Below are 60,948 nucleotides of genomic sequence, written 5' to 3' on the forward strand. Positions count from 1 at the left end.
CAAAACTAATATTTTGACACGTGAATGGTCCTTCCCATCTGTCACACAGGCAACTTGTGCAATACATATCATACAAAAAATGTCTATGAATATAATGCTCAGAGTAGCTTATCCTAAACCAAATACAGATAAAAAGCAGCTCAGGACATTTTTGAATGTATTTCTAAAGAAATATTTTAGGAATTGATGTTACATGTGCAAGCAGTACATGGTTTCAAATAACAGGATTCAATGCACAATTCCATTCCATGTCATTCTGTCTTTGAGAGCTATAAAATGGGCAAAATTTGGTTCCAGCAGCTACGTTTGGGGACGGAGGTGTCGCTAACACTCCCTCTCTTTACTCTGACAGTGACGGTGTTGGTGGGGTCTGTCCATGTCATGCGCATATGTGATGAAAGATCTTTAGAAGTGATTTATCGCAGCACCTGAAACCTCACTGCATAGAGGGGAGAGCAGATGTGGCCACAGAATGCAGGGGACAGAGTGACACAAATCATCCCCTCCTGACAGGCTGCTCTTTTAGGTTTTGAGAGGGAGTAGGAGGGCCTTTTTTGCATAAAGGGGAATCATTGTTTCATTGTTGTCTGATGAAAGAATGTAGTCTGCAGACCTTTTCTGAGGCAATGAACAAAGGCATGTTTGATGGTTTGAAAAGACTGGTCAGAGTGCAAAATAGAATCTGTGTTGTTAAGTCAGAATGCTCATAAATATATGCTAATTTCCTTAATCAGCCACATTCTATGTGATATAGAGAAGGTTAGCATTTGAGTGGAGATTAGTTAATTTGTTGAAGCCATCAGCAGGGTTATTGTACGGTGAGGCAGGTACAGCAACACATTCATATCAGGTTATGAAACGTGCTTGTAATGCACGCCCGTGGGAATGCTCCAAAACTTGGCAGACGTCGCATAACAGGAATTCCATCTCAGCCCACTGGAAGCGGCTGACTGCCGTTGCCGCTGGAATGGAAGAAATTGCATGCTTTCACTGCGCAAATAATAGAATTCTTTCACTGCTACCGAAATGAATTATCGACTCGTTAGCTTTGTTTTCGGTGTACACAGCTGACAGTCTCCAATCGCATCTCTTAACTCAAGGCACCGCAGTTCTGGGGCCTTTCATTGCAGTTTTCAGTGAAATATTGATTTCCAAATCCCAAAAATGGAGCATCAGTGTTGATGGTATGACAGTCAGGGAGTAATTACACTGCCCTGTAATCAATAACCTAGTTAATAGACTGTATATGATCTTATTTTACTCCAGGCATTTTGAGTCAGCCAAATGCAAGCAGAATAATGGAAAAAGGCAGCAGTTGAAATGCAAATTTGCCAGCCCTCACACTCCCGCTGTTATTAGTCACAGGGAGAGGACTGCACGCAGTGTCACAGCGGGTGAGGGAATCACCCAGGGACAGGCTCTTGACTGACAGAGCATTCCTCAAGCTCCTGTGCAGAACCATGTAACCAGCTTACCATTGAACTGTCTGCCAAACTGTCCATTTGAAGGTCTCTCTTGACACGGAGCAACGAGTTGATATTACAGTGGCTTCTTTGTGCTGTGGCAAATGTTGCTTTGGGGGGTCAAGAATCAAATGTGTCCTGAGAATTAATAGCACCAGTGATGAAATCCTGTGAAGATTCTGACCATCAGAATGAATAATGTTTTAGCTACTGGTCTCTTTTTCAGTGTTTGCAACATAACAGTCTGTTCTGTTCGTATATAATGAACGCCCCTTTGGTTAAATGGGTGAAGGGTATCGACAGTGTTTTTATGTTATTAATTATCTTTTTTTGTGTGCACAGTTGCTTTTGTCTTGTTGATTGACCAAATTCTGTCACACGTGACGGAAAAAGTGTGGATTCATGGCCCTTATTTTATGTATCTTTCTTCCTTACTTGTCACTTGATCAGGGAGGGTTGTGTTTCAGGCTGATGTCATGTGAAACACAGTTGTTTTATGTCCTGCAGCAATAACATTATTTGCAGTGCTAAGATACCAATTTAAATGTAATGAGTCTGAAGGATTTTAATATGATGGGTAAAATGACTACAACAATCATAATCAACAATCATGTTCATAATAAAACAAGATAGGTTGCATAATGTAAATGCATGAATGAGTGGCATTAGCTATGATCTCTGACATTTCATTTCACACAAGTCAGTCTGTAATACAATCGCAGCTAGCATGCCACCCACTCAGGCATGCACGTAACCTTTTCTGTCATTGAATAAATCATCATAAACATACACTATTAAAACTGCAGGCATGTTATACTAATATGATGGCACTGATACATAACTACAAGGTACCACACCAGTGGATTTGAATTGTAACAGTGATTAAAACCAGAGCTACATATCCAGAAAGGTATCAACTAGCTGAACTATACCAAGTATATATACATATCACTATACCAAGAATGATGTCAAACAAGGCATCAAATATTTTACCTACAGGTGCACCAGACCTAGTGTTCCAAGCCACAGGTATTACGGTTTGAAATGTGACAACACCACATTATATTCTGCTGTCCTCAGTGAGTGGACAAAGAAAAACTTTTCTTGACCACTTATAAATGATTGCTCACAGTTGGCAAAGTCAATCCCGTGGATCCTGTGGATCCGTGATCAGTTCAATGCTTAGTTGACTTTAGAAATGGCAATGCATCTTTTTCACTCCATTGTTAGGCACAAGCCTAATCAACAAATTCACAGCAGTACACATTCCATCTCTGTCTCAATCAACTTTCAGCAAACTCTTTCGAATGCATAACAAACACATTCTAATGTCTTACTGAAGCTAGAGTTTTGCCTGCCATCAAAGAGGTTTATAGATCAGTTGATGTGGAGTAAATGACGGACTCTCCTTTGCAAGTACCTCTATCCCTAGAGGCACATTCCTCCTAAATCATGCTGGGAGATAGGAATTACCATATGCTATTGCTGAATGCCTTAAGGTCATGGAAGGAAATCATAAACTGTTACTGTAACTGTAAACTGTTGACATCCTTTTTAAAGGTACTTTAAATACATTTAAGTTTCTTCATACATTATACAATGAACCTAATAGTATTATCTTTATCTAATTCTGTTTCAATAATAAGTATTATGATCAGACAATTACATAAACAATAATGAAACAGCAGGTCCTTAGGCCATGGTAATGGCAATTTTCTTAAGTAATGTAAAAAAGTAATTAAACTTATGAGAACACCTCAGTAAAAGCATGTTGGTGTAGCTCAACAGATACCAGCTATGTACTAGCACTTTACCCATCACTATATATATATCAGTGATATGAATTTGCAGGAAAAAGGAATACTTGTGTTGAATAGTTATCTCAATCAGTGATTGTTTACCTGACAGAGAACTGTGATTAGTACATAAAAGTGAAATATTCGCTTCTGTATGAAGTTAGCTTGGAGAGCACAACACTTAAAACAAAGCTGATATCTGCAAAGTGATAGCAGTAATTTGTAGAATCACTTGCTTGTTTTTCCAGTTAAGCAATTTAATGTACCATTTTGTGCATGGAAATTGTGGAGAATTCATGCGTGCAAACAGGCATTGACTACACTTACAGATGTAGACAACACTACTGAATTTTCCTTCCCAGTGTCTGAAAACCAAATGTCATTCCACTGTCCAACAAAAATCATCTTCTGGTGAAGGGAATGGCAGGGGCAAAAGATCGTTATTGCTTTCATGTCTTTGAACAGATTTCTTTGACAAACCTAAATGCAAAACAAATGCAAAACATTAAACTCATGCCACGTGAAGAGAAACATGATCTCAAGTTCATATATCATTACCGTGTCAACACACCGGCGTTCCAAAAAAAATCAACACAACTCTTAGTGGCAAGCAAACCGTTTGCTTCTACTCTATTTTTAGGTGTCAGACCTAAGCGACAAGGAATGTCCTTGAATTCCAACGTGACACCTCATGGGAGTTTCCCTGTGTATTGAAGTGAATGTAGTAGCAGCGTTCCTCTGATAAGATAATGACAAGGTGTTCATTGAAAAAATGTGAATGAAGGGTTGAAGGAGACAATGTTTAAACCACATCACAGACAGTGGGTTTTATGGACACACGATAAGAGCTTCCAACTGAGCGATGATTAAGGAAAGATTAAAGGTGGTTCTACGTTAAGGGTTTCCACACTCCATGTTTCAATCTGGATGTGATTATGAAATGCATTCCATGTGAAAACAAATTTAACCAGTGTGTTTACTGTGTGAGGCTAAGTGCTTCTGAGTACAAATGGCTCCCTTTTTATTGCCTCTATCTAGAAAAAATTCACTTGACTCAAAAAAAAACAAAAAACATGGGAATCTTACAGAATGTCATCTTTCAGTGGTTGCATCTTTAAGGTCACATTCATGCAGTGCCTGCAAGTAAAATTATGAATCCCACTACTGCCGTAAATATGGTCAACTTCACATACACAGTACGGAGCTGTCAGTCCTTCTGGAAGTAAGCAGCAAAAATGGTTGTCTGTCTTACTTGTATCCTAATGAATGTGCGTGATCAAAACGGACATTAGAGTACTACTTGCAATTCCAGTTATGCAAGTGTTTAGTGAAGCCTCACAGACACAATCTGTAACATTCTTATTTTGCCAATGACAGCAAAAAAGAATCTGGCAGACACAGCCTGCGTATTAGTATTGTACACCTGTGGCCTTGTATCACTACAACTCCTGGGATTGTCTGAAATCCTACTCAGCTCTGTTTTATATACACAGGGATAGCAGCCTCGCTCCAGTCATATATGTGTGTGTGTGTGTGTGTGTGTGTGTGTGTGTGTGTGTGTGTGTGTGTGTGAACGAATTAATTCGTTATCCAAACCACATGTGGGAAGACTTACAGCATTTACAACGATAGGAAGGAAAACAAAATGTGTTATATGTGTTATAAAGTGTTATAAATAGTAATGTAACACTTGTTTCCATTCCCACAAACCTATATAGCTTATTTTTATTTTGACTCCAATGTACACATTCGATAAATAATGTTATTGATTTACAAGCCGTGCAAAGTAGGAAAAAAGCCTAAACAATATGTATTATCTTCCTATTCATGTACATTGCCTTCAGGGGACAAAGTTGACTGCTAGAAGTTTATAGACCCATGTTACATCATAACATACTGCTGTGTCCTTTTTGTACCTCACATCAGCAGTGATAATCAATATATGGAAATGATTACCCTCATTCAGGACAATGCAGGGCATGCCTCTGGGTCCTCTCTTCTCTTTTTATTAATTAGTGAAATCAGTCACTGTTATTTCTTACATGCAGGTTCAAGAAATGTTTACATTCAGTCTCAGAGTTACATTTCAGTATTGCACGCTGGGACAATAGAACTGCTGTGTTATCACCTCTTTTCCTTCATAGTGATGTAATACACGTGCAACATGATACCGAGCAGTAACATTCCAAAGGCGGAAAGATGGTATTTTTAAACATTGACGTTTTTCTTGAGAATGGAATCAGCCTTGTAATTGCTGGCTACGTGACATGCTCAGCATTCTCAGGGACAAAGACTGTGTAAGGGACAAAATGACTGGTCAGCAGTTTCTTCTAGAAATCTGTGAGCCATGATTTTGAAAATTGGAATTTTCAGCAACAACCTATGTTACTATGCTGATTTGCATATTAGTGGAAAAAAGTTTTACAGAGAATGACAGTCTCTTTTGCCAAATTTTGGAATTATATGTGTCTAGAGGGCAATGGGGTTATTCAATCTTTTCCAGCCTGGCAACAATTTTTTTTTTTTTCCAGTGTCATAAAAGGAAAAAATATATTGAACTTTCATTCAATGTGAAACGATTCAGCATTAACCTGGAGATTAAAAAGTCGATATCTGATGGCAGTTTTTGGAATGGAGTTAATCATCCTGTGAGGAATTTAACTCACCAAACTGGACCACTCACAATGAGTTCACTGTATGTTATCCTGTTCATCAGGGTGACACAGAAAAGAAAGCAGTCCCTTAAGTATGTTTGCCCTCCTATGACAAACAGGAAAAGTATTTGTGTTCCCACTGACTTACTGCTAGCAGTGGTATTTCCTCTGTGCCAACAGGAAAATCTTCTGCGCTTTTCAAGTTCTGCCTCCTACCATGCTGACTTACTTCAAACTTGCAGCCTGTTGTTTAAAGTAACGGGTCAAAATAACATATGTCACACTCATACATTAACCTCAAAGAATAGGCATGTGGACTGTTGCACAAAAAACCTTGGGTGGTGTGTAAATGCCAAGAATAGAACTAAAATGCTTTCCTTTGTTGAAAAACTGATTTTCTCAGTTTAACAAATACTCATCAATGCACTTTGTAGTTTATATTTACAGTAATTGGTTAGATTGAACTGTGCGATGGCTAGTTCTGCTTCTCTTTATATGACCATAGGCAATATTAGCAGCTGTTAACATATTTTATTTTACAGTAGAATTCAGAGTTTGATATACATACATTGATACATTCTATATAGTTCGGTTACAAAAACATGGTTTAATTTAGGATGCAAAATAAAACTATAAAAACCCTACAAAACATTTTAATTTGTATATATGTAAAGTGACAAAACTTCCATTTTAATATGCACTGCACAGATATGTCAACATTACTATACTATTTGAGCAATTTACGCTCACTCTAACCTGAAGAATAAACACAGTGGTGAAAATTAGATGCCAATAAGAAGCCAATGCTAGCTAGAAGATGCTAGCTAGCTAGTTGACTGCATTATCACAGTGCATATCTGGCTGACCAGCTGAGTAAATAGAATATTTCCCCTCTCCGAACAAAACATTTAGCTCCATAAAACTGATATATGTGCTTTGGCTGCAGTTTTTTTAGTGATCTTTTTTTCCAAAGGACACTGGCAAGTGCTTGTGTTAATGGTGCATGTCTGCTTATTCAAAACAAAGTTTTGAGCTCCTCCCCATTTTGAATTACTGTAACAATGTCAGACAAGCACATGGTCATTATGTAAATTAAGACATAACTATGTTATTTCTATCACCAAACTGCAGTGCCCAAACCACTCATAGATAACATAATCTATGAGTGGTTTGAGCACTGCAGTTTGTGCCCTTTAAATCTGAGAGTAATGGCAAAAGTCAATGATGATTTAAATTTCCGCTGCATCTGCTTTCTACAGCACTTTGCCCCTCATCCTCATAAGCTCTGGTATGATTACTCAGTGATGTCATGCTGTGTCACACAATGTGATCACATTGCTGAGAGCTGTAGTTTCAAATATAAAGGGCTTAAGGGAAAACCCTCAAAGCCAAATAAACTGAATATGAGCAGTTTTCAGGGTCATTGCTTTTTTTTTCTCCTTAACACACATAGAGCAAAAGAACCTGCAGCATTGCTTCTTAGCTATGCATGTGGACATTTGTGAGAATCTGCTTCAGAGGAGACCTCAACATGATTGCTTTTAATATACACCTGTGGAAATATGTGAAAACATGCTTCTTTGCAGGTTTCAAGGACACTGTACTTATCCACTAGGAGCAGGTTTGACTCATGAGATCATGTTGGCTAATTCCCTTTATCTCAGCTTGTCAGATTGTCACACAGGAACACACAGTACTGTACAGTTCTTGCACAACATACTTGTGGTCTCTAAGACTTAAAATAGTGAGACCAGAACAATGTTACTTACTGCAGTTAAAGTGATGGGATTATGCCATCTGAGAACTTTGAGTTGATGCATTCAGGGTTTTGTAATAAGAAGGCAACCTGGAATTCAACAGGGCAGCAGAGGAATTGGGATTTGTAGACTACAGAAGTATATAAGCACACTCAAGCATGATAGAACATATTTCAGTGTGCTGAGTATACATTTGAACACTACGCATAGATATTCTCTTGCCTTTTTTGTAGGAAATAATTCAGGCCAAAATCACAGTGTGTTGTTGCCTATATTAGCAGTGGAATAGTATGCGAGCAATTGGAGACATTTTATGGCTGCACTCTAGGATTCTTCTGTTTGTATTCACAACACAGTCAAGGATGAGTGTCTGGGACCATGTCTGTTTGCCCTACTGAGGGGAACATGGAATCTCAGGCATGTTAGTTGTGTGACAGAGAGATCAATGTCTTTATGCTACTGAACCCACATCACAACACTGTTCTGGACCAGTTTCAACACAGGTTTTGTAGTTAAGAAAAATCTGTGTGAACTTTACACGCATTGTATGAGGTACTGTCATCTGAATGTATTATATACCATACGATCTAACATTTGAAAGACTGATTTATTCAAAGAAATATATTTAAGTGGTCTATTTTCTTTTTTCTAGTTGATTGTTTCAGGTAAAGTTAAAAAAGATATTGATTTGAATATGCAATATGTCTGTTACATTGTTCAGAAGTCATAAGCATTTGTTTTGTATACAATGCACCTTTGAAATACTAGTGCGGGTATCACACACACCACATACACATACACCATTAGTCCTAGAAAATGCAAGATTGTGTTGCATTATCACATGGCAGATGTTTGACTGCATTGCACAGTGTTTTACTACAAACACATGCAGATCTTGTTGTGTAGGTGGAAAGGGTATTACACTTAATATGGTGGTTCTCAGAATGATTCATTTGCTTTTAAATGCAGTAATGGATATATGCTCGCTGTATGCATAACCCCATACATCATACAATTCCTCTTTCTTAGACATTTCATTGACACCTCTTTATTCTTTGTAGTCATGCAGTGATTTGATCTGTCTGTATTGTAATCCTCCATGTACTGTCTGTATTCCAAAGTCAAAATAATTTAATAAAGATGGTCAAGAGAAACGGGATCTGATATAAGTCATACCTGTCTAACTTCTCCAGCATAATGCATGTCAACAAAGTAATGCAAATATGGATTCAGTTGTAGTCCACATTATATGTATGGGTTCAGATAGGGAACATTTAGCCATTGCCAGGGTAATTATTTTACAGCTAGATGAAAAAGGGCAGGAGATTTCAGGAGGGAACACATGAACAAAAAGGTGCTGGAGGAGGTGAGCTGTAATGGCATCCCATCAAAGATGCATCATGGCAACACACATTTCGAATGTAAAAAAGAAAGAATAAAAAAGTTTATACAGTTCAGGGCATAAACTAAAATGGTTATCTTTCCACTGTAAATGTGTGAAAAAGGGTATTTTGCACGCTGTATGCAAAACTCTGCTGAACACAGTGTCCACTCTGTTATTCTTGTGGAAAATGGAATGCACATGTCTATCAGTTATGCTGGTACAAAAGAACATCTCATAAGTCTTCCAGTCTTGGAAAAAAAAATGAGTGATGAATAATAGCACTATAATGTTCATACAGGGTGGTACTGTATGATTTAAAGAGGTCACAAACGATTCAAATTTTCTGTGAAGCATTCAGCCTCTGGCTTTATGGCTATGACCTGAGCAGCCTCGCCGAAAGCATTTTCGCCAGTTCATCACTGCCACAAAGCAGAGTAAGAGATACTTCACCACAGACAGCCGAGTAGAAGGCTTGAGTGTGTTTCTTTCTAGATGCCATTTATTGAATACCTTAAGGCTGTATGACAAATCATTTTAAATTCTATTTGAATTGCAATGGCATATTTTGTTTGTCATCTATACTGCTAAGTATGAGGGGACTTTTAAATACATGCAATTTTCAAATATACATCTATTAATATCTCAAATACTTGATAATAAATTTTCAAGCATATGAAATAAAAATATATCTCATTGGATTGTTTGTGAAATTATATTTTTACTCATGTATCCAGTATATTCTTCAAAACATTGTACTTAGCTGGGTACAGTTCATTTTAAATAGTCTTGGTTCTCCTTCTTGCAGGGTTTTGTTGCAGAGTTGCTCCCAACATTGTTTTAAGTTCACAACTTTATCGTATCTCTTCAGGATTCATCTAGATTACACAAACTTTTTCCCCTTCATGATGGATCCAGCTTATTTACTTATTGTTGGAAATGTATTTAGTTGATAAATCATATGAATCAAGTTTTCTTTTTAGCAATTTACAATATATTCCGATAGTCTTATGATGTTGGTCATTCATTTTGAATTCAGAGGTACTAATGATGTCTTCTTCGCTGGTTTACTTCTTAGCAGCTGAGGTAACAAATTTACTAAATGGAACTAAGCTACAGTTCAAGTACAATTCATTTCTAATAGAACAAAAGAAATTCATGTTCATGCAATACACATGTGAATGTTTTTTGGTATTCTGTGATGATCCTCTCTACCTAGCATTCCTTCTAAATACCTTTAAGTACCATTTCTGCATTAAATAGAGAATTGCACGCAGTGTACATCTGTACATCTGTGACCAGAGGCTTATAAGAGGAATTACAAGAGGAACTGCAAATCTCCTTATAATTTCTGTTTTGCAAGGATGGCCAAAAGGACTGCACATATCATATAGGCATGAATGACCATGGCAATACAAATTAAATTTTCCAGCAGAAGAAGTAAAATTGACCATACAAGTTGTGCAATGCTAGACATGTCTGATATCCAATAAAACTTTTGCAGCACAGCTTGTGCTATTTTGTTTTCAGCTGAGACCATTGCTCAAATCAAATGGAAGTGCATATGTGGATGAGCTGCATTCTAATCTCTGTCAGCCTGTTCTTCTAGTAGATGAATTGGGCCAGATGACATACAGTCCAGACGGACATACAGTGCAAACCAGTAGCGCTTGAACACACAGGCAAGGATAAGACCAGGGAAAATATAGATATAATAATAGATATATTATAGACAATATGTACAAAATAACAAACGGAAAGCCAAACAAGACCAAATGTTCCCATAACTGTGGGAATATTTCTTCTTTTAGCACAATGGGATTATACTTCAGTGATATGAATATCCTCTTGCTGCAGTAGCTTCTGACATTTTCTGTAATTGAGCTTCTGTACCTATATCCATTTCTACAGCCTTGCCAGTTGACTGCTTCAAGATGCATTTTTTCCTCATTGTGTTTTGTTCATTTGTTTTTATCAACATTTTGCCAATGAGAACGTTTTCCTCACAAAAAAGGACTTTGCTAACACTTCTACAAGGTTGTCTGGTTTATGGAAGAGTACAGGTATACATTCAACAAAACTCTTGATAGCATCTTGATGATCTAATTAAAAAAAAAATGATTCACACAGTTTCACAATATTTCGCCAAGCACCTTCTTCTTTAAACACTTCTGGTGGATGATTTTGTCATTTTGCCTACAATATCTAATAAATATGGCTATTAGATTTGAACTTTTCACAACTCAAACAAATAAATCATCACAGACTCTACAGTTATGTGCAAGGATGTACAACAGAACAATGCAACACAAAATAGAATCCAGTTGAACATTTTGATGAACAATTCAGTTGACTGTCAAAATAAACAGCAATGGAAATTTTTGGCAAAGGTTATTTCATAAATATTCCATGCCCTTTTCTTCAGACAAACAAAGGGCCCTTTCAGCAAAGAAGTTTTTTTTGTTTTTCAGCTCTGAAAGTATACTAATGCAATGTTAATTTTCCTATTTACTGTTGTTAAATATGTGGACTGGAAACCATAATTTACTGTAGTAAACTCAAAGAAGCAGTTGTGCCCATAGTGACAGAGACTTTTAATGAAAAAAAGTGTCTTAATAGACTAAAAATGGCCAATAAGCTGCAATGGAATGCAGTATGACCTGTCCTTTAATTACCAATCCATAGCACTATTCCTAAAAAAACCGAAAAGCTACTCTTATAAGCTACTCTTATAAAGGTACATTATAAATACCAGTGCTTTCCCTAGGAGAGAGAGAGAATTTTAGTGCAGCTTTAATATTTGTGTTCACAAATACCCTGCCCACACTGGCACTGTATAGGTGATCTGATTTCTCGAAAGAGTTGGCGATCACTGCAGTATGATTGCTACTGAGTGGTATAAATACACCCTCTGAATTGAACATACTTAACCCTTAACTCGCAAAGCTGTTGTTTTGGTACTCAGGCGAAAAACCATCTTAGCAGTTTCAGCGTACCCACTGTGCTGCACATGATTGATTGTGTGAAGTGGTGTTGTCAGACAGTCATCCTATCCAAACAGACTCAAATAGCATTTTAGAAATACAGTGAGTGCCAGTGAAACCTGTTTGACAGAGGGATTTCACTCTAAGGACAATGGCAACAACTACTGACAACAACCAAAACAACCTAGTTTTCACTAAATTTTCCCAAATCAATTTTGGAATAAAAACTGGGCCTGCTACATTATATCATCCTTGAATTCACTCATGAAACTGTGAATTTGACTCAGACTGTGACAATATAAGTACAAAAAAGGTGCATTTAAAGTCCTGAGATGTGGAGATAGTATAAAAACGAGATAAGTATAAAGTAGCAGAAAGTATAAAAATTTACGTGCGTGCATGTGCAATTGCAGGGAATATGACCCTGCTGAGCTACACAATGAGTCATAACTCTTATGAGCCATTGAACGCAAACTACATGGTAATTATCCCCATATTCCTTTGATAACAGGCATTTTTGTTTTAGTTTTTCCTGTACGGAATGCAATTTGTGTCCTACATTTCTTTATAGCACAAACTAATTACAGCTCTTTTTCATTGTGGTTGAATTGGTTGGGTCTAACAACATCAATTAAATTTTCAGTTTTTTTAAAAGAGAAAAATTAGTCAAAGTGAGCTATGCCTAACCAACTCTTTTGTTCTTGGTTAACCACGCTTTTTCAATGGTTTGATCTTAAAATATTTTCTGAATTATACTACTGCTGCTTAAACAAAATTAAATTACAAGGGCATTTTGTATGATTTGCAAAGCACCCTGGGAAAGATGACAGTCTGAACAGATGTGGTGTCCCTTTAGTGTGTCCCTCAGCAGGAAGGGAATAATACAAGACTATTGCTTTGTGTTTTAAAAGTTTTTTATTTTCTTACACAACAAGACACTACATGAAACATGAAATGCTTTGTATTACTTTTCATGACTTCATATTGTAGTCATTTCCTGGTCATGTTTAATTGTGTAATCATGAATGAAACATCTGTTCTTTCATATGCGTCCTGCGCAACTAGACAAGTTAAATCAGTTTCCACACTGGGTGTGTCTGTGGTAGCGCTGATGAACTAATCAGTTTGATCTGGAGGCATGGCAATTCATATGCGGTGATGAATCTTTGCAGCCCTGTTTCACAATACTGTCTTTGTCCTGAGCAACATGCTGAGCTGTACAATGTCATCACTCGCTGTATGTTGTCCATCAGCTTGCTCTTGTTTGTTTCCATTTTGTGTGGTGTTTTAAGCCTCTGAGCTTGAACAGGCAGTGTGATGTAAGTCCATTTGAAAATGGCAAGTAGCTTAGTTTAGTAATACTGTTTGCTGAAGTCATTAGCTAATCAGTGTGTCAAGTATATGTGTTCACCATGTGAAGACCTCTGGTTGGTTGTAACACAGATGCCTAAACAATGTGAGAATCAAAATTTCATCTATATTCAATGTTTCACGGTTAGAATGGCAAATACAGTTTCATGCTCAGACTAGTTGAAGCCTTTCACTGAAATTGTGTAATATCTTTCTTCAGTCTGTAGTTGAAAGTGAACTTTCAAACAGTATAAATGCAACTGGAAAATGAGGATGAAATTTTGATTAAAAGCAGTGTGGTTAACATATTACACAAACTAGAGCCTCTTTATAGTAATCATTACAAATGCAATCCACATAAATAGAGGACTTCAAAAAGACCCATGGGGTCTTACCAAGGAAAAGACTTGTGCTGATAAATGTTGAGAATGGGGAATAAGGTGAGACCTCTGTCAGCCTGAACAATGCACCAAAATCAAATCACATATTAATGGCACAGAGCATTTACTTCAGGAATGACAGTACAATGAAGTCTGAATTTAATCCATTTGAATGCACTTGTTGACCCCTGTGTTATTTGATATTCCAGCTATGTGATAAAAGAGAGATTATAATGCAGTTAATTGAACTATTGCAAAAGCCATGCCGTATCAGTGGTATGCAGGCAGGGAATCCTCAGGCTGTTTGTTTAACTTAAAATGGGGTTTGTTTGCAAAAGGTCAGATGCACTGTGAAATGATTATATAGTATATAGCATTAGCCCCAGTTGCACAAACTTCTGGTTAATGTTTCCATACTAAAAGAATGCATAACATTTCCCATGAGACAGTATTTCCTATCTTATCCAGTAACCGCATTGGAAATAATTGTTGTACACTCTAATCTGCATTATCTATTGCACTGTGAGTACTTTTGAAAGGGTTACATTAATTACACATTAATGAATTATACTCTGAGAGCACCTAATAAAAGACAGATTGGAAACAATCTTCTTCAAATACAGTTAGCCTTCTGACCATTAAGTCCTCCTGCCTTCCACAGTCTCCCCAGCGAATGGAAAACCACGATTGTTTTCTCAATTAAAATAAATTCCTGAAAGATCTGACCAGGTTCAGATGAGTGTCATGAAGTCACAATATCAAACTGTACATCTAAGGCCAGATCAGACAAGTGGACTGTACAGTATGTACTCACTTGAAGTTTCTGTGTCTTGAAAGCATATAATTAACTGATAATGTCACAGGCAATTAAAGCAACAGGTGATCTAAATCCTTCGAAGCTTTTGTAGAAGAGGAATCTAAAATGCCAACTAAATTTTACAGTTAAATCAGCAGTTGAAATGTATTCATGTGGCAAATTTAGACTAATAAAAATAAACTAAGAGAGCATATATCATTACTAAACATCTTTAACAACTTTAATTGCTTCCTCTATCAGATTGTTCTTGTCAAGCAGGACAAAGATTTATTATGGAAAAAGTCCAGTCATGAGAAAAAAAAAAACATTCCCACCCTCAGATGAATTGGTTCAGTTGACTGGCAGCACTAATTGGGTACCACATTGTTTCATGTAAACTTCCTTAAAGAAAGGATTTAGCCACTGAACTTCACACAGGCAATGTGATTGGCTGACAACAGCTGCAGCTGTTTATGTAATAACTATATTGTGACAGCTGGCCTCTTAGCCGGGCTGAAATCCCCTCACTCACTCAGACCCTCAGAACAAGCCATCGGCACTGAAAATCATTAAACAAGACTGTGCTTGCCATGTAACATGACTTTATGACCTTAACCTTTGTTGATGTGAGGAAATGTGGCATTTAACATTTGTTCAGGTCACTTTCAACCGAGCAGTTGTTCAGACACACAGTAGCTCAGACATACTGTAAACAGTAATAGAAAAGTGTCTTGCCCATTTCACATAGGAACTATTCATTCTGTGAAACTGAGTCTTACAAAGACATACACTGAGATCTTACATTTAGTTTTTTTTTAATGCAATCATTTGATGAGACTACATTCTATGAGATTTGTTGCTACATATAAGTTGGTTCATTATACACGTACACATACATTCTCTCTCTCTCTCTCTCTCTCTCTCTCTCTCTCTCTCTCTCTCTCTCTCTCTCAGACACACACACATGCACACGCGCGCACACACACACACACACACAATATACATATAAACAGAACCAAGTAAAAACACCAGAGTGCAACCTGAAGGTCACTTTCATTTATTCATCTGAAGAACAACTTAACACTGTGTTTAATGTAACCAACAGATTTGGTGGTCAAATAAGAAATAAGAAAGATAAGAATAATCTAATCTAATATTAACAAATCACACAGTGGAACGTTTGATGGGTGTAATATATATATTTAGAGATATATATATTACACACACATACATTTGTACCAATTACGTGACTGTGTAAATGGGGGAAAAAAACAAAAATAAATTGAGTAACACTGGTATGAATGATACTGTAAAACAGAACACATCTGTAATGTGTCTACATTAGCAGCCCTAGCTTTCACACAACCACCTACAGTCTTTTCATCTCGTTCCCTGAGAGATTCTCCTTCACATGATTCAATGCTACATTCTCTATCATTCGTAACTCACTCTCTCAAAAAGTGTCTGTTTGGTTGTGGAAAATTGGTTAATATCCAACAATTTGTCTTCTAGCCTTTATTATTCTTTTATACTATTAGTATATAAGTAGATTTGTATATCAAAATATTCAGCTAAAAATATTTAAGTCCATCTACATCTTTAAAATACATTGGGTGTATCCACAACAGTGTATGTAATAGTAATTTCATTTTTGATTTTCCTGTGCAGCCAGTGAGATATTATTTTTTCACAAAAGCTTCCTAGACAAGTCTTGTCTTGATGCCTTACATTGATAGCTTAAGTGACAGATATCACTTATGTGTTGGTCAGTTTATTGATTGCAGTGTAGGTCATGACTTCATCTTGAGTGATTATTTGGTCAGCCTTCAGCAGTCTCTTCAACACCATGCATACCTTTCACTGTATTCTGAGATTATCTTAAAGGCGCAGGATACCTTGTCATTCTTCCAACCTCTGCTCAACAACTTTTTGTTTTTTTATGTTCAAAGGGTACAGTTAGTTATTAATATATGCGCCTTTGGACAAGATATTCTTAAACAAAAAACAACAAAGGAAACATGGTGGCTGAAACAGCAGTTAGCATTGAGAGGCACACTCATATATAAATACATGTCACCTTACATTTTACCCACAGTAATACCTTGACAGGTAGTATGCCTGAAAAACTGTTGTAGAATCACCTACATGAATTCGCTTCAGTAGTTCCATTGTGTAGTATTATAGGTTATGTGATCTGCATTAGGTATACCTGCAGCAGGTACATACTGTACTTTAGGGAAGTGGGGAAAAAATCACAGTGTTCATTGCTACAAGTACAGTCAAAGGGTATTTGTGTACGTTGGTAATCTCCAGTGAGTGAACATTTATGAGAGCACAGTGAGTGTGACAGTTCCTTTGGTCCTCTTTAGTATCCCCACAGCCTCTTCATGGGTGACGCCTTCCAGGCTCTGTGAGTTCACAGCGATGATCTGATCCCCACGTTTCAGCCGGCCATCTTCAGAGGCAGCGCCCTGCAAGAAACCGACATGAGAAACCTGCCCAGTTCGCTCTTCTCAAACGAACGTCATGATGCACACCGTTACAGCTCATTTATATGTTCTAAACAAGATTCCATTCATTAACACAATGGGCGACATGTACTCAGGTGGATTAAGTATTTGAATGTCAACGGCAGGTTTCTGAGAAACTTGTCTGTCCAGACAAAAGAATTTTCACGGCTACACGGAAAGCCACGCCATTTGATCTTACATGCTCACTGACTGTAACAACTAAACATTACAAATACTGATGAAGCAGAGTACCAAAAGAACACTTCCAGCAATATATGCCTTTCGTAATCTTCCTTGGAATGTTCCTCACCTTGCCGAACACAGTCTTCACATAAATAGGGAGGTCCCCATGTGGGCTGCCAAAGCCCCCAACGATGCTGAAGCCCAGACCATCCGGACCTCTCTCCAATGTGATTGTCTTGTACTGCGGTGGCCTACAATTGGAGAGAATACCGCACTGAATCCTGGGTTAAAAGCTCAGAGATGTGAAAAGAGCTGAGAGGCTTCCATAGGAATTTGAGCTTTCAGTTAATGTTAGATTTACGAGGGTCACCATGGCAGACATACCCTAGGTCATCGTGGAAGATGCTGCTCGCTGAGAGGCCCGGGAGAGACAGAGTGGCAGCTGTCTGCTCCTGGGGAGGGCCAGTGACACTGGCGTCACCTCCTGCCACCACCTGCAGACAGACACACAACGTGCACACACACATATATACACTCAGAACAACTGTGAGACAGCTGAGCATTCCCACATATAATCAATGAACCCCAGGCCTGAAAAAATACACCCACCGAGCCATTAGTGTGAAATAAGCTGACTAAAGAATGTCCTTTACTTCTACAGCTTTGGCATCTATTTCCACATTTTACACTTGCTTATGTCATCTTTTACAGTTCACTGCATTTCTGCTGGTCGCAGAGCCTGCAGTGAATGTTTAGTAAACACAAGGCATGGATTTAGACACAGTCATCTGTCACTGACCTGCAGCTCGATGGTCCCTGAGGCATTCTTCAGCAGACTGACAGCCTGGGTGTGGCTCATCCCCTCTGTAGGAGTTCCGCAAATGCTAACAATCCTGTCTCCAATCTGCAGCAGCGGGAGGGGGGAAACTTTGTGTGAATGCAAATACCTCGCAGTGGATTCCATTCAGCAACATTTGCAAAAAAAAAAAAGAGCACGGCAGCTTCACATAAATTTGAAGTTATTTCTGGATATTTTGTGTAAATGAGTTAATATATAAAGAGTAACATATATTTTCATTATTATTTTTAGGTCAAGGTAATACAGTGCAAAATATGCAAAAATATGCCATGCGTGAAGGGCAAATGTTTCAGTGTATGCTCAGTGATAATGTGATGACAAATGCTATTTTTCCCTCTGAACTCTGAATGTGAGTCCTTTTGTATGTGTGGATATACTTTGGATAACAGATCTGTATATCTAGGGCAAACATACCATCTAACATTGGGCCCAAGGTGCAGCCCAGAGAAATAAAACACTACAGTGGGTTTACTTGTATAAGGCTAAGACGGTTCCAGAGAGGTGAAACCAGCCATACAAATTTAAAAGTTTAATACAACACTAGAATAGAAGGAAGAAAGTATCATGTCTAAACTGGAACACAGTCAAATTCGAATGGACCAGGGTTCTGGCCCTTTTGTAGCCAAATTAGGCCATGTTTTGTAATGATACAATCATAAAATATTCAGTTCAAGAGTCAACATACCTAACCTCATTTCCATTTAACGTACACAGTGAGATGTATTGTCACAGATGGTTCCTTGCTCTGTTAATGTCTGGTGCAAGTCTGTTCCTGCAGAGGACAATGGTCAGTTTGTCTGCCACTCTGCAGCAGGCGTGTGTGGGCAGGCGGAAATCTGCAGCCAGCTGTGCAGCTCTTAACCCTGAGGCAGGCGCTCCCTGCACAATGCGCCCACTGAGGCCTTCACTTTTCAAACCTACTTTCAGCTTCTGTGTCTGGGCCGCCAGTCCGGTCGGGTGCATCATGGCGATAAAGATGGGGACGTCTCCGAGGGGACTCCCGACTCCGCCCGCAATGCTGATCCCCAGAGAGTCCGCAGGTTCCTGTCAGCGTGACACACACATCTCCCGTGATACAGCTGACAAGTGCGTTCATTGTGCAAGCACAGATGATATGAAAATTACTCTGACAGCACGCCATAATGAAATCTTATAAAAGAATGACAACCTTTGTGAACTCAACAGTTCTGATCTCCTGATAGTCAGACACTGTGGGAAAGAAAAAAAGAGTGTGAGCTCATACGTTTCATGTCTTGCGCGGCCAAATATGGGATGCACTTCAGTGCTACAACTACAACAGACCAGAGGTATGCTTTGGTTATTTATTAGCGCCTTCTTGGATCCCAGTGTCCTGGTCCTTCTGTGGTCTTAGTGGTAATTATATTTTTAAAACTACTGGGCTCTGATGGATTTGGACATTTCTCAAAGCTTTCACAATGTACTATTCTGACCCTTGAAATATTGAATCACATATAGCAGGCCTAAAACAAGGTCTTTTCTGTCAGTGTTTTCTGTTACAGTGAAATTATGGTTTTCAGCATTTCTCAAAGCTTTCACAATGTACTATTCTCACCCTTGTTATACTGAATCACATATAGCAGGCCTAAAACTAGATCTTTTCTGTTACAGTGAAAATGTTATCTGACCATTTGTGATTCACATTCTACAGATGCACTGAACTCCAACAGGTTCAGTTCAGGTTTATAGTTAGTATCCAAATATAGTCTACACAAAGTCAAAGCTATAATCATGGAATGCACTTGGGACACCTCTGAGAAGTACTTACAGTCATAGCTTTTCCTTCTGGTCTCCACATCCCCTTGGAAGATTCCAGAACCTGACAGACTGTGAGGAGCCACTCCACAGCTTCCTGTTTCACTGAACTGCAAAAAAGCCATATTTCATTCATTCATTCAAAACAAAACGCTGTCCATTGCTCATAACTACAGTGTAAGTTTCAAAGCACATATCATCTAAAACTACACAAAAAAACAAAATGTCATCAATATATAAAATGGTAAATATACAGTATCAGGATAATGCGGCTGATAAATTAGCTCACCTGACTGCTGTGGGAGAACCTCCTCTCTGAATGGAAAGGCCCAGCCTTAAACCTGCCCACTTCAAGGTTTATCGGCCCAGTGCAACACTGAAAAGACACAGAGATTGCAATGGCTTCTTAAAACACCACAAATGGTAAACGTTAGGGGTTGCAGGATGTTTCTGAATGTTTTACTCATTCAATCACTTGCTGTGAGTTCAGACACATGACAGACCTTCAGTAAAGCGGCCACAGATTCCTGTGTAGCTGAGCGAACATCTTCCCCATTTACAGAAAGGAGCTGGTCTCCTTGCATCAGTCTTCCATCAACATCCACTATACCCCCTTTGACAATGTCCGACACGAAGACCCCTGTATCGTTTCTGTTAGGAAAACGGGAAACACTGCAACATTCAACAACAGTACATGTGGATTCTCATTTTTACTTAAACATCTGTGGAAGAGCAATATTGCTGCATACACTGATTTGATAGCTGTGCAACAATGAAATCAATCACCTTACTGGTTTGTTTTTACCCAATGTTTGAGTTCTTATCTCTAAAATTCTGTGGAGGTTCCTTGTTATTCAGCTGGGCAAGGAGAAAAAAACTGCCTGTAGCACAATAATGTGTGAAGGGATAAAGCCCCATCACACTTCCAGGGCTGTTACAATAAACACTCTAATGGGCTTAAGCAAACAAAAGCTGAGCATTTCATCTGTTTCCCCTGAGTCTGAGCAATGCCTGAAGCTTCACTGGTGACTCATTCCTAAACTGTGCCCTCACCCATTTGGATGCAGGTCACACCTTTCTGACACTAACAATGAACACCTTTAGCCTAATGTACAGCAAAGGAAACTGCACATATCCTGCTGAATGACAAGAACAGGCTGTGCAACCCATCTATGAGTGTCCGTCATGCACCTGTGTCACTGTGTCAAGCCTGCCTTATAATCCTCCTAGGTTTACAGCATCCACTATAACAGCTAAGACATTCCACTCATTAATGGAGTTTCATGAAAAAATCTCCCTAGTGTCAGTGCAATTTACCACAAAATATGGAATATAATTACATAATAATGTCTGCTGTCTTATTCAGGACTTCATTCAGAACTGCTGAATCCCCTTTTGATGAGATTACAGAGATTAAGCATTTTAGTTCTGTTTTCATAACTTCTGTGTTTGATACCCATAAACAATCTTGCTGCCCTTGTTGTTCTTTCAAGTAAGGGTGATCTGAAACAAAGACTGCAGTTATCTGTTCCAGAAAGGGCAGTTTACCCCACATAATTTATCATGGTGAGCAAACCAGTCACACTCACAAAGAGCGATTTCTTCATTCATTGCATTTTCCCGTCAACACTTTGCGCCTGAAGCTTGTGGTGAAACCGATGAGATCAGCAAGGAGTGCGTGTTCTGCCACTGAATGCCACAGAGGGTGAAATACCTTTTCCCGACTATACTGAGGCCTAGTCCCTGGCCGGCCTTTTTCTGCAGCTCCACGGAAAAGACGTCCCACATGTCCTCCTCCTTGTACTGGGCCTCGTCCCGGTACACAGTCAGCCGCACTTTCTGCGGGGTCTGCCTCAGGACGTTGATAGCTTCATCGTGCGTGGCGACCCTCAGGTCAATGCCGTTAACCTGCCCGGTGAAAGGAGAGCTTTGGCGAGTCATTTCTTAAAGAGGAGTGTGGGGAGTTATTCTTCTCTGCTGGGAAATTTAAACAATGTCATTTCTGAGAGAGGTTGTTGATAAGAGCGGTTACACAGTGATTTATTGGTCTGGAACATTTGACAAGAAATAGACATTCTGTAATTATCTTCATAAAGGCCACTTGTTTAGAGTAACTAGACAAATGATATCAAACACCAACATACACAGAAAACATTACCCAGCTGTAATAGATGAGATTTGTGAAACCTAACTTTCACCCAGAAGAGTTAGGGTGTTTCTGAACATATTTTCTGCTCGTTATAAACTGAGATCAGCATGAAATAATGGGCATGATAGTGACGTCACCAGTGCTCTTTCCAAACACCCCTGTGAGTCGGCAGTAACGGTATGACTGCCAGCACTGAGGTATAGTGGGTGGTCAGTGCCATTTTGCCCAATCTATAAATGTGGCTTGACAAGGGGCCCAGGACTGAATAGCAGAGCGCAATTAAGCCAGAGCAAAGAGGCAATTCCACAGCCACTGAATGAGGTACCATGACTAAATGCTCTCAATTTCCCCCGCCTGGCTGCCTACAGTAATAGCGGGTGAAATAAAATGTACAGAAATGGCTGCCCGCTCTTAAATGGTCTCCAGCATACCTCCAGTATCTGATCTCCAGCCCACAGCCTCCCATCCTTGGAAGCAGCTCCCTCCTCATAGACTTCATGAATGATGATGGCCCCCTGGAGGGAGGGAGGGAGGGAGGGAGGGAGGGAGACAAAGAGAGAGAGTGAGAGAAACAGAGCTGATTTAAGCGGAACAGGTTACGTTAACAGGGGCACTGCAGGTCGCATTCCAGGCCTGCATATTGTCTCTGTTGCTCCAGTTGACAACGGTTCAGTCTGCATGGCTATGTGTACAGGGAAAATTGGGAAGGCACAGATAATGTCTGTAGCACCTTCCTGCGATTTTAATGATAGTTTAATTTGTGTCAGATTAAATCTTTGCTTGGTATTTTCTTATATTGTATTTTACTATGATTCAAATAAGAACAACATTTTTACACAGAAAACAGGAAAATATACTCTTTTCAGGCATTGTGGTCTCACAGCTTTCTTCAGAATCACCTTTCTCATGCAATCAAACTTTTCAGCCATAAATGTAATATCCTGCCAGTAAGTTATTTGTCTGAGCACATGAATTGGCAGAAGCTTCGACGTGCACCAGAAACATGTTGTAACACAACAGTGTTAGGCACCGAACAAGCCCTCTAACACCTGCTTACCAACAGTGTGTCGCAACCGCCAACAATGCTGAGGCCAAGGCCAGTGCGTCCTTTCGAGATTTCAATGGTGGTCTCGCAGCCGGGGATGATGGGACAGGTCACCGGGTCAGAGGTCATGGTGGCAGGAGTGGATGACCTGCTGGAACCTACAAGCCATGCGACATAATACCAACAATTAAGTCAACAAAACGTTCAGCCTTTGAAACTCCCCCAGAATACAAATGCCTGACAAAACAGTTAAGCAACTATCTACCTATTGAAACTACACATAGAGTGTAAGTTAAGAAGCTATTTCAAGGACCTAATCTTAATGTTTCCTCTCTTTTATTCAATTTGAGTCTAGATGATACTGAAAATTGATTACAGGCATATTGCGACATGGCCAACTGCGCTCATTTGTCTATAAAAAAAGAATGGATTTTTCCCAGGATGCATCTCTCTTACTCCTGATTGGCTCTGTGTCTGGGGGTCCAGCAGTGACAACTGGGACACTGGTAATGCTGGTTATCCGTCCATCAGATATTCTCCTCCCTGGATTTATGGAGGAAGAGAGGGGCACAGACTCATCTGTGCAGACGGTCAGCTTCACGGTACTCTTTGACTTCTTCAGGAGATTAATCACCTGTAATTGAAACAATCAATTTACAACTTGTACATAATATGTCAACTGCATGTACACCAGATGGATGGACCAATGGATATCTCTATATGACATTATCATGGCCAGTGTTCCATCTAAGTTTTAAGGAACACTTAGAGATTGAGTTGTTTCAGAATAGTCATTGTTGTTGTGCCCTGAGGCAGATCAGGTTTTACAGTTTCCTCAACAGTGTCCATTATTGCCACACATTACCTTAAAAACATCCACATAAAAAAATTACTGCATCAGCATTGCTCTCACTCCAACACACACTGTTTGGATTGGCTAGCAGTGCTTTGGGCAATACAGTGGCAATTACTCGGAAGGTAAGAAAATAATGTTTTGAATATTTTAGTGTGAAAACTGGTAGAAACACTGCAATGGTTATTTCCAGTTCAACCTTGATGTAATACATTGTATTATGTATTATGCGAAATGTATTAAAAGGCAAGAAAACAACACATTATAATATCTCAATAAATGACTGTTCCAAAGTAATAAAAAATCCTCACCTTCTCCACAGGGTGGCCTACAACCAGCTCATCATCCACAGCTAGGATTTTGTCTCCAACTTTTATTCTGCCATCCTGAAAATGGTTGCCATAAAATGCTGTGAGCCACACTGTACTTTGACTGAATGTCTGCATAACACAGTTCATGGCTGGACATCCCTGGCCCTGGAGAGTTCTTTTCTAATTACACATCTGATCTATTATCTCATGTAATTAATGCAGTAAGCATGTGCATTCTGTGCAAAGGAGCTGAAGCACATGTATCAGGCTTGCTTACTCCTTATATGGCCTATAGAGCATACTCTTAATACCTTGCAGGTATCTGGAAAGGTAAACTGTCAAGGCCCATTACTTTTTGTGGGGCATATCATACAATGCCTAACTCTGAGACTAACTGTTTGCATTGCAAATTAATGCTTTGATGTGAGCTTTATTTGAAATCATTGCAGTCAGTTAAGGCCTTGTTCACACACACACACACACACACACACCTTTCTTGGCTTGTCAGTCATAATACCAACCTGCACTCAGCACTGTTGTGTGTTTGCTCACATGCACATGCATTGTATGAGTGGCTGTGCTCCCTTTGTGTTCCAAAAGCAGAATTCAGTTTAATTTGGAATGAGAAAATAGCTGTACGAATGGCAAAATGGATTGTAAACAATACAAAATAAATGTCTCCAATCCTGTATTTTCCTGTCACTGAGATTAGCCACACTCTTCAAAGGCTACTATGCACCTGCTACTAGAAATGAACGCCCAATAGCATATGGGAGAAACAACAGCCTTCACTACACGCTTCTGGAAGTGATGTGTGCACTTGTCTCCCCTGTTGTAACTTTACTGTGTGTGAACTGGACCGTATCAAGAGTAGGAAGCAGACTTCACTACTGTGTTTAGGTGCTGTGTGAATGAGGCCCAAGATTCACACTGATGGCCCCTGTCTATCACATACATGGAGAGACCGACTCCACAGACACATCTAGAAGAGGAGCGCCTTGCTCACTACACCACAACATGTGCTTTCAGAACAGCCTGGAGCTGTAACACATTTCCCATGTCAACTTGATACAATACAGGCGGTGTCCGTTCTGTGGTGAAGACTAGTTCCTTGCCTTTCAGCTCGTAACAGACTGGATATGTACATTGTAATCCATACCTTCCCTGCTGCTCCATGTTCAGTCAAGCTCTTGATCACCACACCGCTCTTGGTGTCTTCCTCACTGATGGCGATTCCCAATCCACCCTGATCCTGCGTTTCAATATGCCAGATGCAAGGAATTCTGTTTTTGTTACTCTGACACAAACAAACAGATACAACAGCTACACAATTTCCGTGTACTTGTATCAAAGGAAGGCCAACACCTTCCAACTCCTTAGAACTCCATGCAATAACGTAACAACTGAATAACTTCAGCCTGTGTCACAAGTGCGCAGGAGTAGTTAAATATGAAAGCATGACTACACCAACACAGCAGATGTTCAGTTATGACTGTAATCTTCTATTATGTAATTCAACATGTGGAGTGACAAAAGGTGAGGCATTTAAGCCAGGTGTTCAGTTTTCACCAGCCCATTAAAACTGAATGGGTTCATCGTGTTTTCCCCAGGCTTTGTGCTATCCTCAATAAGAGATATGTTGAAAGAATTGTAGGAGTTCAACTGTCACTTCAGGTTTACAATTTGACACATTAATGAGGAATTCAGCTATGAAACTCTATTTCTTACCTTGGGCAATGTTATGTGCTGCACATACTTGAACATGTCAACATCAATCGCTGAGGGTGAAACGGCAGCATCTGTGTCCAGCTAGACAAAGACAAAATAAGCATAACTCATGTTCCCATATTAGGTACTCATAAGGGTACATTCTATTGTTAAATCACATTAAAGTTATACCTAACAACATTAAAATGTGCCATATTATAAACAGATACTCTACAGAAGGGCGGACTCATTCCTGCTAATTGAGCACCACGATCGTCTATTTAAACTGCTAACTCTCAGAACTGGGGAAGGAAGATGGAGGAAGACAATAAGTACTTGATTCAAACAATTTAGTGGCTGGATATCACACATAGACAGGCTATGGCCTTCCAGGGCCTGAGTGAAGCAGGGCAGCTGCTCAAAGAAGTTAACAGTTTACCTCTGTCTGCGAGTCCAGCATGTCTCCATACTCCTTTACTGGTCCTACAGCCATCTGGTTGAGAGCATCTGTGTTCCTGTGGGTTTATCATCATCATCATCATCATCATCATTATCTTAATGTCTAGCATTTGAAAATCCCTGAGCATTAAAGACAATTGTATTTCATGACATTTGTCTGGTCCTTGTTTTGTTGAATGGGTCCAGAGACCCTATACCACCCTATACCACAGATACCAGCGCTTGTTCCAGACCAAAGGAAAGTTCTCCCACAACTTGAGCGGGTGGAGTGTCTTATCAGAAACCAGACTGGAAGGCCACAGACGTGCATAGGAAACAGGGTACATACACTGCTGGCTACTTTTCTAAATGACATGAATGCCCTCTACTGGATAAAAAGGGTAGCACAGGAGGTTTTAGAGGATTGCTTTCCTATTTTGGTCTCACCTGATAAAAATTATTTTGACCTTCGACGGTGCACTTTTGATGATAGATGAGGCGTTCTGATGGCTGCGACCATACAGAATTTGACCATTTATCTGTTCACACACATGGAAAAAAAAGGAAAAATCTGTTGTGGTAAATAAGTCAAATGCATTGTTTTGTGTGAATAAATCGAGCTGTAAAAACATGGCTGAAAACAGAGACTCCCTTTGCAGGCGTTTAGGTTAGGCAAAGCCCCTCACCTCCAAGAGCTCGTCTCCAACCAGGATGCGACCGTCTTTCCCTGCGGCGCCACATGGGTCGATCCCCACCACAAAGACGCTCATTCTGGAGCGATCCTTATTCCCGGCCAAACTCAGGCCCAATCCTGTCTTGCCCTTCTCCAGCTCGATCATGTGCAGCTCTCCCGGCAGGCTGCCATAGCGCTGGATAATCTTTTCTGAGAGAAACACAGTAAACAGTGGACTCACATGAATGTAGAAAAAAAGAACACCGGCCACTTACACCGGAAAAGCCGATATAAGGAAATTCCAAATCAAGCAAAGAAGCAGTCACTTGACAAGACATTAACACAGATGACTTATCCATATATCAATATTCATGCTGTGGGAAATGTCTGCTTGATAAATGTTTATTTGGGAATTCACATATTCAGAAATCTCTGGTTAATTTCAAACAAGTGCATGGCACAAGCACTTTCAGCATTCATTTCAGATGTTCTTTCCTCTCAACCTCTGCACTTCATCAATCTCATCAGCATGTGGTCACAGACAGGACTGAGAGAAAAAATGTAAACTTGATAAACAGAGCCACCTAGTGGCCACCAGATAGTCACATGGTCACACAGGACGAAAAACCGACAGATGACTTACTCCAGCTGTAACCAAACTCGTCCTCTTCCCCCAGGAGATCCTGTGGCGGCACTGGCCTGTCTGGGATTTCTGTCAGTGTGTCTGTGTCTGTCTCCCCAAAATGGGGAACCACCGGCAGGGTGAGGGGCGAGGGAGCGAGGGGCAAAACCTTCACCGTGTCTCTATTACCCGGTGGCTGTTTTGGAAGAAGTAACCACCACAAAATATGAATTCAACACGGAAAATGACTCACGTCACACTCAAAAAGCCCAGTGAGCACAAGGAAAAAGCATGCTGTCTCTCCATAAAGTGGGGATGCAAGCCTTGCTTTCACCAAGTTTCACACATACTGTTTTTATTCTGCTGACTTCTGCTTTCAATCATGACTGCCAGGCTCCGGTGTTATGTGTGAAAGAACACACCGATCACACTGCGTCAGGAAAAGTAATGTGTTTACAGTTACACACAGACTTTCGCTGACATACTGGAATGTTCTCATTCCTGATTTGAGTCAGGTTTGAGAATGACCTGTAAAACATGCAGACCTCAGCTTTTCTCCATCTCACATATAATCACTAAGGATGAGTATGAGGATACATACCACTATAAAGTGAAGGAACTTACCTTCAGGTTTCAAGAGCAAATCAGCATTTAAATAATTGCATATAGCTTTCATAACAAGAACTTCAGAATGAATTTTGATTTTCTTCAATGACCTTACTAAAATAAAAAGGACTATTTTGGTACAGAGATTTTGTATTTAAATCCCTTTGACCCAGTACTAATGAATATCATCTAAGTACTTCAGATCTATCTGAACAAGCGCTCTAATGAAGTGCTATTAGGAGATAGCATTTTCAAGATGGTTTGTTTAAAGATTTGACAAAATTATGTAATTTGCCAAGATGATATACATTGTCCAGCACACTGTACGGATGGCATGCTTTAATATCCTACAACTGACAGGACAAGGAGACAATAATAAGGGTGGGGCGTTAGGGTCACATGTATGTACTGTAGACATGGAATATGTCCAAATGCTCACACGCATGGCTGCACGCACATACATGGAAGGAAAGACCACTACGACACACAAAGTCCCACAAACCTTAAACGGAGTAGGAGTGAAAGGGTTAGTTGGGGAGGAGCGAAGGAAAAGTCTACAGTGACTCTCAGCCCCCTACAGGAACAGAGAAAATGTAATAACGTTTAAGACATGGGGACATGACAGCACGTCATCTTACACATACTAGCTCCTTTATCTACTAGTTCACCCACATACATAATACATACAATGCTAAGAAAAGACATTAAGAAAGCATCCTAGGACTACCGACCTTGCCGTTGCCAGACGCGGTGTTTGTTGCCTCCTTTTCCTCAATGGAGTCGGTGGGCGATGACTGTTAGGTGCAATTCAATAGGAGGGACAAAGACCTTAACATGTTAAACATACTGACCAAACCTGAGCAGACTGTCACACATATCTGTAACTCCTTGTGCTTTTACATGCAGCATAATGGTATCTGTTGAGGGCTTAATAATTATAAACTCATTTGACAGGGCTGTACACCCTTCAAGTTTCACATATATGTCATATTCAGAGCCTTTAATGGTGATCAACAAAGATCGTTTAAACACCCATCTGTGAAACAACAGCTGTTCGACTGTAATAAGCGGTCTTTTATGGAGAAAACATCTGGTGGGGATTTGTTTTGTAGTCAGCTGAGGATGGCAAATAAAACGGTAAGCGGTTGTAGAGACTTGGCCATAGCACGGTACAGTTGCCCTTGGTGAGAGAAGGGGGCTGGTGAGCAGGTGGTCAGTGTAGCCTTGTAGGCATTAAGCACAGCCCACACAGATGTGAAAACAGGCCTCGAAAATTCCCCCAAAACTGGAAGTAGTCGGATCCTCGTTTAGGTGATCTGGGAGCATGCAGTCATGCTTCTTAGGAAGTTCACATTTCCACTGAGTTAGGGCTGGTAATTAACAAGGATGAATCTGAATCTAAAGACTTGTGAGAGGTAGGGCTGGAGGTGAAAGCTCGTCACACGGGGAGGACTGGCCGCAGCGGGCCTGGGACCTGAGCAAGAAGGCACAGGGACACACACTCTGACCTGGAGCGGGGCAGGCAGTGAGCAGGCTGTAGTTTGATTAGTGTTGCGCACGGCTGACCCAGGGAGGGGGTTTAGCTGCAGAAAGGGCAAGGGCGGCTTCTAGAAGCAACACAGAATTATCAGTTGAAAAGGTTTAAGGCAGTTAAATGCAACACAAGCTCAAGAATCTGTCCAAGGAAATACAGCACCCTCACATAATGTATGCAGCGACTATCCTGTTTCCCTTATCCGCTGTACAGCTGGAACCAGTCTGGCTTGCAGGTGGTGTCAGCTACTTTTTGTGTTGTGCCGACCCATGTCAGCTCAGCTTGCTGGCATTAAAGCGCTGAAAGTGCTGGCCTACTTGCAGGGTAGCAGTGAGTGAAGTCAGCAAGCTGGGCAATTATTTTGTTTTCATCAATGCAGAATAATGACGACCAAAATGAGGGAAGGAGCATGTCAACCTTGTTGATCATCACAGACAAACAGAGGTAGACTGAAGTACTACGAAGTCTACTTTCTTTTGTAATATCTGAGCCTTGGACTGAAGTCCAGACAGTCGTCCTGACCTGGAATGAAGCCAGAATTGAGTGTGATGTCATGTGCAACATTTCTGGTTGTGAGTAACGCAGCAGAAATGTGATCATGCTGTACTGGGTCAGCCAGCTTTGGTCTCAGCTTGTGTTAGCCTGGTTCCAGCTCTCTAGTGGTAAAAGGGTCTTGATTGAGCCACTTCAGTGACAACAATAAATAGTCCTTACATAAGACACTTCTTCAAAGTGCAGCAGAGCTGTTGCAGCCATGAAGTCGAAGATAAAACGAAACACTAGAAAACAAAGCTCTATGCAGCTTTCATCTTATTCACAAGTGAGCTGTGAATATTAGATTTACGTCTGAAAAGTGGAAAGTGTGAATATTTATCAGTGAGGGGACCAGCTGGGTAGTCTGATTCAATTTGAAACAGGATTTGAGAATAACTCACAGCAATTAAACATGCCTCACAATGTGAATCTGCCACTTTCCCTGGACACGCTGTAATTGAATTTATCTACTTCTTTACATACACGCCGGAGCACGACTGCTGGCGCATATGTAAATACTCACTCTCTGAGAAGTTCTGAACGGTGAGATAAGACTACTCTCTAACACAGAGCCGAGACAGAAGGATGGATTACCTTACATGGCTGATGCAGAAAGGGCTTTAAAGCAGTGACATATTTCTCAATGACAGGAGAGGATGTGGGACTATGGACAGAGTCAGAGTCAGGCTGGGAGATGAGAACAGGGCCATGCAGTGCAAGGAAGCAGGGGAGCAGAGACGGAGCGAAGTTTAGTCATGCCGTGAAAAGAGATGCATAAATAGCAGCCATACATGAGACACTACATGGAGGACAAAGACTGCTAAAAAGCCTAAGAAAGCAGCGTATTTTTCTCCAGTGCATCCATATTGGGCTTAACATGTGAAGTTCTAGCATTACTTATCTTTCACCTTATTTCTGAAATAGATTTACCTACAAACCAACAAAGTTCTGTGAATACATGGGTGCTACTGTATCTAACAATGTTTGTGGTAATTTCTGCACAAAGACACTCATTCTTTGAGCACACTACCCTTAGCACACAACCAGCAATTGCATTTCATATGTGACATAAGAGCACATGCAGGGCAGGATGATGCAGTCTGGCAATACCTCTACTTGGCCAACACGTCTCAATAAGCAGAGACACCTCACAAGCTCCGAGTACAATTTAACACAGCACATACCAAACCATTCGAAAGACAAGAGATGACAGACGAAATCTGATACATTTAACATCTACCATCTCAAGACTTTTCAAAGGAACATATAATATGATGGAATCTAGAGGATGAAGGGAGAGAATAATTCAAGTTCAACAGGCTGTTTGATCCATGATGTATCTTTAGATTTCAGGAATGCACCGATAGGTGCAGACAGCTTGTTGTGAATGCGAGACTCACGCGTGGCCTTTGGATGATACTCTGCACCAGGAACGTCACGGGGTTCCCCGCCTTGCGGATGGCCTCCACCGCCTGCTCATGGCTAGCATCTCTCAGGTCCACTCCATCCACCTGGCACACGCACAGTCAAGAGCACAGCACAGTTAGCTGGGCTGAAAGGAACTGAGGAGTCTTCCATGACCGTGGAAAATCTACCAAACACTGGAAAGTTTAGAAGAAGGGGGCTGGACCAAGCATGACAAGGGCAGAGAGAGGGTCAGGAGGGCAGTAGAGACCAGATCCATAAGCTGTATGAATTAAATAAATATTGGTCTGAGGTTTAACAATACCAATATAAAATGTTATGTTCTAAACCACGGATGTCAAACTAAATCCCTGGAAGCCTGTTGTGAATGCTGGTTTATCTCACCTCTCTGCTGAACTTCTTTAATTAGGCAAATCATTTACTCCATTTGGCACTTTCTGATTGAACAATACATTACAGGCAAAGAGTGCACATGTGCCCTGTACTAATTACTAATAGGACCAATTACGCAAGGGCAATGGGTCGGAACTAAAACTAGCACTCATACCGGCACTCAGAGGAATTGAGTTTGACACCCCTGCAATGAGATATTTGCTCTAAATAGCATTCATTTTCCACATCAGACTACGAGCTTTAAGTTAATCAAATCAAAATGACTCATCACCACTCAAATGATAATTTATGATTTATCTGGAACTATTCTTAGCTTCTTATTTTAATGTTATTTGGATTTTATTCGTAATTTATTTTTTGTTCTATTATTAGCTAGAATTATGTTGAGTTCTGAGCTCCATACACTATAAATGCTAAGCACAACAGCTGGTTTTGATCTTCAGTAGATTTGCTTCATATTAATTATTAATTAATTATTCATCATATTTGATACATAATACTATAATTAATCAGTACACAGAGTGCTGAAACACTTTTAAGCATAATGTACAAGGAACAATGCATCTCTGACGCATTGAAAATTTAGAGATTATTTTGCATATGAAAGACTTGTAATTTTACTTTTATGTTCTTATGTTCTGTCTCTGCTGCTCTCTTTTTGCAATAATCAAGAAGATATTCAGCTTGATGGATCTGGTAGTGGTTATCACTGACCTTTATTGAAATCAGGCTTACTCATCCACCAGGCTTGCATTAGGAAATTTATGTATGCTGCCTTGCAGTGACATAGTCAATGTCTACATTTATGACTACAATCAAGGTGACAATATTTTGACACGGACGGCTGAAATTTCAGAACACTATAAAATAATAGTATTACACCCATGTTCAGTTAATGTATTATAAATAATAACTGCTTATGTACAATGTGCAGCAAATCAAAACGTCAGGGTTGAATTGTCATCCTGTCTACAATCCAGACGGATCAGCACCTCAACGATTCTGTCTCCGGTCTTCAGCGTTCCGTTGCGGCCCGCGGGGCTGTCCTCCAGAATGTGCTTGATGAAGATCCCCCTCATCACCTCCCCGTTGCTGAGGCGGCTGCCCATCCCCCGCCCCCCCACAATGCTGATGCCCAGAGACTTCCCAGCCTCTCTGTACAGCTCCACTCTGCGGGGAGGGGGACACACACACACGTCAGAGCACGCTCAATCACAGCCCGCTGTTCACGGCCCCCGCTGCCTCACCGCTCCATTCTCATGGAGCGCCGTGGCGTCCTTGTGAAAACAGGAAGCTCGGGAACAAAAACAGAGACAGAAATAACAGCAGCGGTCCCCTGCAGGGCACCGCTTGCTGACCACTGCCAGCTCTCTGCGCTGAATGAACGGGAACACACTCCGCGGAGATACTCACTTCCTGGGCTGGTTCCAGTTGTTGTACGCGGCATTGTGCAGCTCACTCTCCTCTCCCTCTCCGTCCTCTCGTTCTGGAAGCTCAGGGATCTCTCTGCTATTAACGGCAAAACGGACAAGGGCCTCAGTTTCGCTGCACTCTCCACATCAACAAACTGAGCCAAAAATCAAGACAACATCCTTCCACAACCTACCATAAGTAGTATCACAACTCTGTACTTCAGAACTTTCTATTGCACTATATCCCTTAATGCTGGTATGGAAGATCATAAAGTACCACCAAGATAACACTATAGACAGCTGATTGCAGCTATGGCGATTCTTCCCTGAAAGAAATTTCAAAGCAAATGGATGTTGAGGTGACATAAGTTGACCTCTGTGTCACAATCCTAAACTGCTCTTTGGATGGCATGTCTCTGCGTCTGAGGTTTGAGGTTTGAAGCTCATGTCTTGATAGTGGATCACCAGTAAGAAAGAAAATGCTGCTCTACCTGCTATAAGAACTTGTGAGTGCTGCTATTTCAAACTCATACTGTTTTTATCTGTTTTTATCAAATTTTACAATACAGTGCCATTGGGGATGAAAATAATGAAGAATGATTAGTAAATATTAGTTATAGGCACTGAATAACCTATTAATCAATATCTACAGTAAAATGTTTAACAATGAAAGCAATGGCAGGAAGGAGTCTGGCATAACCATCACACATAATACCTCCCGTACTTAACTGGTTAGCAGCTACTCGAAAGTTACCTCGCTGATGGCGCTAAGCTGTGAAACAATCAGTGCGTGTGCTCACCTTGGAGCAGGGGGTATCTCAGGGAAGGCCTCTTCCTTCTGCCGGCCCAGGCTGGCTCTGTACTCCTCCAGGTACTCTGCTGGGACGTACGTGATGCTGGAAAACACCAGTGAGGGGACTGAGCCAGCTAAAAGACCGCTCAGTGTGCACAGCACACAGCCAAAGCGCTCAGCCAGAAACACAGCTGAGTAAACAAATATAAATACAACACTTTGGTGACATCACTCAAACCGAAAGGTCAGTACCCCTCATCATCTTCGTATATATACGTTATATTTATTTATACAGATTTGCTCATGTAATCAAGCCTGTTCTTGCATGCATGAATGGAAATGACATTTTTTGAAATTCTATGCAATTTTGATATGGAAGCGTTTCACTCACAACTTTACCCAAATGTCAATATCAATTCATGCATATATTCAGCCTGCTTGTGGGTACATTAGCTATATACAACAGGGATGTGGTATTAAATAGACATATTCACCAGAGTGTTGTGAATTTTGTTTGGTAAGTAAATGTGTGCAAGTAATACTTCTGAAGGAAATATATTCCCAAAAACACATATTCCCATTAAAACACAGCTTGGAATAACAAAGTCAGCCTGATGCACAGAATAGGTTGACTGTGACAACAGCTTTCATATTCCCATCGATCTTATTTCCATTCTGCAGTCTTGATTTTCTGTCTAATCTTATTTTACAGTGGACATCAAATTGCTGGAGCCATTTTAAGCACTAACATTCCCGTATTCGAAATACTGGCTATCCCGGTCCAACGTGAATTGAGAATGAATTATTCACTAACATTCTCATGTTACCATAAATAATGCCTTCGGTGGTGTGCCCATAAATGTCTATGCAGACAGTTTAATCAGTGTTTACACACTGTGTTTTGTGCTGAAGTACATTATCAAATATATGAGTGCACACCAATCAGGCAAACTATATATTCATATTTATTCTGATTTTACTTAAGAATAGCAAGGAGCAGATACATATTTTGATTTCAAGTTTTAAGAGCAAAGACAAGACGTATATTCTACAGCACACCTGCATATCAGAATGAAGATGAGAGATCTAATGGGAGCGAAAAAAATCACATTACTGCATGCAGACACTGGTACTATACATGACACAGATACATGAACCACTGCACTTCCAACAGTGTATCAAGCATGCTGGTGCCATTTAACTGAAGTCAGATCTACAGCTGAATTAGTGAGTGATGGGGTGGGAATGCCAGACACATAACTTGTAACTCCGCTAACAGAAATGGACCCAGGAACCCTTGAAACACAGAAAAGGTGGTTAATGGGAAATGAGAGGGACTGTGGTTAGTGGTGTAGGGGTGTCCAGTGTGAGATTTATCCAGATAGATGGCTTTTGGCAGTGAGTGTCTGCTAAAAGACTTTTCTATAATCTGTGCTGAAAGTAAATGGGCCTGATGTGGTTATACTCTGTATAAGGTATACAGAGTACTTGAGGTTTAATGTTGAGTTTAATCAAATACAACCAATCTGTCCTTGCATCCATACTAAGTTAATACTTACTCTTCTATTTGGTTATGAAAATGAAAGTATGCTTATTCATACAAACGAAGACAGTAGTGGGTTCCAACAATTAGAGCACCACAATTCCATGTTTTATTTCAAATTTGGGTCCAACTCCTTGATTGCTTACGAATCTCTAGTTTGTTGCCGTGTCATCAGTGATGACACTCAGCTGAAGCCCCGACCAGAAGAACTCAAAAATGGTCAATTGCTCTGACAGAAGCACCAACAATTACACTGGGGGACACGAGCTGTTGTGTAGGGAAATGTAAGGCCACGCTGGCTGCGGTGCTCAGTGCTTTGTGTGGTGCGATCCTGAGTGATCTGGATAAAGCCCCTCTGCGGCAGACTGGCTCCCATGCAGTACGCAGACAGATGAGATCAGAATGACCTGACTCAGCGGCACGCCAGTCGCTCGGGCGTTAGCCATACTCACACATAAAAGGGGCACTGATCGTCGTCTGGCGCGCAAGAAGATCTAGAACGTGAAAAGACTCTTATGCACCGCGGCTGATACACTGACAGGTTTAGCGCTGGAAGCACAGGTCGGCAAACAGCGCTGAAAGTCAGGATCAAATGTTGCCCCAATATTTCAATTTGCTTCTCTGGAGAGAAACAGTTCACTTTATTGTTTCTATACTTTACAATGAATACTAACTTTCATCACTGAAACTGTATTTCTCTTTTCCATATGATAAATATAAATACAGTTGTGTGTCCTATACTACTTTATGTACATTAAACCCCTGTGTCTTCTTCAGATGTCTACCATATGTATATTGCCGTGACTTTTCACTTGAGCAAAAAATACATTCTGCTCTCATTCGACCTTAAATGTGGCATACACACTTTTTGTAGTATCTTCTTAAGTATTGTTTCAGAAAAACGTAGCACACTGCACAGCCTAGTGCTCCTAGAAACTAGTATCACAGCTGCACCTGACAGATGTAGACAAATGTAACACTCTTACTGTTATTGAAACACTAGCATCAATCAGTCTAGTCCTTTGCAATGTAGCCCTTCTTTTTCTCCTTCATGTAACATTCATGTTACCTTCAATTTGTGTTTAATTATATGCAGGAAAATATACACAGTCAGCATAGTGGTATATAATACGCTGATACATTCTAGGGTTATCCATTAATATTTAATGTTGTATATTGTGTATACTGTATACATAAGGCTTACATACCGTATATTAATGAAACTGATTCGGAAACTCTTTGCACAGTCAAAATTGAACTGAAATGACCACACATTCACTGTGTATAAAGGCATTTAGGTAAGACAACTGAATCCTCTGAATGTTTATCTATTCCAAGAGATTGGATTGTTGATCTTTTTTGGGTGACTTAGGCTTTATTCTGACTTGGATCCATGCAGGGAAAACAAACTTAATTAAAGTTAAGTAGCAGTCAAAGCTGAAATACTCAGCACCTTACTATTCAGCTTGACACCATTCTATTAACGTGTCAAAATCATCAATCTGCACGGCATAAAGAACATCAAAAAATCCAAATTCCTAGATCTTTACACAAAGAGTTGGTTTTTGTTCTACAATCATTGTGTGAATACCAAATTTTAACTTACTGGAATATGCACTTCACAATTAGCTTAACGATCACTGTAAAATATGAGAACAAATCTTATAAAATCTAAAAAATTATATAAAAATAAGTATACAATGTAAAATAATATTAAATATCTCAATATCAAATACATCTCCTTCACGAACATCCTGTTGACTAAAACATTTATGGGGTTTTGCAGGAATTTGTGCTGTAAAATAGAATTTCTGACACCATATCAGTTCTCACTGCCTGCACCAGCTCCTGACTCACTGTGTGCAGGCTGGCAAATGGCGGTGTGTGGGGGCACTGGTGTGCTTGTGCTGTCCCAGTCTTTACCTGATGTCCGGCCCAATGAGAGAGTGCCTCCTCAGCATGGCGCGAGCCTGGGCATTGGTGAGGTTAGTGGTCGGCTCCCCGTTGATGGCCAAAATGCAGTCTCCTACACCCACTCGTCCGTCTCGGCTGATGGATCCGCCGTGAATGATGCTGCGAATTAGCATCCCTGAGCCATCCTTAATGGCACTCACTGTCATTCCTGCCAAATATACAATGCTTCTAATGATTTTCGCTTCACAAGACAGGGACACAAGCTTATCACAATGACGGCACATACATCATTTGAACATAATCAATGGTACAATTTTTAAAATGTGAAAATTATTAATAGATTAATAGATTTCACAGACAGACAGACACACACACACACACACACACACACATACAGAAATGTAAAAAACAATTTAAAATTGTATGTCTTAACAGAGGAGGATGAAATATCCACTCAAACATGTAGAGTGACTGTTAAGATAATGGATGAAGCATCTGCTTCATAATAATCAGGATCTCTGTGCTATTTAAATGAGACAATACTGCTACCACACTTCTCATGTAAATTTATTTAAAGGAATTATCAACGAAACAGATAACGTACCAAGACTAGAGTTGCCCTTGACAACCGTAATTGTCCTCTCAAAACTGCTTCCTGAGGTCACCTGCTGCTTATCTTCTTCCACCACAGTGCTGGCTTCCACACAGAGATTCTCTTTCTAAACAGAAAGGGTGGAAACTCCTACCGTTACAAATGGCACCACAGACAACATTATCATCAATCTCAGCATTATTAAGAAGATATTTATGATCACTCAAACTACAAACTAACCCACACAACAGTATATTTATCACTAGGAGGCTCTATGACTGGGAGGGGATGTGGATTTAGGGTGAGGGGTATATCTATACCTGTCATGGTACCATTTTAAAGTGCATGATTACCCTCGTCATACAAAGTCCATTCTCCAGCATCTACACTGAAACTATACAAAGATGATTATATTTTGAAATCAAGATGATTGTATGGTTTCCAACATGCCTTTCCCTTTTAATAACTACAAATAATATCATATAAAGCATATATTGAGATCATAACTTAATAATTTAAGAAGAACGTACTTCTAAAACCAAACCTTTGGAACAACAATATTACACATTTGAAATTTTATTCTGAATTGACATGATTATATGGCATGCAGATCACAATGGCAGATCATGCTGAACACAGACAGCTTTTTTACCTTTACAAAGCTGTCATGGAGGGGTGATCTAGAGAGGGTGTCCCCACTGGCTGGCCCTGTGGGTTCACTGTCTCTGATGTGGACCTTATACTCTGGAAATGCCTCGGCAGCCCTGTTCATTTCCACAGGCTCGCCATCATCACTAAGGCCCTCCGGGAAGTCGGAGGGTGCCACCTCTGTCGCCAAGCCCTCCTCCTCCATTACGCCTAAGTGCCGCTCGAGCGACGGGCTGCAGCTAACCGGGCCGAGCGGCAGCGCGGAGCCCACGGACGTCCATGGCTGAGAGAAAGTGATTGGTTTCTCTTCGGGGGAAAAGGGCTCTGCTTCGTCAGCAAATCCAGACACTGCTGGGAAGGAGGGCTTTGCAAACAAGTCTTCGTGAGCACCCTGCTAGATAAAACAAACCATACCGGGCTAATTACAATTATCCAAGCTGACAATTAATTCATTGCGTTCACCCCTGCGAGCTCACAGTAATGAGCCGGTTGGGCATTACCAGCCGGTGGGGAATAACCGTACATGTAATTGATCCTGTTCGAGAATAGGTGGTGGGTCAAAAAAACAATATCGCTTTATTTCTATGGGCATGATGCATTGGAGTCTGCACCGCATAACCATGTGTCACCTTACAGACTCTTCCAGCATCCTGAAGATAACAATAAAAAGTTAAAAAACATATATCTGTAGCTCTGGGATTAGTAACAGTAAACCTAGAATATTACATGGATTGGGGGGGGGGGGGGGGGGGGAGTCTGCAGTGTAGTATTTATCTCTTGAAGACATCTGCAGTCTTTCAGAGACTTCAACTGAATTCTTTTCTACAGCTCCTTTGAAATGCATTCCACAGAGTGAGACTGCATCTCAGAGCTGGAGTATGTTCCACTGATGAAAAGTGTCTGCCCTTATTCATCAGTGAGCTGCTGTTCTGGCTCTCAAAATTCAGTTTGGAAATCAAGGGCAGAAAAAAAAGATCATCTTGAAATGTAGACCAGAGCACTTATCCTGCTGATTGCAGTTTTACTGCCAAAAAAGATGCAACCACTTCACTGACATGCAGACATCATACTTTCAGACTCATGGTTCACAAGGGTTTAGGGATAATGGAAAGACAAGAGTACAGCAACAAATATTGGAGGGATGCTAAAACGGTGATCTTTTCAGCTCACCACTAATGTACAAAGACCAGCGTACAGTTTCGTGTATTAATGCATATACAGCACCAGTCAAAAGTCTGGACACACTTTTCTTTCTTAATTTTTACTATTTCCCAAATTTTAGAATAATAACAAAGCCATCAGAAAAATGAAATAACACAAATGGAATTATGCAGTGACCAAAAAAAAGTGTTATAAACAAATCAAAACCATGTATATTTTATATACTTCTTTTTGGGAAGAAATTCATGCATAGCCATAAACTTCACAATTTGTCTTTGTTTCTAAATAACACATTTCAAGCATTTAAACATAAATATTTAGATCAAAATCTCTTTGAATGTTTCCCATCATCCTAATCCGGTGTGCCCAAACTTCTGACTGATACAAATGAACTAATCTTAGCATAATAACTTTTAATTTAATATTTAGGTTGTGTTACGCATCCAATAACACACTGATATGATAAACATTTTCTTCTAGTTAGTCACACAGGGACACAGATTTAAAAACTTGCTCTGTAGTTCGGCAGTCTTGATTTATGTTTGATTCCCAGCCTACCTTGGGTGTTGATGCCTGCATGGACATCTGGTAGTCCAGATCGGCACTGCAGGTGCTGCCATGCAGAGCTAGCATGGATGCTTGGAAGGTGTCATCTTCCTCTCCTGAGTAATGAGGATCAAACGTCTTCTCGTCCGTCAGGTCTGTGTCATTGGAGTCAATCTGAACAGAGGGAAAAGTGGAGCATGCAAAAAAGCAAAGGAAAAGAGGAGAAGAAAACAGTTCTCATCTCATTCATAACGACACTTGCTGCAACAGTGAGCACAAGGCGTCAAACCCAAATGGCAACTGGCACTGTCAAAGAGGAGGAATTCATACATTCTAAATGTCCTTTTTATTATAGGATTACACTGGGTCATATAGACGGTATGTAAAAAAAAATCTGATTCTGATTCTTAATTCTGACCTGAAAATGGACCTCAGTCCAGCTGCGCCTGTGCTTTGAGTTTCTTAAGACAGCCCGCCGTGCATAACAAAATGTAATGACACGTAGCCTCAGAAAAGGATCACTCGATGACCAGATGTTCTCTTTCTACTCCGTGTTTGGTTTCTGGACCTCAGGAGGGACTGACCAGTGCTAGTTCTGCATGGAAAAGGGCAGTCTCAGCCGGCTCCTCCTGGTCAAACTGAAGAGCAGTAAGAAAGTCGGACTGGTCCCTTCCAGGTTTGGGCTGCAGAGACAGTGGTGTGACAGTGAACCCCGCAGACCTTCCCAGGATACTGGGATTAGTCCTTAAGGAAGCGCTGCAGCTCTACTTTCGGTTGGATTCTCATGGTTTTGGCTTTGTTAAGCAGAATTAGCATGTTAGTAGCGCAGCGCTTGTTAGTGAGTTTAATTTAATTTAACACGGATCAAGGGCTGATTGTCAACTGTTGTGCACCGATTTCTTTTCACATGACTTTAATTAAGTGGAATTGCTTGCAAATGTTTCACCAGCATGCCCAGATAGAAATGTTTTGATTTTGTTTGATTGATTCAGTTGCTCATTTTCCATATGTTGTGGTCATGAAAAATGCAGATGGACTCTGGTGGGTTAACAATAACTTAATGAATTATGCATCAAACCACTCAAGACAATACATAACCTGCAGCAGGACTGGAAAACATCACACAATTTTTAGATGCATGAAATTCACCTGACTAAGAGCACACTTGATATTCCATCACCAAAACTGCCTGCAAAAGTCCAGCAAAATCAATTTCTGGAGATGACAAATTCTTGTTTTTAAAGTAAATAAAAAGGGACAGTTTTGGGAGATATGAAAATGTTGGGAGATTCAACATTGCCTTTCAACCTAAAAGCACCGCTGTGGAAAAAGCTGAAAAAAGTACCTTCAAAAAAATGAACAGCAATGCCAGGCAGAGCACATCCAGCTGCTGCTACCAATTCCTCAGATGTTAGCTTTGAATATGATATTGTTTGCCATTTTATCAGTAATAAACATTTCAACTGGTTGCAATGTTATACTTCACAACTTGTTGCTACACCACAGATTGAAGGCACACATGCACGTACGCACACACACACACACACACACACACACACACAGAGCCACAAACACAATGTCCGCGTCCTCCATTTCATCACAAAACAGAGGTAAAACACAGGGTCCTTACAGGTAGAGGCTTGGCCACTCCAATTCTGACTTTCCCGATGGCTGCCCCCTTCAGTGCCTGCACAGCGTCTTCCAGGCTTGCATTCTCCAGGTTGGTGTCGTTGACAAACATGAGCCGATCCCCGGGAAGCAGACGCCCGTCCAGCTCCGCCACTCCATCAGGCACCAGGGAGCGGATCACTATCACCGTCTTTGCTGGATCCACAGGGTCCTGTGGCAGGTGATATGTTACACTCAGTTTGATTTGTGGCATGTTCATCATGCAGTGATAACACATGAAAATTATGAAATCCATTTAAGATAAAAAGAGAGAGTAAAGCTTAATCACAGCAATTTAGGTTTCATTTAAGATTGCATTGACACATAGAATTTTCATAATATATTCTAAGACAAAATGTATGACAAGGAAATCAAGCTGCAATTTGACATAAACTAATTAAACTAATCATGGCCTTGATAGGACAAAGCTCACACAATCCAATCAGGGACTAATGAATGTAAGAAAAATACTGCTCATATTTTGTTTTGCCTGTATCTAAAAATATGGCCAGGGCCATAAGCTTTCATTATCAGAAAATGAGCCCAGGAACCACAAGTTTAGTTCTCGTGTTTCATAAAAATTAATGTTAAAAAGTATTATGGAGCTAATTAACATTCATATGGCCACTGGTTCATTAAATCCCAGCAGAAGTTAAACTCACGTACCTGATAATCTAAAATACTAAATCCAAGACCTGTCTCTCCCTTTTCCAACTCAATGTCTTGGATATCCGTTTCCCACATGGCCAAAGAAGATCCCAGAGTCTCTTCAGTCACATTTTCCTTCACAATGTTGTCTGATTCAGGGGGAATGATGAAGCCATCGAAGTCTCCCTGTACCTTGAGAAAAGGATTAGGCTTGTAACTTCATCACAAGTCCAAGACTCATGTCTTAGAAGACAGTCAGCTGTTGCTTCTGATCCCGTTTCATTTCTTACCGGCTGTATACAAAACTGAAACGGGTCTTTGAGCCTACTTTCTCCAATTGATCTTAGAGGCCACATAAACAGCTGATTGATTAAGCTAGCCCTCTTTTCTGAGTTTGTTGAACACTGTCCCTTGTATCTCACAGTGACTGAAGTGCTTACTGCTTTATGTGGATTGACATTTATGAACTGTCATATTCCCTTTCATCCTAATCCTAATCCTTATCGCAGAAAATCTGGAGTCTCGCCGCTGCATTGGCTGGCCTGTACCAAGGCAAGGAGGGTGGGTGGCTGAGCGTGGAAGACATTCATATTCTACAGCAGAAACGAGTACTCCCAAAAGTTTCTGCTAATGCTGGCCTTTTTTTCTTGCATGTTTATATGTGCAATGCTAGAATTACAATACAGGTACCCGTACATACAGGTACCTGTGCATTACCAACAGCAGATGAAAAGAACTTAAATCTTTATGATGTTGTGAGCCACAGTAACTATATATTTCTAAAAACACTGTCTTAACATTACATTTTGCTCCCATACATGTATTAGACACATTAAATCAACATTTACCTCTCCACTGACTTCACTTTTAGTAAAGGAAAAATACACATTGTCAAAGTAGCAATATGCCCCATAATTATTGAATACCTCCTCGGTGGACTGGGCGGCCCCCGTTTCCAGGCTGGGATTGGCAGCATCACTGTCACTCTGCAGGAGAGGGGCGGGGCGACAGCATGTCATGCACACGTACACTGGCAGCTCTTTCAGAATGCTCACCACCTCCTTGTGACTCTCGCCAATCAGGGATATCCCATTTACCTGCAATACAGATTCATTGTGCTTCATTAATAAAAGAGCATGCCAAAGATAATAAAATAAGGCCTTTTACATCAAAACACAAGCTTCAGAAGCAAATTATGATTATATATTATTGAAGTCACTGTGGATAAGAGTGTTTGTCAATAATTTAATGTAATGTACTACCAAAAACTAGCACAGTGTATGCCTTTCAGTAACAATGTAAAAATAATTTGCAGACAAACAGAGGCTGTCTAACTAGCCTCATGATCTAGTGTGACGTTACTGGGCCCTTACCTCCAGCAGCTCATCTCCACTGAAGAGCTTACCACTGCGTCCGACTGGCCCCTCTGGCAGGACAGAGCGGATGTAATGGTGGCCAGCGCTGGCCTCCAAGCTGATGCCCAGCCCGCTGCTCTCGCTGAACTTCTCAACCTGGGCCACCTAACGGGATGTCATCATCCTCTTTTCAACACTCCATATGGTGCATGACGAAACATCAAAGGGCTACTGAGACATTCCCATGGCTTTTAACCAGCTTCCGGGCTAGGACTCTCAAAACACAGACCCACCCAGTAATTACAAACTGGAAAGCTGGCTCTTTTCGCAGGCTGACAGTACTGGGGCAGATGAAATATCTCTTTAAGAAATGCATTTACCGTCAACAAGCATGTTTGATCACAGAAAAAAAAAATCTTGTTGTTATTTATTGCAGCTTATTCCCATGTTAACACTTAATTTCATCCCCAAAGCTGCAAACCATTCAGAGAAATTGTGTTGTATTTCTGTTGACTTTTACTTGACTTACTACTACTTCATTGCTGGGGCCAAGAGCAGACTGCCATTTCTTCCTCAGTTCCTCCTCTTCAGACACAGTTAGCTTGGAGCCTACAGAGCACAAATGAACATTATTTCCACTCCTTGAAAAGAATGTACCCATCCATGAAGGTACTTTGTACATTAAAATGGCAGACCAGGCTTAAATCGCACATATCACAAGTGTGTTAAACAATTAAACACCCACACCTCTATAAAATTCTAATTTCTGCAGTAAACATGTGACAAGACAATTCCAGAAATAAATCTTGAATGTGCTATGCTACAAATAGCACAACACACAATGTCCTCAAACAGACTGTGATTAATCGCCTTTAAGATTTTCATTCAGCCTACATAATTACCATTTTTTTCCTCAGTTACATCAGCTGTTCTATAATGCCTCTGATTATTGCATACATTTAAAGTTTTTCTTACCCTCTTTGACATCTGGGAGGTCATCCTCAGTAGCAGTCAGACTAGTGCTCCCACACAGTGAGGGGTACAAGTTCTTCTCTGTCAACCAGTAGAAAATACAAGCTTCAGTTCATATACACACACAAAGCAAATGCAGAGATGTTACATTCACACAGAACAGCATTAGTACACTTGTGTGTGGATCTATGAGTTTTAATGTGCTGTCACAGTAAGCGCTCTCCTGTTTGCATGTCAAGTGCTACAACTGCTGTTCTCATATGGCTGTCCCAATTACAGGCTTTCTACCATCAGAATTCCAAAGACTGGGTGGAGGATTATGTGCTAAAAATGGAACTGTAATTGTGGTTAAAGGGAAAAAAAAATGCAAGCAATCCAGCCCAGTCCTCAATGGTGTATCCAGTTACACAGAGCGTGCTGTCTTTAACGCAGCATACTGGCTCCCCTTCACACTGCAAGTAGACAGAATAGTTGACATCTGTGGTACCCCGTGTGGTGTCTATGTCCATTCTGTCCATAGTGAAGTCCTTCAGCACAGCAGGCAGAGGTTTGGACTCAGCAACAACAGGGACCAGAGGTAAGTGCATGTCCCCGGGTCGGAAACCCCGCCTCACGAGTTTCAGGTGCACCGTCTGGCCCGTGTGCCTCAAAACCTCCACTGCCTGCTGGTTGGTGTAGCCCTGGATGTCTGTCCCATCAACCTGTAGGGGGGCAACCACACACACATAGGTGAGGCCCATGTCTGTGAGAAACAGGGCAGTTTAGGATAGTTCCATGAAGACATAAGTTAGTCAGAGTTAGCCATCTCTGGGGAAAGACTGCGGTCTTCGCACTTGTGGAAACATTTGCATTTACAATCTGTCAGGATGGGCCACCATCTGGTTCTGTTCCTGTGTCATTATCAAAAGGGAGGGACATTGTGGGCTGCTCTTCTGCCTTTATTTATACACGCTGTGACAATTTACAACTGTGCAATACACAGTTTGGAAACAAACAATGCCCAAGACTTGTACCCAAGCCAAGTTGTTTAGCACTGATAAACAATGAGGCACTACACACCAATTTAAAGCAAGTTTGAATGTGTGATTTTTAATGCCAAACCACAAGTCCCATTTACCTAAAAATACACAAGCATAAAATATTTTTGATACAAAAATAATAACCAAATAAATAAATTCACACAATTACGTTGTACTGTTTATTATGCTTATGAAGCCTTTACGGTTTGCCAGAAAATTATTCACACTGATGTGGCAACTATGGTTAAAGTATGGGAGATGACTCTTACTTTAACTACTGATTACAACAACTAAGCATATTATTTACAATAAATATGTATTACAACTACAACTGGACCTTAACTGAAGGCACTCACAGCTATGATCTGGTCACCAACATGAATCCGGCCATCTTGTTCAACAGCACTGTCCTTTGTGATGCTCTTTACAAAAATACCTGAGGGCTCTGTATCAAAAGGTAAGTAAGTGAATAAAGCACAAATAATCAAATCAACATGCAGCTTTCACCATTTATCTGAGCTAGACCCTATCTTGAAAAGTATTATTACTAAGAGCAAAGAAACTATATTTTTCAGTGCAATAAAAAATATGTTACAAAGACAAGTATTCAACTCAATTCTATTTTGAGAGGCCTTATTCCCTTCAGTCTCAAATATTAGGTGACTGTAGCTAGTAATCTTACCTGAGCTCTTGTCTCCCACATAACCAGCAATTGTTATCCCTAACCCCTGTGCATTTTTGGTGAGCTCCACATCAAATGCATCAACATCCTCCTCTTCATAGCCCTGTAGAGGGAAAAGAAAACAGTCATTTACTTCAGGCTGAGAGAAGCTTCACTCTGGGAGGAGGCATGTCACTGTGCTTAGCTCTTCTTATTCTGCAGGCCAGACAGCTGCTCCACACCTATGTATCACTGTGACCCAGCTGACTGGCCCTTTACAGTCACTCAGCACTCAGCATAAGACCATGTTTTTCTTATTTGTAGGGCTCAACATTAATAGTTGTCCAGGTGCCCAAGGGAACCAAATTTCACAGATGGTTTTCAAGAGGTTTTGGCAGCCATTTCATATTGTCTGGTTGCACAAATCCTGATACTAAAATAACTCCTCCTGTCCTTTTTAAAACCCAACAAATATGTATTTTCATCCAAGAAAAAATGGGACATTCATAAGACCTTATAAATCCCATGTGCAATCTTCTTGTTGTAACTGCTTACTCTAGCAAATAATTGTTAATACAAATGTCTATCAATAAATAAACACCGTTACTGGAGTAGCTGACATATCTCTGACTCTTGGCCAACCAACTCACAATTCTCAGCCTTGTAATCATGTTAACAAAATGTCCTTGCCAGCTACACATTTTAGTTTTTCTGTATACCTTACTATATTGAATCTATATCATTAGAAGAACAAAACATTGGTTGCTTTGCACTTATAGCTTTGCACTTCAGTTGTGTCATATTCATCTTAACCAAACTATTACCAATTAGCATTGAGCACTGATTTGTGAAACTTCTTTTGACATACAACACAGAAGAATATCTACGCATGCATGTACATGCTGTAGTTATACATGGCAAAATCAATAGCCACAATTCCTAACTACTGGTTAATATTACTGGTTAATATTAACTACTGGTTAATATTACTTAATATTAACTGTAACCTATGTAAATCGCTTTGGATAAAAGCGTCTGCTAAATGTATAAATGTAAATGTAAATGTATTACGTCACAGGCTTAGTGTGTCTCCTTCTCACCTGTTGCTCAGCAACCGTGGGCAGTAGTACTGGATGAGCAGAGCTGTCATCCAAACTTCCCCTGGTGATGACCAGCTTCACCCTGTTGCCACACTGCCGCAGTACCTGGGCCACCTGCTCGCTGCCCATCCCGTACAGGTCAGTGTCCCCAATCTTCAGGATCTGGTCCCCACTGCGCAGACGTCCATCCTAAAGACAGACATACTACAGCTGTCTGTATGCTTTACTCATACACTAACCTGAACCTAAATTTACATCAGACATCTCCAGAAATTCTTAGTAGGGTGATTGTATTTATTTCCTTTTGCTAGAGTAATTCGAAGTACCGCAAACCATTGAACAACTGCAATACGCAAACATAAAGCCATCCATTCCTTTTTCACCTATACACATAAATCCCTATCTGTACCCTTTTTGTGTGTAAGTTGTTTCTCTTAGTACCTGATCAGCGATTCCTCCAGGCAGGATGGTTTTGACAATGACGCCTGTGGTCTTTCCTCCCACAATGCCAAACCCCAGGCCTGTCCCATCATTCACCAGCTCTATTGTTTCGACATGCTGCCAGTGAGTCTGCAGGGGGACACAGTGAACATTACTGCAAGCGAAAACTACATACTTTCTTTGTGTGATGAATATTTCAACATTGCACAAGTAAAAGTGCTAACGGCCTGAGCAACCACATCAGTCTAGAATGACTTCAGCCTCAGTGTACCGCTGGTTTTCGAAATTTGACCTAACTGACCTAACTTTTGACCTAACTTCAACAACGCATTTATGGTAGAAACCATGTCATCTTATACTGAAAGAAATGTAATTTATATACACATCCAGAGGGACGCCTCGGTCAACCCTGCCAGCGCTCCCCCGGAGGCCTTACCGCATTGGAGTGCGCTGACAGGGTGCTGGCTGCAGACGGCGTGCGGGACACCACGGGGCTGGCCAGCTGCGGAATGGGGCCTCTGGCCACAATCAGATGGACCTTCTCAGCCGCCTTCTGCAGGATGCTGATGGCCTGCTGATGAGTCACTGTCTGGTCAAGCGGCTGCCCGTTGATGGCCAAGATCTGATCGGCTTCCTTCAGCTTCCCATCGCTGTAGAAGGGTGACACAGAATGTAATAATTCCAGTGCCATTCTTTCATGCTGTAATATGCAATAATTTTGCTGGCTTACTGGGAGTTTTGCTTGATTACCCACCAGTGTGCGACACTTCCAAGCTGAATCTCCTGTACGAAGATGCCCAGTTCTCCTCTGTTTTCACTCTTCAAACCCACCACACTGAAACCCAGGCCCCCGGAGGCCGGTTTCAGCAGCTCAATGTGTGTCACATAGCGACCCTGTCCAAATAACAGTGTCACACAAGTTAAAAAAAGGCAAAGGAAAATAATAATCCTCTTGTCATCAATTCTCCTCCATTTTTTTATCCTCTGGGGCCTGTTACTCAGTGTAAAGTAAAAGACTAAATTCTGAGTTTGATCCGATGTGATAGAGGCAGGTTGTGTCTGTATTTCCAGTTATAAAGAATAGCTTTCTTGGCTATAGCCATGGAAACACTGTGAATTTGAAGGCAGAGGCTATCGCGTTGGGAAATTTCAAGAGGTCTCCCAGCAGGCAGGGTGCTGGAATGAGGGTGATGGCAGAACCAATCACAGTTTCCTTTTTTGAGAATGTTGTCCCGGAACCTTTGAACTGAATGCATTCCCAGATACCGTAACTGTTTATGATGCATCAGATAACACTGGGAATTTGGGAACCAATGTAGAATTGTGATTGTGTATTTAATGAACCAAACAGAGGATATAGCAGAGGATATTAGTTGTTTCGGTGCCACGTGATGTGTCATACCTGAGCCATGGAACGAATGATGACCTCAAACTCGTCAGGTGATGGCTTGCCATTGATTTGCACTGTGGCAAATGCACCTGGGGACTCCAGCTGGGCTGCATGACTGCCATTCTGTTGGGCCAGCACATAGGACTCACTCACGGGCACTGAGCACAGGTCACTGCTCAGAGACAGCGACGTCCCTACTGTGTTCCCCTGAAATCAATGACACAAACATCAGAAAAAGATTGTCACGAGAACCTGAAAGGGAATGTAGGGACACTGCTGTAAGGTAACAAAAAAGTAAGGTGTATGTTAGAAATTGATTTGTAGCAAATATACACTTCCAAGTGAAAATATACACTTCCATGCAATACTGAGGTGTCGTGGGCATACAATTACAGCAGGCACTCAACATCCACATACGCCTTAGTGGAACCACTTGTCAGAAGGGATTATTTTATTAAAAGGCCTTGTAATATTACAATGTAGACTACATTCATTAGCAACGATAAAGAATTAAGTTTATCTGTAACTGGGGAAGTGTCAGTAGAAATTAGGTATGCTGTTAAGTTTATCTGGGTAATGAATATGCTGGTGGAATCTCCTGATGGATAGAGCTTCTCAGGAATAGCTTTGGTGATGCACAGACAGCATGCGGACATCCCACAGACTCCCCGCGTTTGCTCATTTAGAACTGAATGCTATCTTTATTATTTTGTACAGGCAGCCACTGTGAGCTGTCCTGGTGAACTGTGCTACTGTGCGATTCTGCCAAGAAAGTGCTGGGCTCAGGCATTTGGGCCAGGTTATTATAAAGTTTATTTGCAGCATTTGCATTTTTTTAAGATGCAGTGGGAATCATGTTGAAGGAAAATGGCTTTGACACTGTTTTGGGTGTTTACTTCTTTTCAGTCTGTGCTCTATTTTCCTTTAAATTTGTTCTGCTCTGATGTCAACATTTTTATTGATGCAGAGATCACATACCATTTCCTTGTCCACTCATCTATTTGTATCGCACTTTTTACATTTTGGGGATACAGCATCTTTCCTAGTACCTCACTTGGCAATTTGACAACAATACCCCATGGCAAACAGCTTGTTCAAGGGAACCGATTTTAAGCAGTGCTGTGGAGAAGCAGTGACATTTATGGCATAAAGATGCATCAGTCTACCATTAGCCCATCACAATGACGTATGGATCTGTAAAGAAGCAGAACAGCCACTGCCCACTCAGTATGGCTAGTTATCTAACAATGATTAGTTGAACACCCTAATCTCCTGGAGATAACATGCTTCAACTGATGTCCCCATCAACTGGTGCACTTTTCCAGAGAACATTTACTCTGGTTAGAAAAGCATGTAAATTCTCATTGAAACAAAGTGGAGTCCAATGGCCACTGCAATTTTTCCCCACCAAAAACTTGGATCCATATCTTAATTGGGTACTTTTAGAAATCCACTGAAATGTGTGCAGCAGTGACTTCATATTTTCTAATGATGCCAAAACCAACATTGTATGTCTGTTGTCTTACACAACAGATATTTAGAATGTATTTAATTTTTACCAAACAAATAGCTGTCTTTGTTATAGAATCACGTCTGTGAAAGTGGTTGTCTGGCTCTGGGTAATACTAACAGCTATGACTGATATGACTGCAGGAGTCTCCAGGTGACTGTTCTACACATGAGCTTTGTTGGTCAGCCGGGGTAAGAGGATTAAAGTTCCAGTTTGGTTCTTGCACATTTAAGAAATTGTTTCTGCCCCACTTCACACAGTGCGGCCTCTATTCTATGCATAGAAAGACAGTTGCCATGGAGATTCAGCGACTGAGTCGGGCCAACTGGCCCATGTAAACAGCCTGACTCCCAGGCTTTTCACTCACAACAATGCACAGACTGAATCTTTGTTCTAAACTGTTTTGCTTAAATTAATCAGCCAGTGATTTTATATTGCTTGCACTATTGAAATACTTGTAACAGCTCCAACAGAAATGATTGAAGTTTTTTAATCAGTTTTGTTTTTCTTATCTTCCTACAGATGGTTTACTTCTTTAAATCCTTTTTTTTAATCAGGCTAAATGGTGTGAAAGCACGGGTTAGGGCTTAGAAAATAGTAGCCTCGTAAACTGTGCACCCATTTAATCACAGACAGACATGCTCCAATGTATACAAAAAATGAAACACTGTCAAAGGAGCCTAATAAACCACTGCGCAAAAATACCAGTGGGAATTACACACCGGATTCCTCCAGAGCAGAGCTCTGATATCCCTGCCTCCCACAGCATTTCTTGCATACTTTCACCTTGAGTTTCTATAACAGTCCCCTTTAACATATCAGGATTGACATGAGCTTCATCTTGGTCAACAATGTTAAACAGCTGTATCTGAGGATAAACAAGGCAATTTCTGTTTGGTTGTCTGCATATGCTTACAAAACCTCCCCTGTGATAAACTTCTACAGTAATATAATCCATTTTAATAATAACACATTTAACAGTCACCCATGATGTCAAGTAGCAACAGAAAAAATATCAAGGAGAATCAAATCCTTGAATTAAAGTCACATTTACAAACAACGCTGGATATGAAAATACATATATTTTTTTCCAGACATTGTCTCACTTAAATGTAACACGATTGCAGGTAAAATAATACATTTCAGCAATAAGGTGACAACTCAAAACATGGAATGGGTGTTACTAACTGAAGTTTACAATACAAAAAAGGATCTTCTGCTCTACTGAAGATTCCAAATAAAGTTTTCTTGAAGCATGCACATTTCTGACACCAAACTCCTTTCTGGTGTGTGAACCCCATTTTCTTCAGAAAACTGTATCACTTGAAATCATGTCTGAATGACGTCTGATATTAATGGTGACTTATGTGACAATGCCTATACATTTAGAGTTTACCATCACCAAAGGTATGTGTTATAAAAATAATTTAGGTGTGTGAAAATAATAAAAATTCCTCCTCTGTCTAAAAAAAGAAAATGGCAGTACATGGGGCCAAGCAAGATGAGCACTACAAAAGTCCCTAAATTAAAGTTAAATTAAAAGTAATTTCATCTAGTTGATTCAGATAGTTTAGGCTTGATTTGTTCAAAAAGAACCAAATAGAAAATAATAAAAATTAAAACACCTGAAGGCTGGTCTCCGAAGAATGCAACTCCCTCACCCTATAAAAATATGAAAATGTTCAAACTATCCAGAAACCGTGACCGTGAACTGAATAAATATTGTGAAATGTATAAAGGAAAAAGTGGCATCTGACTGGACCTGAGCCAAAACTGACTAAAATATCAGACTGTGTACAAAGTGCATAAGGTAAACACTACTTGTCTTGGGGCAGGGGGGGTGGGGGGGGCGCAAACAGTTCAATCATTTCATCCAATCTACTCATTGTTTTCATATCTCCAGAGGGGATTATGGTGAATAATATGACTTAAAAATTCAGAACTCAAGAAGAGCACTCTACTGAAAACAACTTTTGGTATGAGAATCAAGATAAATACTCTATTGTTAGAGGTGTAGTGTTTATGTCTTACTGTCATGGTACAGTACAATAATAAGCAAGGCCACTTTCTCACCTGGTCTTTGAGGTGCTGCACAGACCTCTGCAGGGTGAGAATCTGGTGGAAGAGGGGGCTCTGGAGGACTGATTTGAGCAGGCTGAGTTTTTCCTCGGTGGGTACATCCCCCCTCTCTTTCAGCTTGGCCTGGAGACGCTCCACCGCCTGCAAAGCACGCTGGGTATCTGTGACAAAGAACCATAAGATAAGCTCCCCACCAAGCAACACAGCTGAAAAGCCCTGAACATTTCAGACTAAACACAGTGGTTTTACAGATGAGTGAGATAGCAGCACTATGTTTCATTATAGGTAAGTATTTCTGTTTAATTGAACACTGACCCATCACACTTTCAGTGCTATCAATGAAAGCTTAGTAAGTTTAAATAAAACTTCTGTTGAAAAGGACACACTAGTGAGTCACCCCCTCTTCTTGTAAACCACTCCCTCTTCTCGTAAACCCCTCTCTCAGTTTAGGGTAGGAAATACAGGGATTGACTGAATAGTTTTCTGATGTTCTTGTTTAACTGTAACTTGTTTAACTGAAGTGCCAAAAAGGTAAATTCACACAGGCATCAACAAACAAGTTAGTGCAATGCAGTCACTTGATACTCAGAGGGTTAAAAGTATAGACTGCTTCAGAGGCTCTTTAGTAAATGTACAGTGTACATTTAATAGCATCTGTGAAATACTATATGTTAAGGTAAAGGCATTTCATTATTTTTATCCCTTACTGCAGGTCAATTAGAAGCTAATGCTTTCAGATACAGCTAAGTAGAATTACATGTATATTATTAGCATAAAAAACAGTACTGAAACACTTGGATGGATGGATGAGGATGAGGGTTGATTTCTTATATAATTTGATGTGTACATTCATATAAATCTGTGAAATTCTTAAATTTTTAAAGGGAAGGCTTTAATGTTACCTAAGGTAACCATAGTATGTTCTCTGTCTTTAATCCTTCCTACTGCTGGTGTGGATTAAGGGTGGACAAGTAACAGGATTCTAAAAGTATACTGATGTATTTAGTGAGTTAAGCAGTGTTACTGATACTATTCTGTTGTATTTTATCACAAACTAATACTGAAAAGTACCCCTCCCCTAAGCCTGTCAATGGAGAACACCCACCTTCCTTTATCATAATCTTTAAAAAATGAACAGCCGTGTATTTTCCATAAAAAAAAAAAGTAATTCATGACATGAAAAGGCATTCCATTCACTTTGCCCCCAATCCCAGCAAGCGGACTGAAAATTGTAAACGCCTATAATATTTGAACAATGCAGCCCAAGCAACCTTTTTGTTCTTTGGCTAACATAAAACAAAAAATTACTGCGAATGTGTAAAACAACATGTAAATGATTCAAGGGACAAACCCAGACAAACAGCACAGTGATTAACCCAGAGAGTTGACTAAGGGCAACTGATGTTCAACAGAGGGTAAAATATCAGTCATGTAGCTCTGCACTGCGCTCTGGAATAATTCCATTCTCTGTCTTTTACATACAAAACAATGACTTGGCTGCCTTCACTTCATGGAGATACATGATGCTGAAAATGCCCAAAAAAACACTCCCCTGTGCCAGCTCATCCCCACTTGTTCTCCATAATGTACCAACTCAAGCCTATACAAGTCCTCTGAGTGCTTCTAAACAAGAACTGGCCCTCTGAACAAACCAAAGGTCATTTCTGTGACCAAGAACAGTATCCAAAGCCTTATTAACATGGGTAAGTAGTCACCTTGTTTCCATTCAGATAGCATCTTCTCAGAGAAGAAACTGTCAGTGTTCCAAAAATTGTGTCTTAATGGAAGCATTTTGTTTTTCACTAATATTAAGCAATTTCAATAGTTCAATTAGGTGGCCCACTGATCTCTGGCATAAGTGCACATTGGTCAAATGAGTGAATGGAAAAACTAAATTGGCCAGTGTGACTTGTTCCATTTATAAGTGGTATTATAGCCAGTTTAGATCGGCCAGCATTTTTTTTTTACCCCTCTTTCACCCAAGTTTTATAATCAGCAATTGTCCACACTGAAAGTTCAACAGTGTACCATGAAGCAGATGCCAAATGGTGGATAGCTGCATCTCCTTGACACCATCAAACCACCTCAGAGGCATCTGAATAAGGGTGCCCAGAGCAGTGCAACAGGCAAGGTGGCTATCAAGACTATCTTGAATGCACAAATATATAAACAGCATTATTCATTATGTGTAACTGTTATATTATGTTCTAGTATTACAATAAAAAATGGAAGTATATACTGGTGCTTACCTATTGACTCAATCATTTCGTTTTTCAAAAATGACACCAGAACAGCCCACTCAGTTCAGAATGTTGATTTTCTCTTCTTCCCACCTACAAAATACAAAAGAATACCGAAACATTTCTGAAACATCCCCAAAACATTTGTAGGTTAACAGAACAGTGAAACTATGTATGTATTACATGTTGATTATATCGAATTTCATATCTACTGAATTAACTTTGGCATGCAGCTTAAGTGTAATTATATTACTGTAATTTTGCAGTATTCTTATTAAATTTCAGAGGTTTGTGGATATTGTTATGCAAAATGTAATGTGAAATTTTTCAAAATGTTTTCCCCATGGAAATAAAATTTAATTAATCACATACACATCACTTTAAGAATGATAAGCATTATTACAAAAAAACTACTATAGTGCCAAAACTATCACTAATAATATCACTTTTAATTTGAATGTTTATAATACTGATGAAAACATATTTGACATGCTTACAGTCCCAAATTCTCAGAAAAGGAAAATGGGAATAATACCTGTCAGGTATGACACAATGCACTGAGATGACAATATTTTTATGATAAGACACAAAACTATCACAAAACGATATTCCCCCACTCATTTTGCCATGTTTCCCAACTAACAGTGGCATCATGTGGTGGTGCAGTGGTGCTGTGCCAGAAGCAGTTCAAATGGCTACAAAAAATTCAAATAACATTCAAGAAGAGTAATGAATGCATAAAGCAAGCAAAAATTCCACTGACATGCTTTTTCAGAAAATAAGTAGTAGGACATTCTTGACAGTTGAAATCTAAATCCTGAGGTAATTTGACTTTGCAGTATGTTCTTAGGGCCACAACATATTTTATCATTTTCTGATTTTGTGAATTTTGATATCACTGTATTTCATCTTATGCCTACTACCTGTGCATGAAGATCATGTGCTCCTACTGGTAGCCATACAGTATTGAAATATATTCTAGAGCCAGAAAAAATAGGAATCCAATTGGAACTGTTCAGATGTTCCATTATTCACTTTCAGTGTGTCTATACATTTTTGAGTATAATTTTAGAGACACTGGTGCCAAATGTGTATTTGGAAAAACAATTCTTCACAAAAAACACACAGTACTACCTTTCCTTCTTTTTGCAGGCTCAAAAAGTAAGCAATACAATTCACATTCATTGTCCTATAGTTGTAGTTGGTGTTAATGTTTTTTTCTCAATGCTTACAATTTTATGGGGTTATGCTTTTATGTGCTCCGCCTTGGAAATGTTCACACCTTTGCTATGCACTTACACCTTGAGGTCCTTTCTCACTATTATCCAATAAAACTCACACTGTCAGCCCTATTCTCAACACCACATCAATATACAATATTCCATGTGGCTTCAATTGTATTGACCCACAGATGCAGTGAAACTATCTGCTGCTACCATCAATTTGTACAGCTCCACCGATTTTTTTTTTTTTTTGATGGCCACACAGTAGCCACAGCTGTTTGAATCTATAAAGGAGCTGCACTTGGGCAAGCTAAGCTTGTGTGGCAGAAGTAAACATCACATGACATAACTGGCTCTGAAATAATATCAAGTCTTCTTTCATGTGGTTTTTCTCCTTCACACATATAGACGGGCAAATAATATTGCTTACTTTCATTGTGGTTTGGGATACAACAGTAAGAATTTGAGGCTGCTAAGCTCCAAAGTGGCTCTCAGGTTAAGGTACTCAATCCACACATGCTGAGTCTTAAAGTTCAGACCTGTGAGTGTGAGTGTGAGCTGCGTCATTTGCCAACAATGACTGGGAAGCTGTAACAGAGGAACACTACTGACGTCTTAGTACTGGGGCAGGGTGGCTTTCATCAACCAGGACTTTGCACCATTCAGCTCAACTTCTGGCAGCTATGAATCATTCAGTCAACCTCAGGGAGATGCAACTATTCTCCATTTGCTCTCCTGGTGCACTGTGGAAGTTGTAGTGTAAAAATTAGTCATGCTTGGCCTGTGTGTATGTTGAAGAATCGCATTTTGTATGACCCACGACTCCTGTGTATGTACAGAGGATATTGTGGTGAGGAGAACCTAATGTACAACTCAACTGGCAATAATAATAATGCCAACTCCAATTCCACACTAAGGGGTGAAAAAGGGGGACAAATCAATGGTTAGCAAGATTTTTTTCTTCGTCGTTGTACCATTTTAGGTTACATGACATATTTCAGTACTTTTATGTCTGAATCTTTCAGCTTGTCTTCAGCTAGTTTTCTCTGTAACAGAAATTACCGCAGGCACCTAGCTAGCATTACCTAGCTAGCTGGCCAACAAGCAAGTCCTCAGTATTGTTAAAGAGAAACAATAAAAGAGACCATATCTGAGTTGTGGGAATTGAAGTCCCCTTGGAGCCAGTGTCAGGACCTCTTTTGTTCCTTATTTACAATTGAAAAGGATATTAGGAACAAAATACGCTACATTTGCAGAGGAGACAAAAATCTGAGGTGAAGCAAACTAAGATGCTTCTAATGTAATTCAAGAAGGCTTAAATCGAATCCATAATTAGGCGGGTAATGGGCAAATTAAATGTAACATTGTCAACTGTTACATTCTACATTCATGGTGGAACAATACCACACAATGCTGGATTATTTCACAGGAACTGCTAAATTATAGTGTGTGTACCATAAAATAGACTTGAGTGTAGTAGTTGATTCTATCTATATCTAAAGATTGTGCAAAACAGCAGCAAAAGAGGATGCTGCGACATACTGCAATAAGATGAATCATACAGCAAAAAGTACTAAGTATAAGTGTGAGAGAGAAAGGATCACTGATGCAGGGGAATGGCAGGGAGAGCTGCTCACAGCAGTTGGGATATTTTGTCTTCTAGCCAGAAAGTAATGTGGACAATAGAGTTAGTGGTGAAGTTTTTTTTTTTTTCAGTTAGTTTTGTATAAAGCAATCAGTGCTGTAGGGGAAAAGTGTCAGCATTTTCTGGTGAAATGAACAATCAATCATCAGTATCTTACAAATATGAGATAAGAAGAGATACTGTCTTTTTGATAGCAAAGCATTACTGAGGCCGAAGGAAGCACAGGTCAACTTGCTTCCCAAACAGCTGACATTGAAACAAAGCAGACGTGCAGCAGGCAGGATCATACACCCTATCAGTCCATGGGTATGAGTCCCTGTATTTAGATTTTTAACTGCATTTTTTTTCACATTACATTTAGTGATTTATACATTTTGCATGTCTGTATGCAGTTTAATTTGTGTAGTGCTTCACAATGAGGTCCAGTGCTTTTTTTTCTGTACCTTATCTGATCACAAAAAGTGTCCAGAATATCAAATTTCAGAATTTCCTGTTGATTATAAAACATAATTTAAATGGTGAAACTGCTGTGTAGTGGAACCTTTTCAAAACTGCCAGAAGTGTTCACATTCACGCTGTAGTGAATGTGACTAATGTGACTAATGCATTTCAGTTTAATCAAACTGGTGTATTTCTGGATTTTTCAAAGTAGTGGATTATAAAAATAAGACATCTTCACTAAATTTGTTTTCCAATCTGTGATCCATGCTGACATAATATATAATGACATTTTTCTATATTATATAATCTAAAAACATTTTCACATGAATACGGTTCTTTTTTTCTTCAAAGTGTGAATGATGACAATTGTAACAAAAATAGGTCTAACACTGCGTCATTAGTGATGTTCCATTATAACTGAAACCCGTTATATGAGAGTAAACAATGGCAGACTATACACGTGTAATTGTAATACAGCCTAACAAAAAAAAAGAAAAAGACCTAAAATGATTATATGAAGCTAAATGTAACTGTCACTCGCTTTATTCTAGTAGACACATTATGAGTGGCGTGGTAACTTGGTAACAAACAACATTCTCTCATGGCCTTACTGCTCCATTTAGTCCAGGACGTCCACAACATACAGTGCATGTGTTGTGTCCTTTTGAGTAGCCTACGTAATATCCCGATCACTTACAACTTAACGTTACATACTGATTGCCCTTGTAGTATTTTGTGCTCGGACAACACCTTATAAGTTTAGGGTACAGTATTATGCATTCTATCAAATCGCAAAATATTCCGACTGTAAATACACTGCATACGTACCGTGAGTTATCTCAGCACAGCACAAGGGGAACGCATGTACTCAGCCGACAGAGCAGTCGAGCTAATCTCTCAAGTTTATGAACAACACACGACATGGACACATCACTAACAAATGACTGAATTTATTTTTTGTTTGTTTGCCCTGTCACACTTGGCCTTGTCGATCTACCAAGAGAATATCCATTCGGAGACGACAGCAGGCGTGGAATGCAATCCGATTTTCTCAACTCCCCCTCCTCCTCCGTCTTCCCTTACAGAGAGCTGAATCAACAGGCTTTCTACGCAGTTCACTGGCGAAGACAAAGAATCTAACTATTGTTTCATGAGCACATTTAGGCCAAAACGTGCGACAGCGTCCGAAAAGGCCTTGGTTAATCTAAAATAAATGCAGAAATAAGCGCAAATCCATTACCCGGAATTTTAAATCCACAGTAAGAAGCGACTGCGCCTTGTCTACTTAAGCTGCATTGTTGCCAGCAAATGTCGATTCTGAAAGGCAAATGTCGAAAAAAGTGTGTAATGCGGGTGTCCCGCCAGCACATGCAAAACGGACGAAAATGAATAAAGAAGTTTCAGAGAAACTTACCTAGGCGTTGCCTATTTCCTTACGCCTCTGAGGACGTATCCTGTCCTGTTGTATCCTCCGGCAGCTAACGGCGCATGAAGTGGCTTAAAGATGGAGCGCAGTGTAATACGATCCGCTATGGACATTTTCTGCAATAGCGGCACCGAGAGTTGAAACAACGACCGCCTGCGCTGGTCACTGTAACCAGCGCAGGTTTCGCAGGAGGTCACAGGCGCCGCTTGGTGGATACCATGACAACTGGGCCTGGGAGGTACTTCACAAAGGAATGAATTATCTCCTTAAGTATCTATATCTAGAAATACAACACTGCAGTCTTAGACAAGCATACTGAGAAGGATATTGGTGGAATTAATTTTG

At 40.2% G+C, this 60,948-nt stretch overlaps 1 protein-coding gene across 9 annotated transcripts; it reads right to left on the bottom strand.

Annotated features, from left to right (window-relative positions):
- Window positions 1-15,949: 15,949 nt before the first annotated feature.
- LOC118792930 (multiple PDZ domain protein-like) lies at window positions 15,950-60,739 on the bottom strand. Of its 9 annotated transcripts, none has more exons than XM_036550793.1 (50): window positions 60,592-60,739; window positions 55,878-55,961; window positions 53,623-53,789; window positions 50,052-50,246; window positions 49,404-49,543; window positions 49,086-49,299; window positions 48,650-48,778; window positions 48,209-48,397; window positions 47,130-47,232; window positions 46,804-46,892; window positions 45,916-46,129; window positions 45,432-45,509; window positions 44,986-45,065; window positions 44,475-44,621; window positions 44,028-44,087; window positions 43,120-43,293; window positions 42,416-42,625; window positions 41,370-41,468; window positions 40,798-40,959; window positions 39,083-39,472; window positions 38,443-38,557; window positions 37,848-38,046; window positions 36,377-36,418; window positions 34,389-34,484; window positions 33,590-33,685; window positions 33,169-33,346; window positions 31,759-31,869; window positions 29,799-29,897; window positions 29,022-29,084; window positions 28,793-28,864; window positions 27,706-27,880; window positions 27,076-27,272; window positions 26,837-26,928; window positions 26,391-26,466; window positions 25,973-26,053; window positions 25,404-25,496; window positions 24,245-24,319; window positions 23,537-23,714; window positions 23,093-23,238; window positions 22,467-22,550; window positions 21,601-21,794; window positions 20,390-20,537; window positions 20,176-20,262; window positions 19,900-19,996; window positions 19,282-19,322; window positions 19,035-19,157; window positions 18,054-18,158; window positions 17,639-17,748; window positions 17,382-17,505; window positions 15,950-17,032 (listed from the first exon to the last, which is right to left on the bottom strand). In XM_036550793.1, exons 2-50 carry the CDS (start codon window positions 55,891-55,893, stop codon window positions 16,886-16,888), a joined length of 6,300 nt encoding a protein of 2,099 aa, XP_036406686.1. In that variant the 5' UTR covers window positions 55,894-55,961; window positions 60,592-60,739; the 3' UTR covers window positions 15,950-16,885. The 9 variants fall into 9 exon arrangements, with proteins under 9 accessions (XP_036406686.1, XP_036406681.1, XP_036406680.1 ...); XM_036550788.1 differs by having other exon boundaries at window positions 39,083-39,469; window positions 44,028-44,198; XM_036550787.1 differs by having other exon boundaries at window positions 44,028-44,198.
- Between the last annotated feature and the right edge of the window lie 209 nt (window positions 60,740-60,948).

The sequence above is a fragment of the Megalops cyprinoides genome, chromosome 18 (assembly GCF_013368585.1).
Source record: "Megalops cyprinoides isolate fMegCyp1 chromosome 18, fMegCyp1.pri, whole genome shotgun sequence".
NCBI lineage: Eukaryota > Metazoa > Chordata > Actinopteri > Elopiformes > Megalopidae > Megalops > Megalops cyprinoides.

Bases quoted from the DNA above. Each gene is read 5' to 3' on its own strand.
- LOC118792930 (XM_036550787.1), bottom strand. The intron at 36,419-37,847 runs GTAAAGACTGGG...TTCACGTTCTAG, and splicing joins CTCATTGGGCCGGACATCAG to ATCTTCTTGCGCGCCAGACG. The intron at 17,506-17,638 runs GTATGTCTGCCA...CTCCAATTGTAG, and splicing joins ATCTTCCACGATGACCTAGG to GCCACCGCAGTACAAGACAA.